At 49.3% G+C, this 71,743-nt stretch overlaps 2 protein-coding genes across 2 annotated transcripts; both read right to left on the reverse strand.

Annotated features, from left to right (window-relative positions):
• Window positions 1-11,225: 11,225 nt before the first annotated feature.
• tm9sf4 (transmembrane 9 superfamily protein member 4) lies at window positions 11,226-38,057 on the reverse strand. The gene is made up of 18 exons (XM_072459503.1): window positions 38,006-38,057; window positions 32,423-32,536; window positions 31,914-32,013; window positions 30,264-30,420; window positions 29,087-29,222; window positions 28,505-28,628; window positions 25,971-26,092; window positions 24,958-25,069; window positions 24,818-24,888; window positions 23,343-23,475; window positions 18,062-18,143; window positions 17,903-17,978; window positions 14,921-15,004; window positions 14,363-14,538; window positions 14,219-14,282; window positions 13,127-13,246; window positions 12,951-13,040; window positions 11,226-11,490 (listed from the first exon to the last, which is right to left on the reverse strand). Exons 1-18 carry the CDS (start codon window positions 38,021-38,023, stop codon window positions 11,341-11,343), a joined length of 1,929 nt encoding a protein of 642 aa, XP_072315604.1. The 5' UTR covers window positions 38,024-38,057; the 3' UTR covers window positions 11,226-11,340.
• A 6,312-nt stretch (window positions 38,058-44,369) lies between these two features.
• On the reverse strand, window positions 44,370-67,635 carry LOC140372404 (tyrosine-protein kinase HCK-like). The gene is made up of 12 exons (XM_072459502.1): window positions 67,514-67,635; window positions 59,435-59,480; window positions 57,316-57,409; window positions 57,145-57,240; window positions 56,857-56,960; window positions 53,622-53,771; window positions 52,082-52,234; window positions 50,500-50,682; window positions 50,112-50,188; window positions 45,675-45,828; window positions 45,166-45,297; window positions 44,370-44,613 (listed from the first exon to the last, which is right to left on the reverse strand). The coding sequence occupies exons 1-12, from the start codon at window positions 67,625-67,627 to the stop codon at window positions 44,411-44,413; spliced, it is 1,506 nt and encodes a 501-aa protein (XP_072315603.1). The 5' UTR covers window positions 67,628-67,635; the 3' UTR covers window positions 44,370-44,410.
• Between the last annotated feature and the right edge of the window lie 4,108 nt (window positions 67,636-71,743).

Below are 71,743 nucleotides of genomic sequence, written 5' to 3' on the forward strand. Positions count from 1 at the left end.
CTAATGTCTCTAAAGTCTCTAAAGTCTCTAATGTCTCTAATGTCTCTAAAGTCTCTAAAGTCTCTAATGTCTCTGAAGTCTCTAATGTCTCTAATGTCTCTAAAGTCTCTAAAGTCTCTAATGTCTCTAAAGTCTCTAATGTCTCTAAAGTCTCTAAAGTCTCTAATGTCTCTAAAGTCTCTAAAGTCTCTAAAGTCTCTAAAGTCTCTAAAGTCTCTAAAGTCTCTAAAGTCTCTAAAGTCTCTAAAGTCTCTAAAGTCTCTAAAGTCTCTAATGTCTCTAAAGTCTCTAATGTCTCTAATGTCTCTAAAGTCTCTAATGTCTTTAAAGTCTCTAATGTCTCTAAAGTCTCTAAAGTCTCTAAAGTCTCTAAAGTCTCTGTCTCTAATGTCTCTAAAGTTTCTGTCTCTAAAGTCTCTAATGTCTCTAATGTCTCTGTCTCTAATGTCTCTAAAGTCTCTGTCTCTAAAGTCTCTTAAGTCTCTGTCTCTAATGTCTCTAAAGTTTCTGTCTCTAAAGTCTCTAATGTCTCTAATGTCTCTAATGTCTCTAAAGTCTCTAAAGTCTCTAATGTCTCTAAAGTCTCTAATGTCTCCAATGTCTTTAAAGTCTCCTAAGTCTCTAATGTCTCTAAAGTCTCTAAAGTCTCTAATGTCTCTAAAGTCTCTAAAGTCTCTAATGTCTCTAAAGTCTCTAATGTCTCTAAAGTCTCTAAAGTCTCTAATGTCTCTAAAGTCTCTAATGTCTCTAATGTCTCTAAAGTCTCTAATGTCTCTAAAGTCTCTAATGTCTCTAAAGTCTCTAAAGCCTCTAAAGTCTCTAAAGTCTCTAATGTCTCTAAAGTCTCTAAAGTCTCTAATGTCTCCAATGTCTTTAAAGTCACTAATGTCTCCAATGTCTTTAAAGTCTCCTAAGTCTCTAATGTCTCTAAAGTCTCTTAAGTCTCTGTCTCTAATGTCTCTAAAGTCTCTGTCTCTAAAGTCTCTAATGTCTCTAATGTCTCTAAAGTCTCTAAAGTCTCTAAAGTCTCTAATGTCTCTAATGTCTCTAATGTCTCTAAAGTCTCTAAAGTCTCTAATGTCTCTAAAGTCTCTGTCTCTAAAGTCTCTAATGTCTCTAAAGTCTCTAATGTCTCTAAAGTCTCTAAAGTCTCTAATGTCTCTGAAGTCTCTAATGTCTCTAAAGTCTCTAATGTCTCTAAAGTCTCTGTCTCTAATGTCTCTAAAGTCTCTAATGTCTCTGAAGTCTCTAATGTCTCTAAAGTCTCTAATGTCTCTGAAGTCTCTAATGTCTCTAAAGTCTCTGTCTCTAATGTCTCTAAAGTCTCTAAAGTCTCTAAAGTCTCTAATGTCTCTGAAGTCTCTAATGTCTCTAAAGTCTCTGTCTCTAATGTCTCTAAAGTCTCTGTCTCTAATGTCTCTAAAGTCTCTGTCTCTAAAGTCTCTTAAGTCTCTGTCTCTAATGTCTCTAAAGTCTCTGTCTCTAAAGTCTCTGTCTCTAAAGTCTCTAATGTCTCTAATGTCTCTGTCTCTAATGTCTCTAAAGTCTCTGTCTCTAAAGTCTCTTAAGTCTCTGTCTCTAATGTCTCTAAAGTCTCTGTCTCTAATGTCTCTAAAGTCTCTGTCTCTAATGTCTCTAAAGTCTCTAAAGTCTCTGTCTCTAATGTCTCTAAAGTCTCTGTCTCTAATGTCTCTAAAGTCTCTAAAGTCTCTAATGTCTCTAAAGTCTCTGTCTCTAATGTCTCTAAAGTCTCTAAAGTCTCTGTCTCTAATGTCTCTAAAGTCTCTGTCTCTAAAGTCTCTAATGTCTCTAATGTCTCTAAAGTCTCTCACCCTCTGAACCCTGACCGCACCCTCCGACCCCTGACCGCACCCTCCGACCCCTGACCGCACCCTCCGACCCCTGACCACACCCTCTGACCTCTGACTGCACCTAGAATTTCTGTCCATACAAACAATGAACAGAAGCGGTGACAAAGCACAGCCCTGAGGAGTTCCTCACTGGGAACAGGTCTGACTTCCTGCAGTGACCACAGCTCCTGCTCCTGTCAGACAGGGACCGGACAGCCCTGAGCAAAGGGCCCCGGACCCTGTACTCCTGGAGAACCCCCCAAAGGACACTCCCCAAAGGACATCCCGAGAGACACTCCCCAAAGGACACCCCGAGGGACACGGTCCAAAGTCTTCTCCAGATCCACAAAGCACATGTGACTGTGCAAACTCCCATGAGCCCTGGCGCCCCCTGGTGGAGAGTCTAGAGCTGTTCCAGTGTTGCACCACCAGGACCTACACCTGCTCCTCCTGAATCTGAGGTTCGACTAGAATCAGGTTCACGAACATCAAATCACTGAACAATGAATAGCTACTGTATATTAAAAATAGACCTGATATTTACATAAATAAATATGTAGTGCAATAGAAGTGACAGTGAGTGACAGGTGCTTAAGAAGTGTTCATGAGGGAGAGAAACTGTTCTTGTGACGGAAGGTTCTGGTCCGGATGGACCTCCTGCCTGAGGGGAGTGGCCTCCTGCCTGAGGGGAGTGGCCTCCTGCCTGAGGGGAGTGGCTTCCTGCCTGAGGGGAGTGGCTTCCTGCCTGAGGGGAGTGGCCTCTCGTCCCAGAGTCCTGGAGACGTACAGGTCCTGCAGAGATGGAAGTTTGCGGCCGGTCACCTTCTCATCAGAGGGCGCTGTAGTCTCTGTAGGGGGGAGGAGTCTGAGATGATACCGCTCCACCTCCTGTAGACAGACTCCTCCCCCTCCCAGATGAGCCCGATGAGGGTGGTGTCGTCATGGTGATGAGGGTGGTGTCGTCATGGTGATGAGGGTGGTGTCGTCATGTCGTCATGGTGATGAGGGTGGTGTCGTCATGTCGTCATGGTGATGAGGGTGGTGTGGTCATGGTGATGAGGGTGGTGTCGTCATGTCGTCATGGTGATGAGGGTGGTGTGGTCATGGTGATGAGGGTGGTGTGGTCATGGTGATGAGGGTGGTGTCGTCATGTCGTCATGGTGATGAGGGTGGTGTGGTCATGGTGATGAGGGTGGTGTGGTCATGGTGATGAGGGTGGTGTGGTCATGGTGATGAGGGTGGTGTCGTCATGTCGTCATGGTGATGAGGGTGGTGTGGTCATGGTGATGAGGGTGGTGTGGTCATGGTGATGAGGGTGGTGTGGTCATGGTGATGAGGGTGGTGTGGTCATGGTGATGAGGGTGGTGTCGTCCACAAACTTGATCAGTTTTAGAGTCGTGGCTGGAGGTGCAGCAGTTTGTCACAGGGAGAAGAGCAGAGGAGAAAGTACACAGCCCTGTGGAGCTCCTGTGCTGATAGTCCCAGTGTCTGAGACATTCTTCCCCAGCCGCACGCATCAGGAAGTCAGTGCTCCCCCTGCAGGTGGAGTCAGTGCTCCACTTGCAGGTGGAGTCAGTGCTCCCCCTGCAGGTGGAGTCAGTGCTCCCCTCTGTAGGAGAACTGCAGGAGGTCCAGCAGGAGGTCCAGCAGGGGGTCCAGCAGGAGGTCCAGCAGGTGGAGGTGAAGGACTTGAGGTGGGGGAGGACCAGGCGCTTAAATGACTTCATGACAGACGTCAGTGCCACAGGTCTGTGGTCATTAAGTCCAGTGATCCGGGGCTTCTTGGGGACAGAGACAGGGACAGGGACGACTTGAAGCTGGGACATGGCATGACTCAAGGATGTGTTAAAAATGCCAGATGGGGAGGTGGGGGGTGGGGGTTGGGTTGGCAGAGGTGGCCGCAGTGGGGGAGGGGGGGTCAAATCTGCAGTAGAAAGAATTTAGTTGTTGGGCCAGTTTTCTGTCATCTACAGAAGGGGGGGCTCTGGGCTTGTAGTTTGCGAGAAGCCGGAACCCACCCCACACAGAGGCGGGGCCACTCCACACAGAGGCGGGGTCATTGTTTGAGAACTGCTGCTTCAGACGCGTATAATACCGGGCTCTAGCTCTCGACACCTCCTGCTGAACCCGTAATCGGTCAGATTCTCCTCTCCAGGACCTGGAATAGACCTTATGGGAGGCTGAGGAGTGTGATCCTCTGTAGGTGGGACACACCCTCTGGTCCCCCTTCTTGAACAGAGGGACCACCACCCCGGTCTGCCAGTCCAGAGACACTGTCCCCGACCGCCACGCCCTGTTACAGAGACGTGTCAGAGACAGTCCTACAACATCCAGAGACTTTAGGTCCTCAGGGCGGATCTCATCCACCCCCGGAGCCACTGAGGAGCCACTGAGGAGTTTGACAACAACCTCAGTGACTTCAGCTTGGATGATGGACGAGTCAGTCTCTGAGTCCTCAGTCTCTGCTTCCTCTTCGGAAGACGTGACTGAGGGATTAAGGAGAACCTCAAAGTCCTTCCACCGTCCGACGACGTCCCCAGTCGAGGTCAGCAGGCCTCCACCCGCACCGTAAACGGTGTTGGAGAAGCACTGCTTCTCCATCCTGAGGCGCCGGACGGTTTGCCAGAATTTCTTAGGGGCCGACCTATAGTCCTCCTCCATGGCCTCCCCAAACTCCCCCCCCCCAAACTCCTCCCCAAACTCCTCCCAGCCCCGGGTTTTTGCCTCTGCGACAGCACGAGCTGCGCCCGCTTGACCTGAAGATACCTGTCGATGACCTCAGGAGACCAAAATCCAGAGTGGCGGCGACAGGCACCGGACCATGTGACCACAGCTCCGAGCAGCAGCATCAACAATGGAGGTGGAGAACATGGTCCACTCAGACTCAATGTCCCCAGCGTCCCCCGGGACATGGGAGGAGCTCTCCTGAGGTGTGAGGTGAAGACCCTCCTAACAGAGGCTCCACAAGACCCAACAGACTCCCACAATGCACTTGGGTCTGCCAAGTCTGTCCGGCTTCCTCCTCCACCAGAGGATCCAACTCACCACCAGGTGGTGCTCTACAGCTCCGCCCCTCTCTTCACCCGAGTGTCCAAGACACAGGTCAGAGGTCAGATGACTCAACAACAAAGTGGATCATTGACCTCATGTGTCCTGGTGTCATGTGACCTGATGGACCTTGTGTTGAACATGGTGTTTGTTCTGGACGATCCGTGGCACAGAAGTCCAATAACTGACCGCTCAGGTTCAGATTGGGGCTCTGCCCCTCTCCAGGAGTCACTGTCATTGTCCACGTGGGCGTTGAAGTCCCCCAGTAGAACAACGGAGTCCCTGGTCGGTGCACTGTCCAGTTCCCCTCCCTAGGACTCCAAGAAGGCCGTGTCCTCTGCACTGCTCTTCGGCCCTTAGGCCGCCACAACCGTGAGAGACCTGTCCCCCACCCGAAGGCGAGGATGGGGCTCCAGGATGGGGCCCCAGGATGGGGGCCCCAGTGACGCCGATCCGGGCGACGTAACTGGCCTTGACCTTTTACTTGTCATAAAAGGCTTCTGACCTGCTCTTGGTCTGACCCGTCCCTTAGGACATGTTTGCCTTGGGACACTCTACCAGGGGCTTAAAGCCCCCGACATCACGGCTCCTGGGATCATTGGGGCCCTCAGACCCCTCCACCACGTGAAGCTGTCGGTTCAAGAGGAGTGAATTATTTATTACAGAATTTGAATCAAGAAAATATGAATAACTATAAATCACAATATATTTCGCTTGTTGTGATAATGATATTATAACATTGTTTAATCTTTTTCACTGTCGTCCGAGGGAACGAATAAAACACTTTCATATTCCACTTTTTATGGATTTATTATTTTCCATTATTGTACATTTTTATAACCGAAACAATCTGTAAAAGAAAAACCAAAACAAAGATGTAAAATAACAGAAGCGTCGGAAATTTACGAAGATCTGAACAAACGAGACAGAGACACGTCTGCTTTTCCTATGTACAAAGTGCAGGGGGCGTGTCCTGCAGGGGGCGTGTCCTGCAGGGGGCGTGTCCTCAGACGTGTGAGAGCTTCCTGCAAGGGGCGTGTCCTGCAGGGGGCATGTCCTCAGACATGAGAGCGTCCTCCAGGGGGCGTGTCCTCAGACATGTGAGCGTCCTCCAGGGGGCGTGTCCTCAGACATGTGAGCGTCCTCCAGGGGGCGTGTCCTCAGACATGTGAGCGTCCTCCAGGGGGCGTGTCCTCAGACATGTGAGCGTCCTGCAGGGGGCGTGTCCTCAGACATGTGAGCGTCCTCCAGGGGGCGTGTCCTCAGACATGTGAGCGTCCTGCAGGGGGCGTGTCCTGCAGGGGGCGTGTCCTGCAGGGGCGTGTCCTCAGGTCCTGTTCCACATGTTATATGTGTGTGAAGGTCAAACTAAATTTTATTGCAAAAATGTTATTTCCATTCTTCGTAATAAAAACCCAACATTTTCACCCTGGAGATTGTAAATGCGAGTTTTATTTTTTATACTAGACTTTTCAGTTTTCTGATCTAAAGTGAGTCCGTCCAGAGGTCAGAGGTCAGAGCGGAGGCAAAATAAAGGAAACATTCAATAACGAAAAAAGATTTAACTCCTCAAAGACATTCTCCCCCTGATTATAAACTCTATTCTTACTATAATAAATACTTCAGTAGAAAGTGTTTATGTTCCACGTCCTTCAAACACGACGTCATTAAACCTCGATCCCGACCTATTGTTAAACTACAGACCTGTTTATAATCTGCCCTTTGTCTCTAAAGTCCTTGAAAAAGTTGTAGTAAAAAAGCTTTGTCGCCCCCTACAGGACAGAGCCCACCACAGCAGGGTCCAGAGCCCACCACAGCAGGGTCCAGAGCCCACCACAGCAGGGTCCAGAGCCCACCACAGCAGGGTTCAGAGCCCACCACAGCAGGGTTCAGAGCCCACCACAGCAGGGTCCAGAGCCCACCACAGATGGACTGGTCTCACTCCTGGTTCTGACCTCAGTGTTTGACCATCGACTACAACATTCTACTGCAGAGTTAGAATGTGATGTAGGTGTCAGAGGCCCCGCCCTCAGAGGCCCCGCCCTCAGCTGCTTTACATCCTATTTATCTGATATGTACCAGTTTGTTCATGTAAACCAGAGCTCCTCCCCTTGCTCTAAAGTAACTTATGTTGTGCCTCAGGGGTCAGTACTGGGTCCAGTTCTGTTTCCTCTTTACATGCTGCCGTTAGGTCACATGATCAGGTCACATGGCATTAACTGCCACTGCTCTGCAGACGACACTCAGCTGTATTTATCAATGAACCTGATCAGAGCGATCAGACTAAAAGAAGGTAGCACATGACGCCGGTGCTGGAGTCTCTTCACTGGCTCCGGTTTAGAATCACATTTAAACTCCTCCTCCTGAATTACAAAGCCATAAATAACATGGCCCCATTTCACTCGAGTCTGTTCATTGTCTTTTCTTCGTCTTCTCTCACTTCCTGTCGGGAACAGACACATCCATGATGATGATCCTCTCCTGGAGACACGCCCTCTACTCCAGATGAACCGGTTCTCCTCCTGAAGACGCTCACGAGTCTGAGGACACGCCCCCTGGAGGACGCTCACACGAGTCTGAGGACACGCCCCCTGGAGGACGCTCACATGAGTCTGAGGACACGCCCCCTGGAGGACGCTCACATGAGTCTGAGGACACGCCCCCTGGAGGACGCTCACACGAGTCTGAGGACACGCCCCCTGGAGGACGCTCACATGTGTCTGAGGACACGCCCCCTGAGGACGCTCACACGATTCTGAGGACACGCCCCCTGGAGGACGCTCACACGAGTCTGAGGACACGCCCCCTGGAGGACGCTCACATGTGTCTGAGGACACGCCCCCTGGAGGACGCTCACACGATTCTGAGGACACGCCCCCTGGAGGACGCTCACATGTGTCTGAGGACACGCCCCCTGGAGGACGCTCACATGTGTCTGAGGACACGCCCCCTGGAGGACGCTCACACGAGTCTTAGGACACGCACCCTGGAGGACGCTCACATGTGTCTGAGGACACGCCCCCTGAGGACGCTCACACGAGTCTGAGGACACGCCCCCTGGAGGACGCTCACACGAGTCTTAGGACACGCCCCCTGGAGGACACGCCCCCTGGAGGACGCTCACATGAGTCTGAGGACACGCCCCCTGGAGGACACGCCCCCTGGAGGACGCTCACATGTGTCTGAGGACACGCCCCCTGAGGACGCTCACATGAGTCTGAGGACACTCCCCCTGGAGGACGCCCCCTGGAGGACGCTCACGTGTGTCTGAGGACACGCCCCCTGGAGGACGCTCACACGAGTCTGAGGACACGCCCCCTGGAGGACGCCCCCTGGAGGATGCTCACATGTGTCTGAGGACACGCCCCCTGGAGGACGCCCCCTGGAGGACGCTCACATGAGTCTGAGGACACGCCCCCTGGAGGACGCTCACATGTGTCTGAGGACACGCCCCCTGAGGACGCTCACGCGAGTCTGAGGACACGCCCCCTGGAGGACACTCACGAGTCTTAGGACACGCCCCCTGGAGGACACGCCCCCTGGAGGATACGCCCCCTGGAGGACACGCCCCCTGGAGGACACGCCCCCTGGAGGACGCTCACATGAGTCTGAGGACACGCCCCCTGGAGGACACGCCCCCTGGAGGACACGCCCCCTGGAGGACGCTCACACGAGTCTTAGGACACGCCCCCTGGAGGACACGCCCCCTGGAGGACGCTCACACGAGTCTTAGGACACGCCCCCTGGAGGACACGCCCCCTGAGGACGCTCACATGAGTCTGAGGACACTCCCCCTGGAGGACACGCCCCCTGGAGGACGCTCACACGAGTCTGAGGACACGCCCCCTGGAGGACGCCCCCTGGAGGATGCTCACATGTGTCTGAGGACACGCCCCCTGGAGGACGCCCCCTGGAGGACGCTCACATGAGTCTGAGGACACGCCCCCTGGAGGACGCTCACATGTGTCTGAGGACACGCCCCCTGAGGACGCTCACACGAGTCTGAGGACACGCCCCCTGAGGACGCTCACGCGAGTCTGAGGACACGCCCCCTGGAGGACACTCACACGAGTCTTAGGACACGCCCCCTGGAGGACACGCCCCCTGGAGGACACGCCCCCTGGAGGACACGCCCCCTGGAGGACACGCCCCCTGGAGGACGCTCACATGAGTCTGAGGACACGCCCCCTGGAGGACGCTCACATGAGTCTGAGGACACGCCCCCTGGAGGACGCTCACATGAGTCTGAGGACACGCCCCCTGGAGGACGCTCACACGAGTCACGTGTACTTGGACGTGCGTTTTAGCTTCAAGTGGAAACGTCTGCTTTTGTGACGATCGTGTGGTTTTTCCTTCTCGAGTCGGTGATAAATAAAAACAGAACAAACAAATATAAAAAGGACTCAAACTGCAACACAAAACGTCCCAAAGCTCTCGTTCCACATTGTTCTCCAAAGTATGGTCCAGCACGTGGAGACTCGGCTGAGACGTTCCTCACAATGATCCTCCTGAAGTTCCTCGTTCCTCGTGATGTTCCTCCTGACGTTCCTCCTGACGTTCCTCCTGATGTTCCTCGTCTGACCAGAGTGTGGGAGGGCATCCGACATAAAGCATGCTACAGTTTCACGTGTCCAGTCCAAACACACGTACGAAGGAGAAGATGTGTCATTATTTTTGCTTTTTTGTTCCTTTGTCGTGAACATTTTAGGCAAATTTAATAAGAATTTAAACATTCATCGAATTCAGTGCAAAAAAACAAGGCTGAAGCTGTTCAGCTTCACTTATAAAGTGAAGCTGAACAGCGCCTCCTCTGGTCACTCTGTGGTAATGACCCATGTCACACCAAACACTGAGTCACCTTTTGGTCCTGGTCCAGTCTCCTGAAGCTCCAGGGTCTCCTGAAGCTCCAGGGTCTCCTGAAGCTCCAGGGTCTCCTGAAGCTCCAGGGTCTCCTGAAGCTCCAGGGTCTCCTGAAGCTCCAGGGTCTCCTGAAGCTCCAGGGTCTCCTGAAGCTCCAGGGTCTCCTGAAGCTCCAGGGTCTCCTGAAGCTCCAGGGTCTCCTGAAGCTCCAGGGTCTCCTGAAGCTCCAGGGTCTCCTGAAGCTCCAGGGTCTCTAGAAGCTCTAGAGTCTCCTGAAGCTCCAGGGTCTCCTGAAGCTCCAGAGTCTCCAGAAGCTCCAGGGTCTCCTGAAGCTCCAGAGTCTCCAGAAGCTCCAGAGTCTCCAGAAGCTCCAGAGTCTCCTGAAGCTCCAGAGTCTCCTGAAGCTCCAGAGTCTCCAGAAGCACCAGAGGCTCCTGAAGCTCCAGAGGCTCCTGAAGCACCAGTCTCCTGAAGCTCCACAGTCTCCAGAAGCACCAGTCTCCAGAAGCACCAGTCTCCAGAAGCACCAGTCTCCAGAAGCACCAGTCTCCAGAAGCACCAGTCTCTAGAAGCTCCAGAGTCTCCTGAAGCTCCAGAGTCTCTAGAAGCTCAAGAGTCTCCAGAAGCACCAGAGTCTTCTGAAGCACCAGAAGCTCCTGAAGCACCAGAGTCTCCAGAAGCTCCTGAAGCGCCAGAGTCCCCTGAAGCGCCAGAGTCCCCTGAAGCGCCAGAGGCTCCTGAAGCTCCAGAGTATCCTGAAGCTCCAGAGGATGTAAGGTCAAACGCAGAGGACACAAAGTGAACCTGAACCTTAAAATTGAGATGAACATCCTTCGTCTCAACAATCAATGAATCCAAAGAACAATCCAGAACAAGTGTTAGTTTGAGCCCGAATTTATACTTTTGTTTGTGAGTTTAAGTTTAGACATTGTCCACTTTCTGATGAATCTCTGAAGTCTAGATGGAAATGTTCCACAGGATGGCATTAGACCTTCACCTTCTGCCTCGTCTCCAGCTCCAGTCGTCTTTTAGGAATCACAAAAGTCACAGGTTTATGAGTAAGATCTGTGGAGAGGCCACGTGGCTCACAGAGTGTTTTTTGAGCAATAAAAACCCCCGTAATCAAATAAAAATGCAACACAGGAAGTTTAATGCCATGCTGTGGACATTTTCAGGTGATAACATCTCCATGGAAACGAGCAGGCGACGGATCAGAAAAGTGACGTAGTGCCCCTTTAAGACAAAAAACAGTGAGAGCGGGGAAAAGTCTCTCTCAGATCGGATCCCGCCACGACTTTGACTCCCAAAACAGAAACATGTGCAGAAGAGTTTTGTTTTTCAGAAACTTTGGCCCGAGGAACAGAGCTGGACGCCGCGCGCAGAGGTCACGCAGAGGTCACTGCTTGTTCCACCGGACGCCGCGCGCAGAGGTCACTGCTCGTTCCACCGGACGCCGCGCGCAGAGGTCACTGCTCGTTCCACCACAGAGAATAAAAAATATATTATTATTAAAAAAACAGAAGCGAGGAAAAGTAAAGGGAAACAGCAGCAGCGGCGGACGAGGAGGACGAGGAGGATGAGGTCAGTCGATCTTCACGGCGGCGTAGATCTTTCGTATGAACATGTAAGCGGCGTAAAAGCCGATGGTCCCTGTGAGCAGCCAGAAGGACAGAACCATGAGCGCCGTGTAACCGAAGTACAGCAGCGACGGGATGAACTCCACAATGTCCAGCTGAGGAGACAGAAGACAGAGGAGACACGTCACACACAGATGCTATTAATCCCACAATGCAAAAAATGACCCTAAAACTACCTGGACACTTAGAGCCGACTCACTTTGCACCTGTAACTGACAAAACTGTCCATGAGATCATCACAGTCTGAGTTCATCTACAGCTGCTCCATGTGTGACCTCCAGATTTATAAAGTCTGAGCTGAACAGTTTGTTAGCATCACTCACATAGTTAAAGCTTCAATCTGGAACATTCCCAATGTCTTTGACAAATGCAGTCATGAAGCCTCTGCTAAAGAAGAGCAGAGGTCAGGGGGAGGGGCAGTACTGAGTCATGACCGGCCCGTCTCTGATCTGACATTCTGGGACTAAGTTCTTTCACAGATTTCCTCTTAATAAACGACATTAGATGTTTTTCAGGTTTTAGAGCTCGTCACACTGAGACTGCTGTTGTCATGGTGACTGAGACTGCTGTTGTCATGGTGACTGAGACTGCTGTTGTCATGGTGACTGAGACTGCTGTTGTCATGGTGACTGAGTCTGCTGTTGTCATGGTGACTGAGACTGCTGTTGTCATGGTGACTGAGACTGCTGTTGTCATGGTGACTGAGTCTGCTGTTGTCAGAGTGACTGAGACTCCTGTTGTCATGGTGACAGTCTGCTGTTGTCATGGTGACAAATGACATCCTCCTGAACACTGACACGGGCAAAGCCTCAGTCTTAATTCTGTTGATCTGATGCTGCTTTTGACACTGTCCATCATGGGACCCTCTTACAGAGACTAGAAGACAGGGTGGGACCCTCTTTTACAGAGACTAGAGGACAGGGTGGGACCCTCTTACAGAGACTAGAGGACAGGGTGGGACCCTCTTTTACAGAGACTAGAGGACAGGGTGGGACCCTCTTACAGAGACTAGAGGACAGGGTGGGACCCTCTTACAGAGACTAGAGGACAGGGTGGGACCCTCTTACAGAGACTAGAGGACAGGGTGGGACCCTCTTACAGAGACTAGAGGACAGGGTCGGCATCACAGGCCCCGCCCTAAACTGGTTAAGGTCCTATCTGGAAGACAGGAAGTACTTTGTGTCTCAGACCACATGCCCCTGACTGTGGAGTGCCAAGGGTCAGTTCTGGGACCCCTTCTGTTCTCTACATGCTGCCATTAGGTCAGGGACCGGCCTCCTGCTGGTGCCAGAGTCAGGACTAAACATGGAGCGGCCTCCTGCTGGTGCCAGAGTCAGGACTAAACATGGACCAGCCTCCTGCTGGTGCCAGAGTCCGGTAACGGGCTGAACTGAAATAACCTTTTTATTTGTATTGTTTTATAAATCCAGATTATGACTGAACAGATGGATCTGGCCTGTCACTGTTTCCACTTTTGAGATGAACCAGACTCTTCTCTTTCAGTGAAGCAGGAAGTAGAAACTCTAAAGTGGCACAGTGAAGCTCCAGTCGTTACCTTGTTGATGAAGTAGAAAATGGCATAAATCAGAACATAAAAGGCTGATCCTCCTGAAACGAGGAACGTCCTCCACCACCAGCGATAATCCTGAAACACAAACGGCTCAGGATGAGAGACTCTGAGAGACTGGTCCGGGCCTGAACTGGGCCTGGGCCTGGTCTGGAGACTCGTACCTCGGCGCAGAGCTGGAAATACACCATGACGATGCTGATCTGAGAACACGACACCACCAGAATGATGAAGACCAGGAACAGGAACCCAAACAGATAGTAGAACTGGTTCTCCCAGATGGCCTGCACAGAACGCCACAAAGTGTTAAAGAACGATTTCACACAAGCTCCAATCCTGAACCTGAACCTGAGAGAACCTAAACCAAAGTGTGGCGACGGTGAAGACCGTTTGAGACCTGACCGCGTCCTGACACGCGTCCCGACACGCGCGTCCCGACACGCGCGTCCCGACACGCGCGTCCTGACACGCGTCCCGACACGCGTGTCCTGACACGCGTCCCGACACGCGTGTCCTGACACGCGTCCCGACACGCGTGTCCTGACCGCGTCCCGACACGCGTGTCCTGACCGCGTCCCGACACGCGTGTCCTGACCGCGTCCCGACACGCGTGTCCTGACCGCGTCCCGACACGCGTGTCCTGACCGCGTCCCGACACGCGAGTCCTGACACGCGAGTCCTGACCGCGTCCTGACGCGCGAGTCCTGACCGTGTCCTGACGCGCGTGTCCTGATACGCGCGTCCTGACACGCGCGTCCTGACACGCGCGTCCTGACACGCGCGTCCTGATCGCGCGTCCTGACCGCGCGTCCTGATACGCGCGTCCTGACACGCGCGTCCTGACACGCGCGTCCTGACACGCGCGTCCTGACACGCGCGTCCTGACACGCGCGTCCTGATCGCGTGTCCTGATCGCGTGTCCTGACCGCGCGTCCTATACGTGCGTCCTATACGCGTGTCCTGACCGCGCGTCCTGATACGCGCGTCCTGATCGCGCGTCCTGACCGCGCGTCCTGATACGCGCGTCCTGACACGCGCGTCCTGACACGCGCGTCCTGATCGCGCGTCCTGATACGCGCGTCCTGACACGCGCGTCCTGACACGCGCGTCCTGACACGCGCGTCCTGACACGCGCGTCCTGACACGCGCGTCCTGACACGCGCGTCCTGATCGCGTGTCCTGACCGCGCGTCCTATACGCGCGTCCTGATACGCGTGTCCTGACCGCGTGTCCTGATACGCGTGTCCTGAACTCACGCTGAAGATGAAGAAGAGCTCGATGAACATGGCTCCAAATGGCAGGATGCCGGCCATCAGGATCCTGGGGGACACAAACAGAAGCATCGTGATCCAAGCGGCTTCTCATTGGCCGCGTTGCCGGGAGGCGGAGCTCGCACTCACCCCACAAACTTGTTCATGTACCAGCGCTGCTCGGGGACCTGGCGAGGGATCTGATTGGTCCGGACCGGGTTGTCGTACGGCTGCTTCCGGAAGCCGAAGTAGTATCCCAGATACACCAGGGGCATGGAGATCCCGAACCACATGCAGAGCAGCGCCAGCATCGTGGTGAAGGGCACCTGAGGGACACAAGTCACACTGTTTCACGCCGCCCGTCGCCATGACAACCTGCATCTGTATGTGTGCTGGGCCAACGCTGGGAGAGGAAGCCAATACATCGGATTAACTCGTGTTTTTAAAAGTGAAAAATTCTCGCCTCCTCTTATCCTCCTCTTATCCTCCTCTTATCCTCCTCTTATCCTCCTCTTATCCTCCTCTTATCCTCCTCTTATCCTCCTCTTATCCTCCTCTTATCCTCCTCTTATCCTCCTCTTATCCTCCTCTTATCCTCGTTCACCTGCTGCAGCGGTGATTGTCAAGGCCACTGTGGCGGCTCAGAATCACAGCCACATCTGCGTCCCTCTGCCCCAGGGCCACTGTGGCGGCTCAGGTTTCACTCACCGCTCCGGACGAATGCTCTCCCCAGATGAAGCAGTTGAGAACGAAGCAGATGGCGAACACCACAGCGGGGTACAGCGTCGCCGTCTGCAGGACAAACAGGGAACTGTTTAGGAAGTGTGTTTGTGTGTATAAGAGTGTGTGCGAGTGTGCGTGCGAGTGTGCGTGTCTGCGTGCGAGTGTGCGTGTCTGCGTGCGAGTGTGCGTGTCTGTGTGCGAGTGTGCGTGTCTGTGTGCGAGTGTGTGTTTCTGTGTGCGTGTCTGTGTGCGAGTGTGCGTTTCTGTGTGCGTGTCTGTGTGCGAGTCTGCGTGCGAGTGTGCGTGTCTGCGTGCGAGTGTGCGTGCGTGCGTGTCTGTGTGCGAGTCTGCGTGCGAGTGTGCGTGTCTGCGTGCGAGTGTGCGTGTCTGCGTGCGTGTCTGCGTGCGAGTGTGTGTGTGTCTGTGTGCGAGTGTGTCTGTGTGCGAGTGTGCGTGTCTGCGTGCGAGTCTGCGTGCGAGTGTGCGTGTCTTCGTGCGAGTGTGCGTGTCTGTGTGCGAGTGTGCGTGTCTGCGTGCGAGTGTGCGTGCGAGTGTGCGTGTCTGCGTGCGAGTGTGCGTGTCTGCGTGCGAGTGTGCGTTTCTGTGTGCGTGTCTGTGTGCGAGTCTGCGTGCGAGTGTGCGTGTCTGCGTGCGAGTGTGCGTGCGAGTGTGCGTGTCTGTGTGCGAGTCTGCGTGCGAGTGTGCGTGTCTGCGTGCGAGTGTGTGTGTGTGAGTCTGCGTGCGAGTGTGCGTGTCTTCGTGCGAGTGTGCGTGTCTGTGTGCGAGTGTGCGTGTCTGCGTGCGAGTGTGCGTGTCTGTGTGCGAGTCTGCGTGCGAGTGTGCGTGTCTGTGTGCGAGTGTGCGTGTGTGCGTGTCTGCGTGCGAGTGTGCGTGTCTGTGTGCGTGTCTGTGTGCAAGTGTGCGTGTCTGCGTGCGAGTGTGCGTGTCTGAGTGCGAGTGTGCGTGTCTGCGTGCGAGTGTGCGTGTCTGTGTGCGAGTGTGCGTGTCTGTGTGCGAGTTTGCGTGTGTGTGCGAGTGTGCGTTTCTGTGTGCGTGTCTGTGTGCGAGTGTGTCTGTGTGCGAGTGTGCGTGTCTGTGTGCGAGTGTGCGTGTCTGCGTGCGAGTGTGTGTGTGTCTGTGTGCGAGTGTGTCTGTGTGCGAGTGTGCGTGTCTGTGTGCGAGTCTGCGTGCGAGTGTGCGAGTCTGCGTGCGAGTGTGCGTGTCTTCGTGCGAGTGTGCGTGTCTGTGTGCAAGTGTGCATGTCTGCGTGCGAGTGTGCAAGTGTGCGTGTCTGCGTGCGTGTCTGTGTGCAAGTGTGCGTGTCTGCGTGCGAGTGTGCGTGTCTGCGTGCGAGTGTGCGTGTCTGCGTGCGAGTGTGCGTGTCTGCGTGCGAGTGTGCGTGTCTGCGTGCGAGTGTGCGTGTCTGCGTGCGAGTGTGCGTGTCTGCGTGCGAGTGTGCGTGTCTGCGTGCGAGCGAGTGTGCGTGTCTGTGTGCGAGTGTGCGTGTCTGCGTGCGTGTCTGCGTGCGTGCGAGTGTGCGTGTCTGTGTGCGAGTGTGCGTGTCTGTGTGCGAGTGTGCGTGTCTGTGTGCGAGTGTGCGTGTCTGTGTGCGAGTGTGCGTGTCTGTGTGCGAGTGTGCGTTTCTGTGTGCGTGTCTGTGTGCGAGTGTGCGTGTCTGCGTGCGAGTGTGCGTGCGAGTGTGCGTGTCTGCGTGCGAGTGTGTGTGTGTCTGCGTGCGAGTGTGTGTGTGTCTGCGTGCGAGTGTGTGTGTGTCTGCGTGCGAGTGTGCGTGTGTCTGCGTGCGAGTGTGCGTGTCTGTGTGCGAGTGTGCGTGCGAGTGTGCGTGTCTTCGTGCGAGTGTGCGTGTCTTCGTGCGAGTGTGCGTGTCTGCGTGCGAGTGTGCGTGTCTGCGTGCGAGTGTGCGTGTCTGCGTGCGTGTCTGCGTGCGAGTGTGCGTGTCTGTGTGCGTGTCTGCGTGCGAGTGTGCGTGTCTGCGTGCGAGTGTGCGTGTCTGCGTGCGAGTGTGCGTGTCTGCGTGCGAGTGTGCGTGTCTGCGAGCGAGTGTGCGTGCGAGTGTGCATGTCTGTGTGCGAGTCTGCGTGTCTGTGTGCGAGTCTTGCGTGCGAGTGTGCGTGCGAGTGTGCGTGTCTGCGTGCGAGTGTGCGTGTCTGCGTGCGAGTGTGCGTGTCTGCGTGCGAGTCTGCGTGCAAGTGTGTGCGAGTCTGCGTGCAAGTGTGTGTGTGTCTGCGTGCGAGTGTGCGTGCGAGTCTGCGTGCGAGTGTGCGTGTCTGCGTGCGAGTGTGCGTGTCTGCGTGCGAGTGTGCGTGTCTGCGTGCGAGTGTGCGTGTCTGCGTGCGAGTGTGCGTGTCTGCGTGCGAGTGTGCGTGTCTGCGTGCGAGTGTGCGTGTCTGCGTGCGAGTGTGCGTGTCTGCGTGCGTGTCTGCGTGCGAGTGTGCGTGTCTGCGTGCGAGTGTGCGTGTCTGCGTGCGAGTGTGCGTGTCTGCGTGCGAGTGTGCGTGTCTGCGTGCGAGTGTGCGTGTCTGCGTGCGAGTGTGCTTGTCTGCGTGCGAGTGTGCGTGCGAGTGTGCGTGTCTGTGTGCGAGTGTGCGTGTCTGTGCGTGTCTGTGTGCGCGTCTGTGTGCGCGTCTGTGTGCGAGTGTGTGCGTCTTTGTGCGAGTGTGTGCGTCTGTGTGCGAGTGTGTGCGTCTGTGCGCGTCTGTGCGCGTCTGTGCGCGAGTGTGCGCGTCTGTGCGCGAGTGTGCGCGTCTGTGTGCGAGTGTGTGCGTCTTTGTGCGTCTGTGTGCGCGTCTGTGCGTCTGTGTGCGAGTCTGTGTGCGCGTCTGTGTGCGAGTGTGCGCGTCTGTGTGCGTCTGTGTGCGAGTCTGTGTGTGAGTGTGTGCGTCTTTGTGCGAGTGTGCGTGTCTGTATGCGTCTTTGTGCGAGTGTGCGTGTGTTCTGGAGGCTCACACAGAAGGCTCCTTTCCTCCACCGATGTCCTTTCAGTGTGCGGTAAAGTCGACCAGCGAAGTACCCTCCGAACACGCTAGAGGGCGCACAAAGCAGCAGTTTAAAGTCATAAAGGACCAGACACAGACACAAACACAAACAGACAGACAGGATTCTCACCCCATGAACATGAAGAGGAAGCAGGACGTGGTCATGAGAGCGCCTCTGCTGGAGGGAGACAACATCCCCAACATGGCAACAACTGCGAGAAACAAACATGTCCGTTACAGCCGGCCACACGTCACAGGCTCCGCCCACTCAAACTAACGCTCCTTTAAACGTTTGTGCGTGTGTATGACCATCACGAGTATTGTAACAGAACAAAGTATTAGTTCTTGAAATAAGTCTGTATAATCACATAGAAAAACATTTAAACATTGCCAAATAGAACAGGAGCCAGGGTTTCTCAGGAGAGTTTGCGTCCATGTCCTGGTGTTCCACCCCGAGACAGCAGGGGACGACGGCGGCAGCTTCAAACACCCATAATGATACGATTTAACCATCAAGGGGATTTACACGGACGTTAAAGGTCTAATCTGGCATTAAGTCTGATGTCGTCTGATCTCTGAAGCTAAACGGCGCAATTATCTGGTTATTATTCTTTACAGATGTTTTTGTCCCATTGATTTATGATTTTTTCAACACAATAGTTCAGGTCAAAAGGTCATCCACAGCCTGAGCGTGTGGATAGTTCAGGTTAGAGGTCGTCCACAGCCTGAGCGTGTGGTGTAAGGGTCAAAGGTCGTCCACAGCCTGAGCGTGCGGCGTAAGGGTCAAAGGTCATCCACAGCCTGAGCGGGTGGTGTAAGGGTCAAAGGTCGTCCACAGCCTGAGCGTGCGGCGTAAGGGTCAAAGGTCATCCACAGCCTGAGCGGGTGGTGTAAGGGTCAAAGGTCGTCCACAGCCTGAGCGTGTGGATAGTTCAAGTTAAAGGTCGTGTGGCGTAAGGGTCAAAGGTCGTGTGGCGTAAGGGTCAGTTGTCCACAGCCTGAGCGTGTGGATAGTTCAGGTCAAAGGTTGTGTAGCGTAAGGGTCAAAGGTCGTGTGGTGTAAGGGTCAAAGTCGTCCACAGCCTGAGTATGTGGATAGTTCAGTGGAGTGTGTCGCGTTTTCAGAGCTGTTTGTTCTAAGAGCCTTTTACCGATTAATCCACGAATTATACACACTATTTACACATCATATACACAAAGGTGAGCGTTTGATTTCTCCGCAAACAATCCGGAGCCTCAAACCGCTCACTTTTCAGTATTTCGTGGATTAAAAGCCCTCCTCACTCTCTAGCTCCAGCCTGAACTAGCCTAGCGTAGCCTAGCCGCTAGCGTCATGGCTGGATCTACCTTTACCTGTTTGAGCTGTCATATGTCGAGTCAGAACCCTGGCTCCTTCTCTGATGACAGGTGCGTGAAGTGCAGTGTAGTGGTAGTTTTGGAGGCCAGGGTTACGGAGTTAGAAGCGCGGATCCGCTGTTTAGAGGAGCTTAAGTCCAGTTATAGTTCGGTTTTAGCGCGAGGGCTACCGGACCGCGCTCCAGGGCGTAGCATTAGCATTAGCAGTAGCAGTAAGGCCGAGGACTAGACCAGGAACAGAATAGGGACCAATTTGTGACAGTTCGGAGGGGACAAGGCGCTAAACGCCGAACCTCAGAGCGCCGTGAGCTTCACGTCTATAATAGGTTTTCTCCCCTCAGCGATCACACGCCCGCTGAACACACGAGAGAAACTCTTGTAATCGGGAGTTCTATTGTTAGAGACGTGAAGCTGCCAGCTGCTAGCGTTAGGTGTTACCCGGGGGCCAGAATGGGTGACATCGAAGGAAACCTTAGGATCTTAAAGCAGAGTAGGACCCGTTTCCGGCGAGTCGTGGTTCACGCAGGCGGTAACGACGCCCGGCGGAGACAATCAGAGGTGCTCAAAGTTCAAGTAGCCGCGGTGTGTGACCTAGCGAAGTCGATGTCAGACACTGTAATATTTTCAGGTCCCCTGCCCAATCGGATCAATGCTGAATTGTACAGCCTCTTTCAGCATCAACAACTGGTTATCCAGATGGTGCCCTCAAAACAACGTTGTCTTTATTGATAACTGGAGTGCGTTTTGGGGGAAAGCCCGGGCTCATACGCAGGGATGGCATCCATCCGACTTCGGAGGGTACATCCCTATTAGTTCGGAATTTGACCGATAGTCTTAGTCGTGTTAAGTGACCATCTAGGGATGAGCCCCAGGTGCAGAGCAGCAGTTCAAGACGCTCCTCTGTCGCTGAACTCTCGCCCGCTCTGTTACATGTGAAGTGTTCAGATTCAAGACAGATAGAGACTGTGTGTGTCCCTCGTGTCCCTCGTGTCCCTCGTACAAATAATGCCAAAAAGTCACATCTCAGAAAAAATATTTCAGGCGTCAGACCAAATAACTTAAGGAAAATAACAATCACAAATGACACAAATGAATAAACACGTAAAATGTGGACTGCTAAACATTAGAGCAATTTCCTCCAAATCGCTCTTAGTTAATGAATTAATTAGTGACTATAACATAGATCTTCTAGCTCTAACTGAAACGTGGCTTCAACAAGACGACTACGTCAGACTAAATGAGTCCACCCCACCCACCCATGTAACCCCACCCACCCATGTTAACCCCACCCACCCATGTTAACCCCACCCACCCATGTTAACCCCACCCACCCATGTTAACCCCACCCACCCATGTTAACCCCACCCACCCATGTTAACCCCACCCACCCATGTTAACCCCACCCACCAATGTTAACCCCACCCACCCATGTTAACTTTCAGACCTCCAGGAGCACAGGCCGAGGTGGTGGTGTGGCAGTGATCTCACACTCAAGCCTACTCATGAGCCCTAAAATTAACAATGCATTTCACTCATTTGAAAGCCTTATGCTGTCAATCAAATATGAAAAACCAAAAGGAGTTTTGTTCATAGTTATCTACCGACCCCCTGGTCCCTACTCAGAGTTTTTAACAGAGTTTTCTGACTTTATATCAAACTTAGTGTTAGCCTGGGATGAAATAGTTATAGCTGGAGCCTTTAATATCCACGTGAACATGAGTGATGACTCTCTCAGTAATGCCTTCAGCGCCTTGTTAGACAGCATTGGTTTCACTCAGAATGTAAATAAAGCGACTCACACTCACAAGAACACTCTGGATCTTGTCCTAACGTATGGAACAGAGATTAGTGACCTCAGTGTCCTCCCTCAAAACTCTATATTGTCAGATCATTTCATAATTACCTTTCAGTTTATTCTTAAAGATCATCCAGTCCTACAAAATAAAGTTATAATGAAAAGGACAATATCTGAAAAATCTATCTCAAAATTCAAAGAAATAATAGAGCCAATATTCAGTGACATGTCATGTGATCGTGTCATGTGATCGTGTCATGTGATCGTGTCATGTGATCGTGTCATGTGACCGTGTCATGTGACCGTGTCATGTGACCGTGTCATGTGTTCGTGTCATGTGATCGTGTCATGTGACCGTGTCATGTGATCGCGTCATGTGACCGCGTCATGTGATCGCGTCATGTGACCGCGTCATGTGATCGCGTCATGTGACCGCGTCATGTGACCGCGTCATGTGACCGCGTCATGTGACCGCGTCATGTGACCGTGTCATGTGACCGTGTCATGTGATCGTGTCATGTGACCGTGTCATGTGATCGTGTCATGTGATCGTGTCATGTGATCGTGTCATGTGATCGTGTCATGTGACCGTGTCATGTGACCGTGTCATGTGATCATGTCATGTGATCATGTCATGTGATCGTGTCATGTGATCGTGTCATGTGATCATTAGGCAACATTATCAGAAAGCATGGCATTAACTTCCACTGCTATGCAGACGACACTCAGCTGTATTTATCAATGAAACCTGATCAGAGCGATCAAGTAGACAGACTTAGTGCTTGTGTGAAGGAGATAAAAACCTGGATGACACTAAACTACCTGCTTCTTAACCCTGAAAAAACTGAGGTCATTGTGCTTGGCCCTAAGCATCTACGAGACGCTCTATCTGAGCAGATAGTCACACTGGACAATGTCAGTGTAGCCTCCAGTTCTACTGTAAGAAACCTCAGAGTCTTATTTGACCAGGAGCTCTCATTTAAAGCTCATATAAATCAAGCTTGTAAAACAGCCTATTTCCATTTGCGCAACAAGAGCCAAAATCAGAAGAATTCTGCCTAAAAGTGATGCCGAAAAACTTATCCATGCATTTGTAACGACTAGATTAGACTACTGTAACTCCCTGCTTGCAGCGTGTCCTAAAAGCTCCATAAAAAGCTTTCAACTGGTTCAAAATGCAGCAGCAAGATTACTAACAGGAACAAAAAGAAGAGAGCACATTACGCCAGTGCTGAAGTCTCTTCACTGGCTCCTGTCGAGTCTAGAATCAAATTCAAAATTCTACTCTTGACCTACAAAGCCATAAATGACATGGCCCCATCCTACCTCAAAGATGCTATAGAACCATATCATCCAAACAGAGCTCTTCGCTCTCAGAATGCCAGCCTTCTGGTGGTGCCAAGAGTCTCTAAAAGTACTGTAGGAGGTAGAGCGTTTAGCTACCAAGCTCCTGTGTTATGGAATCAGCTCCCGACCCATGTTAAATATGCTGACACAGTCTCTTCATTTAAGTCCAGGCTTAAAACGTTCCTCTTCGAAATCGCTTATGGTCAGAGTAGTTAGGAACAGAAAGATAAACCCACAGCTTCAGCTACGCTGCCCTAGGAGTAACTGTGCTGGGGGAAGTATGACAGCTTGAGCACTATCCTCTTCTTCTGACTACTTATGCTATCAAACAATATTTATTTTTTAATTCCACTTGCAAACTGTTCACCGCCTTCTTTTCTTTCTCTCACTCCTGAGGACCTGTGGACCCAGATGTCCCTCCCCTGGTGAAGTGTCCCTGCCCTGTGTGGACGGTCCCTCTTCTGCCTGAAGAGTGGCTCCAGCTCCAGTCTCCTCGTGTCCGTCTGTCCGTCTGTGAGAGTCGGATCTCTCCTTCACTGGAACTCCTCCAGGTTTCTACGCTTTTTTCCCAAAGAGGTTTTTTTTGTAGTTTTTCCTGCAGAAGGAGAGTCTAAGGACAGAGGACCCTGGGACATCGTCCCTCGCCACCACAGACATTGTCTGACTTCATCGCCACCACAGACATTGTTGATTCATTTCTCCCTGTGGCCCTCAGAGGCAACTGTTGTTGTGATTTTGGGCCTTACAAAAATAAACTGATTTGATTTGATTTGATTCAGGTCAAAGGTTGTGTGGCGTAAGGGTCAAAGTCGTCCACAGCCTGGGCGTGTGGATAGTTCAGGTTAGAGGTCGTCCACAGCCTGAGCGTGTGGTGTAAGGGTCAAAGGTCGTGTGGTGTAAAGGTCACACTCACAGATGACGATGAGGATCATGCAGAAGAGCTGAATCCCCGAGCCCAGGAGAGAGCTGAGGATCATGGGATACTGAGGCGGTCTGAAGACGTCTCCGTGAACGTTCTTCCATCCAGACTCCTCCATCGTGTCCTCCTGAGACAAGGACACACGGGGTTAGAAGGACAATCACCGCCGCAGCAGGTGGAGAAGAAGACGAGATGATGAGAAGAAGAGAATAAGAAAATAAAGACGAGATAAAGGCGAGAACAAGATGAGAATAAAGAGTGGAGGGTTCCAGAGTAGAAAAAGCTTCAGTTGTTTCATCCGGACTCTTTTTCTAAAAACATCCGAGAACTCAGATATTTATCCTACTTAGAGTAGGATATTATCAGGAGCCTCCTGATAATATCCTGTCTGATTAAAGTTTGACCTGAAACTTATCTTCTTTGTTACCCAGCATGTCTGTAATGGGACATATACATCCTGTTGTTAGCTGCTGCAGCTCCTCATCACTGATGACCAGAGCTGATGTATTACTTATATAAATGCTGTTGAATATTACGAGTAAACTGAACCTTAAAGCATCGTTTCTCTTTAATGTTGGTGTTTCTTGAACAGTTTGTCTCTTTAACTCTTTCTCTTCATCTTTTGTCCTGCTCAGAATCTTCTCTGTCTTTGATCCAGTGCTTTGTGTCTTTAAGATGAAGCTGCACGACGCTCTGTGGTCCTGAACTCCAGTGTCTGACGTGTGAGAGAGCCTCTGGTGCAGTGGCTCTTTAGTCTCACTATGTGGCTCTTTAGTCTCACTATGTGGCTCTTTAGTCTCACTATGTGGCTCTTTAGTCTCACTATGTGGCTCTTTAGTCTCACTATGTGGCTCTTTAGTCTCACTATGTGGCTCTTTAGTCTCACTATGTGGCTCTTTAGTCTCACTATGTGGCTCTCTTTAGTCTCACTATGTGGCTCTCTTTAGTCTCACTATGTGGCTCTCTTTAGTCTCACTATGTGGCTCTCTTTAGTCTCACTATGTGGCTCTCTTTAGTCTCACTATGTGGCTCTCTTTAGTCTCACTATGTGGCTCTTTAGTCTCACTATGTGGCTCTCTTTAGTCTCACTATGTGGCTCTTTAGTCTCACTATGTGGCTCTTTAGTCTCACTATGTGGCTCTTTAGTCTCACTATGTGGCTCTTTAGTCTCACTATGTGGCTCTTTAGTCTCACTATGTGGCTCTTTAGTCTCACTATGTGGCTCTTTAGTCTCACTATGTGGCTCTTTAGTCTCACTATGTGGCTCTTTAGTCTCACTATGTGGCTCTTTAGTCTCACTATGTGGCTCTTTAGTCTCACTATGTGGCTCTTTAGTCTCACTATGTGGCTCTTTAGTCTCACTATGTGGCTCTTTAGTCTCACTATGTGGCTCTTTAGTCTCACTATGTGGCTCTTTAGTCTCACTATGTGGCTCTTTAGTCTCACTATGTGGCTCTTTGGACACTCACGATGTCGTCTTCTCGGTTGTAGTTGGCGATGTCCTTCCTGAGCGTCCGGATGATGATCATGCTGAGAATACCTGCAACAGACGCAGCCTGAAGCATCGGCTCTTAACCCCATTTGAAGTGCAGGAGACAAGTCAACTGACCCGAGAGGAAGAAGACCACCACCACCGAGTTCACGATGGAGAACCAGTGGATCTGAACGTCGCTCATGGTCAGGTAAGTGTCCCAGCGAGACGCCCACTTGATCTCGCTCTCCTGGAACAGACGAGACGTTTCAGTTTAGAACGTTCAGATTTATAAATACTATTACTAAAGAAATACTGCTTCAATTCTAGTATTTGGCCAGGTTTTGGTTGATTCTTTCTATTCTGTGATACTTTCCATGTGTTTGTACAAAAGGGACAGAAGTCTTTTATTGTCTCCCACGACAAGACAAGGACTCGTGATCTTCATTATCATCACGAGCACTTTTCTGTCAAATATAGACTATTTAATCAATCATTTCATTCGATTCGTGTCATTGTTTAAGAATCAAGTGCAGACACGTCCGGCCCAAGGCTTTAGGAATGTTCTGACCTCAACTGGACACCGAGACTCTAAGGGGACAAAAGAGCGCTTTTCTCCTTTAGGACTTTAAACTCTGTTGAAAAGCGTGGCTATCACACTGTCTGTCGGGAGAGACACTCTGTCTGTCGGGAGAGACACTCTGTCTGTCGGGAGAGACACTCTGTCTGTCGGGAGAGACACTCTGTCTGTCGGGAGAGACACTCTGTCTGTCGGGAGAGACACTCTGTCTGTCGGGAGAGACACTCTGTCTGTCGGGAGAGACACTCTGTCTGTCGGGAGAGACACTCTGTCTGTCGGGAGAGACACTCTGTCTGTCGGGAGAGACACTCTGTCTGTCGGGAGAGACACTCTGTCTGTCGGGAGAGACACTCTGTCTGTCGGGAGAGACACTCTGTCTGTCGGGAGAGACACTCTGTCTGTCGGGAGAGACACTCTGTCGGGAGAGACACTCTGTCCGGGAGAGACACTCTGTCCGGGAGAGACACTCTGTCCGGGAGAGACACTCTGTCCGGGAGAGACACTCTGTCTGTCGGGAGAGAGACTCCGTCCGGGAGAGACTCTGTCGGGAGCAGAAGGGGTACACACTGACCTCCCAGCGCACAGAGTAGGTGAAGAGGACCTCGTTTTCTTTGCTGGGGTCGATCTCCTGAGGAACTGAACCGCTGGCCTCTGGTAACGTGCACGCCTTTGCACTTTCATCCGCTTTCAAATCTGACAAGACAAAAGACAAAAGAGCGTGAGCGACGTCGTCTTCATTTCCATCAGGATGTCTGGACTGGTGTGTGGCGCCCTCTGCTGACCACAGCGCCATCAAGAGAAAAAACAGAAAACCACGGACAAGATTAAAGACTTAGTATCGCCACGAGATCAGTCTGGGACGCCGTTTAAACTTTATGAGACCGTTTGGTTAGAGGGCAATAGTAGATTAACGTGTGCGGCTGTGCCCGCGTGCGGCTGTGTTCTTGAGCCGTTAGAAGATCTGAACAATCGCGTTTCCGTCACCAACATGAGATCCAACTTAAACCACGTGTTTTCAATATGAGTCACGTGTGCGCCCTCTAGTGGCACAACACTGCATCACTAGAACACATGTCGTACCCCCTCTAGTGGCACAACACTGCATCACTAGAACACATGTCGTACCCCCTCTAGTGGCACAACACTGCATCACTAGAACACATGTCGTACCCCCTCTAGTGGCACAACACTGCATCACTAGAACACATGTCGTACCCCCTCTAGTGGCACAACACTGCATCACTAGAACACATGTCGTACCCCCTCTAGTGGCACAACACTGCATCACTAGAACACATGTCGTACCCCCTCTAGTGGCACATCGCTGCATCACTAGAACACATGTCGTACCCCCTCTAGTGGCACATCGCTGCATCACTAGAACACATGTCGTACCCCCTCTAGTGGCACAACACTGCATCACTAGAACACATGTCGTACCCCCTCTAGTGGCACATCGCTGCATCACTAGAACACATGTCGTACCCCCTCTAGTGGCACATCGCTGCATCACTAGAACACATGTCGTACCCCCTCTAGTGGCACAACACTGCATCACTAGAACACATGTCGTACCCCCTCTAGTGGCACATCGCTGCATCACTAGAACACATGTCGTACCCCCTCTAGTGGCACATCGCTGCATCACTAGAACACATGTCGTACCCCCTCTAGTGGCACATCGCTGCATCACTAGAACACATGTCGTACCCCCTCTAGTGGCACAACACTGCATCACTAGAACACATGTCGTACCCCCTCTAGTGGCACAACACTGCATCACTAGAACACATGTCGTACCCCCTCTAGTGGCACATCGCTGCATCACTAGAACACATGTCGTACCCCCTCTAGTGGCACAACACTGCATCACTAGAACACATGTCGTACCCCCTCTAGTGGCACAACGCTGCATCACTAGAACACATGTCGTACCCCCTCTAGTGGCACATCGCTGCATCACTAGAACACATGTCGTACCCCCTCTAGTGGCACAACACTGCATCACTAGAACACATGTCGTACCCCCTCTAGTGGCACAACACTGCATCACTAGAACACATGTCGTACCCCCTCTAGTGGCACAACACTGCATCACTAGAACACATGTCGTACCCCCTCTAGTGGCACATCGCTGCATCACTAGAACACATGTCGTACCCCCTCTAGTGGCACATCGCTGCATCACTAGAACACATGTCGTACCCCCTCTAGTGGCACAACACTGCATCACTAGAACACATGTCGTACCCCCTCTAGTGGCACATCGCTGCATCACTAGAACACATGTCGTACCCCCTCTAGTGGCACATCGCTGCATCACTAGAACACATGTCGTACCCCCTCTAGTGGCACATCGCTGCATCACTAGAACACATGTCGTACCCCCTCTAGTGGCACAACACTGCATCACTAGAACACATGTCGTACCCCCTCTAGTGGCACAACACTGCATCACTAGAACACATGTCGTACCCCCTCTAGTGGCACAACGCTGCATCACTAGAACACATGTCGTACCCCCTCTAGTGGCACATCGCTGCATCACTAGAACACATGTCGTACCCCCTCTAGTGGCACATCGCTGCATCACTAGAACACATGTCGTACCCCCTCTAGTGGCACATCGCTGCATCACTAGAACACATGTCGTACCCCCTCTAGTGGCACATCGCTGCATCACTAGAACACATGTCGTACCCCCTCTAGTGGCACATCGCTGCATCACTAGAACACATGTCGTACCCCCTCTAGTGGCACATCGCTGCATCACTAGAACACATGTCGTACCCCCTCTAGTGGCACATCGCTGCATCACTAGAACACATGTCGTACCCCCTCTAGTGGCACATCGCTGCATCACTAGAACACATGTCGTACCCCCTCTAGTGGCACATCGCTGCATCACTAGAACACATGTCGTACCCCCTCTAGTGGCACATCGCTGCATCACTAGAACACATGTCGTACCCCCTCTAGTGGCACATCGCTGCATCACTAGAACACATGTCGTACCCCCTCTAGTGGCACATCGCTGCATCACTAGAACACATGTCGTACCCCCTCTAGTGGCACATCGCTGCATCACTAGAACACATGTCGTACCCTCGACTTTGACGCTCTGGGGCACGACCTCGAAGCGCACCACTCTGTAGCTGTGAGTGTCGCCTTCCTCCATCTTCTCTCTGTGGAAGTACAGGATGAACGACAGGTGGTTGTGCAGGTAGTACTGCAAAAGACACACAAATACTGTTAGAGTACACAGATTCTTCATGATTACACTGAGGCTGTGGAGAAAACAAACTATTTATGTAAGAAAATAACACAAATCGAGTTGTTTCTAAAGTGAGTTTATTCTGACACTGTATTTTAAAAGTTGCAAAGTGCAGTTTTGGTCAAAATAATCAATCACAAATAACGTCCATAAAATACTTGCTGCAAACAGGAAGCTGAGGCCGTGGATATAAATGACTGTATTCATGTTTTGAGCTTATGTTGGAGACATTATACTTAAAGCTTCACTACGCAACTTTCCTGGCTGCACCTCCTGCTCGTCTCCATGGAGAAGTTGTTTAATTAAACAACTTTGATTTCATAAAGGAGATAACCTGAACACAGTGTGGAACATTCTTCTACACCCGACACATTAAGGCTTCATTTCTGTGTGACCTTTGACCTGTGCCTCACCTTGTCGTTGTCGACGAAGCCGATCCTGTATCCGTGCTCGAACTGAATATCTTTGGCCTCTTTCTTGTCGTCTTCTGCAGTTTCTCTGTTTGGATAATACTCCAAACGTGTGGCAACCGGAAGATTATCTGCAATTCTGGAAATACAAGAAAACACTGTCATAGACACGCCCACAAAACACTGTCAGAGACACGCCCACAAAACACTGTCATAGACACGCCCACAAAACACTGTCATAGACACGCCCACAAAACACTGTCAGAGACACGCCCACAAAACACTGTCATAGACACGCCCACAAAACACTGTCAGAGACACGCCCACAAAACACTGTCATAGACACGCCCACAAAACACTGTCAGAGACACGCCCACAAAACACTGTCAGACACTGGTTCACACTGCACGGGCCACAGCACCACACGGGCCACACCACCACACGGGCCACACCACCACACGGGCCACACCACCACACGGGCCACACCACCACACGGGCCACACCACCACACGGGCCACACCACCACACGGGCCACAGCACCACACGGGCCACACCACCACACGGGCCACCACACGGGCCACACCACCACACGGGCCACACCACCACACGGGCCACACCACCACACGGGCCACACCACCACACGGGCCACAGCACCACACGGGCCACAGCACCACACGGGCCACAGCACCACACGGGCCACACCACCACACGGGCCACACCACCACACGGGCCACAGCACCACACGGGCCACAGCACCACACGGGCCACACCACCACACGGGCCACAGCACCACACGGGCCACAGCACCACACGGGCCACAGCACCACACGGGCCACAGCACCACACGGGCCACAGCACCACACGGGCCACAGCACCACACGGGCCACAGCACCACACGGGCCACAGCACCACACGGGCCACAGCACCACACGGGCCACAGCACCACACGGGCCACAGCACCACACGGGCCACAGCACCACACGGGCCACAGCACCACACGGGCCACAGCACCACACGGGCCACAGCACCACACGGGCCACAGCACCACACGGGCCACAGCACCACACGGGCCACAGCACCACACGGGCCACAGCACCACACGGGCCACAGCACCACACGGGCCACAGCACCACACGGGCCACAGCACCACACGGGCCACAGCACACTGGTCATCACTCACAGGTGGACGTAGTACTCCTCCTTGATGCGCTCAGCGAACAGTTTGCTCTCGTCCACGCTCAGCTTCTTCTTCGGACAAACCAGCTCACACTTTTTGTCGCTGGTCATCTGGACGTTGTACAAAGTGTTGACAATTCGATCGCCGCGTAAAACCTCTCCTAGAAAACACAGACGCGGCGACGACGTCACAGACGCGACGAGCTCTTTCAAGGTTTATAAGGCTCCGTTTGTTAAGACTTTTAAATAAAATGCAAATGTGACTAATTTAAATAAATGTTCATGTGTCATGTTCATACGTGTTCATGTGTGCAGATCATACGTGTTCATGTGTCTTGTTCATACGTGTTCATGTGTCATGATCATACATGATCATACGTGTTCATGTGTCTTGTTCATACGTGTTCATGTGTGCAGATCATACGTGTTCATGTGTCTTGTTCATACGTGTTCATGTGTCATGATCATACATGATCATACGTGTTCATGTGTCTTGTTCATACGTGTTCATGTGTCTTGTTCATACGTGTTCATGTGTCATGTTCATACGTGTTCATGTGTCATGTTCATACGTGTTCATGTGTCATGATCATACGTGTTCATGTGTCATGTTCATACGTGTTCATGTGTCATGATCATACATGATCATACGTGTTCATGTGTGCAGATCATACGTGTTCATGTGTCTTGTTCATACGTGTTCATGTGTCTTGTTCATACGTGTTCATGTGTCTTGTTCATACGTGTTCATGTGTCATGATCATACATGATCATATGTGTTCATGTGTCATGATCATATGTGTTCATGTGTCATGATCATACGTGTTCATGTGTCATGATCATACGTGTCCATGTGTCATGATCATACGTGTCCATGTGTCATGATCATACGTGTTCGTGTCATGATCATACGTGTTCGTGTCATGATCATACGTGTTCGTGTCATGATCATACGTGATCATATGTGTTCATGTGTCATGATCATACGTGTTCATGTGTCATGATCATACGTGTTCATGTGTCATGATCATACGTGTCCATGTGTCATGATCATACGTGTTCATGTGTCATGATCATACGTGTTCATGTGTCATGATCATACGTGTTCATGTGTCATGATCATACGTGTCCATGTGTCATGATCATACGTGTCCATGTGTCATGATCATACGTGTCCATGTGTCATGATCATACGTGTTCATGTGTCATGATCATACGTGTTCATGTGTCATGATCATACGTGTTCATGTGTCATGATCATACGTGTTCATGTGTCATGATCATACGTGTTCATGTGTCATGATCATACGTGTTCATGTGTCATGATCATACGTGTTCATGTGTCATGATCATACGTGTTCATGTGTCATGATCATACGTGTCCATGTGTCATGATCATACGTGTTCATGTGTCATGATCATACGCGTCCATGTGTCATGATCATACGTGTTCATGTGTCATGATCATACGTGTTCATGTGTCATGATCATACGTGTTCATGTGTCATGATCATACGTGTTCATGTGTCATGATCATACGTGTTCATGTGTCATGATCATACGTGTTCATGTGTCATGATCATACGTGTTCATGTGTCATGATCATACGTGTTCATGTGTCATGATCATACGTGTTCATGTGTCATGATCATACCCAGGTTCTCTCCTTTGTACACGACCTGCTCTGGGACACAGAAAGGCAGAGAGTAGAACTCAAAGGGCAGCTGAGTCCTGGAGCTGGTCAGCTTCACCGCCTGGAAACACACACCAAGTTTAATACTGAGTCATCAACGCAACGTCCGGCAGCGTTTGGAGCCAACCTCGCTAAAGTGATGTAAGAAAAGCAGCAAAACGACGCCACAACAGCAGCAGACAACATAAACGTTATCCTTGTTTTAATGAGTCAAATGAACCCTGAAGAGGAATGTCAGGTGTATATCCACAATGCCACGCCCACATATCCACAGAGCGACGCCCACATATCCACAGAGCGACGCCCACATATCCACAGAGCGACGCCCACACTCATCTTTCCAGCGAGTGAGAACACGTGACTGTCGGACTCACGTGTCACGGGAATAAAAATAAACTGTATTTGGACAAAGAAAGTCATGGGGTGGGAGCATCATGTTTCACACGTGTGGATAAACCCGGATGTCTCACCTTGATGTCGACGCTCTCGCCCTCCCTGAAGTCTCGAGGAGCCACTCCGGGGACGTAAAAGGGCCTCACAGCGGGCAGCAGGGCCAGCAGCAGCAGCAAGGCCCACCACGAGTCCTGACCACAGACCGGACACAATCACAACTTCACCAACTCCGTCACAATAACAGAAAAATATATCACACAAGGCATGAAATGAACTTACTGATGTGTGAGGGGCGTGGCTAAAGTTAGTGTGTGTGAGGGGCGTGGCTAAAGCTAGTGTGTGTGAGGGGCGTGGCTAAAGTTAGTGTGTGTGAGGGGCGTGGCTAAAGCTAGTGTGTGTGAGGGGCGTGGCTTAAGCTAGTGTGTGTGAGGGGCGTGGCTAAAGCAGATTGTGGCTCTTGACAAAGCGAGTGCGGTGCGGCTATAAACAGGAAACAGCTGTTGCTAATGCGCTTTGATAACTTTGCCTTGCTAACGCGCTTTGCGTAGCTAACGCGCTTTGCTAGCTTTGTGTTGCTAATAGAGCTGGGTTGAAAAAAAAAAAAAAAAATCGATTCCGATTTTTAATCGATTCGCATATTAATGACCGATTATCGATTCGTACGTCCAAAGATTGTTTTTTTTTTTACCCTTGACCTTTTCATCAGTCTTCCATCAGTAACTACCAAGACTTGTAAGATTTGCTGTTTAATATTGATATAATACTAGTTTGAATATGTTGCTTCTCTCCACAGCCATTAAGTGAAGGAAACGCTTCAAATACATTTTTCATTTTTAGTAACATTAACCCTCGGGTCGAATAGGAATCGAATCGGATCTGAGAAATCGAAAAAAAAAAAACGATTTTGAAACGTAAAAATCGGAATCGAATCGATTCTTGAAATTTGAATCGAAACCAGCTCTAGTTGCTAAGGCTCCACAAAGTCGCTAGCGTCAGTGGAAACACAGAGCTTTAGCACGAGTCACACGCAGCATCTTCATGGGTGAACCACTTCTGCGTCTTGTGTCCTCCTCTTGTGTCCTCCTCTTGTGTCCTCCTCTTGTGTCCTCCTCTTGTGTCCTCCCCTTGTGTCCTCCCCTTGTGTCCTCCCCTTGTGTCCTCCTCTTGTGTCCTCCCCTTGTGTCCTCCCCTTGTGTCCTCCCCTTGTGTCCTCCCCTTGTGTCCTCCCCTTGTGTCCTCCCCTTGTGTCCTCCCCTTGTGTCCTCCCCTTGTGTCCTCCCCTTGTGTCCTCCCCTTGTGTCCTCCCCTTGTGTCCTCCCCTTGTGTCCTCCTCTTGTGTCCTCCTCTTGTGTCCTCCTCTTGTGTCCTCCTCTTGTGTCCTCCTCTTGTGTCCTCCTCTTGTGTCCTCGTCTTGTGTCCTCCTCTTGTGTCCTCCTCTTGTGTCCTCCTCTTGTGTCCTCCTCTTGTGTCCTCCTCTTGTGTCCTCCCCTTGTGTCCTCCTCTTGTGTCCTCCTCTTGTGTCCTCCTCTTGTGTCCTCCCCTTGTGTCCTCCCCTTGTGTCCTCCCCTTGTGTCCTCCCCTTGTGTCCTCCCCTTGTGTCCTCGTCTTGTGTCCTCGTCTTGTGTCCTCGTCTTGTGTCCTCGTCTTGTGTCCTCCCCTTGTGTCCTCCCCTTGTGTCCTCCCCTTGTGTCCTCCTCTTGTGTCCTCCTCTTGTGTCCTCCTCTTGTGTCCTCCTCTTGTGTCCTCCTCTTGTGTCCTCCTCTTGTGTCCTCCTCTTGTGTCCTCCCCTTGTGTCCTCCCCTTGTGTCCTCCCCTTGTGTCCTCCCCTTGTGTCCTCCCCTTGTGTCCTCCTCTTGTGTCCTCGTCTTGTGTCCTCGTCTTGTGTCCTCGTCTTGTGTCCTCGTCTTGTGTCCTCCCCTTGTGTCCTCCCCTTGTGTCCTCCTCTTGTGTCCTCCTCTTGTGTCCTCCTCTTGTGTCCTCCTCTTGTGTCCTCCTCTTGTGTCCTCCTCTTGTGTCCTCACAGTTGAATCAGACACATGTTTAGAGTTCATGACTTCCAGCCAAATGAACCCAGAGGCTCTAAACGTCTTCCTTCCTGTTCAGGGCTGGAGAGCTTTAGTTCTTCAGTCGATTAATCGGTCGATGGAGTCTTAGTCAACCCAGATTTATATTATTCAAGTAATTATTACATAGTATTAGGAAGTATTTACATAGACCAAAGGAGAATGTGTGGTATAAGATGCTTTGGCATTTTATTGTGTTCTTATTTTGTCCACTTCAGGTCAAAGAAGGACAGAGAACGTAAACTTAGAGACTCAAGTTTAGAGTCAACCAAGAATGTCTGATGATCACAACTCTAATCACGACCCTCCTCATCGTGACTCTCGCCTTAACTCTCGCTGTGACTCATCGTGACTCTCGCCTTAACTCTCGCTGTGACTCATCGTGACTCTCGCCTTAACTCTCGCTGTGACTCATCGTGACTCTCGCCTTAACTCTCGCTGTGACTCATCGTGACTCTCGCCTTAACTCTCGCTGTGACTCATCGTGACTCTCGCCTTAACTCTCGCTGTGACTCATCGTGACTCTCGCCTTAACTCTCGCTGTGACTCATCGTGACTCTCGCCTTAACTCTCGCTGTGACTCATCGTGACTCTCGCCTTAACTCTCGCTGTGACTCATCGTGACTCTCGCCTTAACTCTCGCTGTGACTCATCGTGACTCTCGCCTTAACTCTCGCTGTGACTCATCGTGACTCTCGCCTTAACTCTCGCTGTGACTCATCGTGACTCTCGCCTTAACTCTCGCTGTGACTCATCGTGACTCTCGCCTTAACTCTCGCTGTGACTCATCGTGACTCTCGCCTTAACTCTCGCTGTGACTCATCGTGACTCTCGCCTTAACTCTCGCTGTGACTCATCGTGACTCTCGCCTTAACTCTCGCTGTGACTCTCGCCGTGACTCGTCGTGACTCTCGCTGTGACTCATCGTGACTCTCGCCTTAACTCTCGCTGTGACTCATCGTGACTCTCGCCTTAACTCTCGCTGTGACTCATCGTGACTCTCGCCTTAACTCTCGCTGTGACTCATCGTGACTCTCGCCTTAACTCTCGCTGTGACTCATCGTGACTCTCGCCTTAACTCTCGCTGTGACTCATCGTGACTCTCGCCTTAACTCTCGCTGTGACTCATCGTGACTCTCGCCTTAACTCTCGCTGTGACTCATCGTGACTCTCGCCTTAACTCTCGCTGTGACTCATCGTGACTCTCGCCTTAACTCTCGCTGTGACTCATCGTGACTCTCGCCTTAACTCTCGCTGTGACTCATCGTGACTCTCGCCTTAACTCTCGCTGTGACTCATCGTGACTCTCGCCTTAACTCTCGCTGTGACTCATCGTGACTCTCGCCTTAACTCTCGCTGTGACTCATCGTGACTCTCGCCTTAACTCTCGCTGTGACTCATCGTGACTCTCGCCTTAACTCTCGCTGTGACTCTCGCCGTGACTCGTCGTGACTCTCGCTGTGACTCATCGTGACTCTCGCCTTAACTCTCGCTGTGACTCATCGTGACTCTCGCCTTAACTCTCGCTGTGACTCATCGTGACTCTCGCCTTAACTCTCGCTGTGACTCATCGTGACTCTCGCCTTAACTCTCGCTGTGACTCATCGTGACTCTCGCCTTAACTCTCGCTGTGACTCATCGTGACTCTCGCCTTAACTCTCGCTGTGACTCATCGTGACTCTCGCCTTAACTCTCGCTGTGACTCATCGTGACTCTCGCCTTAACTCTCGCTGTGACTCTCGCCGTGACTCGCCGTGACTCTCGCTGTGACTCATCGTGACTCTCGCCGTGACCCTCGTCGTGACTCTCGCCGTGACGTGTCGACTAAAACAGAACGCTAGTCGTGTTTGTCTAAGTGTCATGTTTGTCTGGAGCACACAGACTCTAAAACACAAAGACCTTTTATAACAAAAGGCCGAGACATTATTAAATAAAAATGTCATAAACGAATATTGAATAGTTTGTGATGTTTCTGTGACAATAGTTTAACCATTTTAAAACAAATAAAGAGAATCTCATCTTTATTCAAAATCTACTCATAAAATGTTCCTTCTGCGCAGAACAAACAGACTTTACACACGACACAAACTCCTCTAAAGAGGCTAAAATCACTAAACGTGATACGATAATATCACTGCACATGTGATTTATCAATGTTTAAGTCATTTAACAACAGTATTTCACATTTGAACAGAACAAAAACACATGTCCAGACTTTGATATTAAAGCAGAATTATAGTGGGAATATCTGTGTCCTTTACATGACACAAGTACTCATGTCTCAAAGTAGTGTCATAATTATGTAGATTAAGTAAAAACTATTGTGTGTGAACATTTATGAGTGTCTAGTAAAAGTCAAAGTGTGTTTTAAATGTGCTTGAATCCAGTGTTAAATGTGCTTAAATCCAGTGTTAAATGTGCTTAAATCCAGTGTTAAATGTGCTTAAATCCAGTGTTAAATGTGCTTAAATCCAGTGTTAAATGTGCTTAAATCCAGTGTTAAATGTGCTTGAATCCAGTGTTAAATGTGCTTAAATCCAGTGTTAAATGTGCTTGCATCCAGTGTTAAATGTGCTTAAATCCAGTGTTAAATGTGCTTAAATCCAGTGTTAAAATGTGCTTAAATCCAGTGTTAAAATGTGCTTAAATCCAGTGTTAAATGTGCTTAAATCCAGTGTTAAATGTGCTTGAATCCAGTGTTAAATGTGCTTAAATCCAGTGTTAAAATGTGCTTAAATCCAGTGTTAAATGTGCTTAAATCCAGTGTTAAATGTGCTTAAATCCAGTGTTAAATGTGCTTAAATCCAGTGTTAAATGTGCTTAAATCCAGTGTTAAAATGTGCTTAAATCCAGTGTTAAATGTGCTTAAATCCAGTGTTAAAATGTGCTTAAATCCAGTGTTAAATGTGCTTAAATCCAGTGTTAAATGTGCTTAAATCCAGTGTTAAATGTGCTTGAATCCAGTGTTAAATGTGCTTAAATCCAGTGTTAAATGTGCTTAAATCCAGTGTTAAATGTGCTTAAATCCAGTGTTAAATGTGCTTGAATCCAGTGTTAAATGTGCTTAAATCCAGTGTTAAATGTGCTTAAATCCAGTGTTAAATGTGCTTGAATCCAGTGTTAAATGTGCTTAAATCCAGTGTTAAATGTGCTTAAATCCAGTGTTAAATGTGCTTAGAGCAGCTGTGATGTCTCTCACGCTTTCACTGACATATTGTGACTTTAATACAGTACATACATACAATATATACATGCAGTATATACAGACACATATGCATCATGTTCTTCTTGTTTTTTGGCTGCAGAGCTGAACATAAAGTGATTTAAATCGTGACAAAAGCTCATTTCTGGTGTAAACACGGCTCTGACACTTTCGCTCACTGTTAGCTTGATGCTAACTCACAGCGGCAACATCCGCAAACCGACGGCTCCAAACCGGGACAAAGAGCGCGCTGCGGCGGATGAACGCGCCCGGTACAGCCCGGTACAGCCCGGTGGCGTTTGGACCGAGCTGCTGCCGGTGGATAACGGGGAGTTTGGCGTAAAAATCGCGCAGTTTTCGGGCCGAACAGTTGAAGAAAGAGTTGTTTCACTCACCATCCTCGCGGCCGCCATCTTGAATACGTGTCATGCGTGACGTCAGAGGAAGGAAGTCAAGTCAAGGAAATGAAATGATTTATAATTCAAACTAAATGTCTGAATGTCCCATAAAAGAGACTCATGTGTTTGTTACAAACCCATAGTCAGGCTAATAGTTTTAATTTCTGTACAGAAAAAATAAATACAAACTGTATTAGGCCTGAAAATATAATAAAAATATAAATAAGGGCTGTCCGGTCCCTGTATGACCGGAGCAGGAGCTGTGTTCGCATCGCCGGCAGTAAGTCAGACCTGTTCCCAGTGCATGTTGGACTCCGCCAGGGCTGCCCTTTGTCACCAGTTCTGTTCATAATTTTTATGGACAGAATTTCTAGGCGCAGTCAGGGGTCGGAGGGTGTGGTCAGGGGTCGGAGGGTGTGGTCAGGGGTCGGAGGGTGTGGTCAGGGGTCGGAGGGTGTCCGGTTTGGGGACCACAGGATCTCATCTCTGCTGTTTGCAGACGATGTTGTCCTGATGGCTCCATCAAACCCGGACCTGCAGCTGCACTGGGACGGTTTGAGCCGAGTGTGAAGCGTCTGGGATGAGAATCAGCTCCAGATCTGAGGCCATGGTTCTCGACCGGAAAAAGGTGGCTTGCCCTCTCCAGGTGGGTGGGGTGTCCTGGCCCCAAGTGGAGGAGTTCAAGTATCTCGGGGTCTTGTTCACGAGTGAGGGAAGGATGGAGCGTGAGATCGACAGTTGGATCGGTGCAGCAGCTGCAGTGATGCAGTCGCTGCATCGACCGTTGTGGTGAAGAAGGAGCTGAGTCCAAAGACAAAGCTCTCTATATTTACCGGTCGGTCTAAGTTCTGACCTCACCTATGGTCATGAGCTTTGGGTAGTGACCGAAAGGACAAGATCGCGGATACAAGCGGTCGAAATGAGTTTCCTCCGCCGTGTGGCTGGGCGCTCCCTTAGAGATAAGGTGAGGAGCTCGGCCACACGGGGGGAGCTCGCAGTAGAGCCGCTGCTCCTCCAGCTGAGGTGGCTCGGGCATCTGTTCCGGAGCCTCCTGGGCGCCTCCCTCGGGAGGTGTTTCAGGCATGTCCCACCGGGAAGAGGCCCCGGGGAAGACCCAGGACACGCTGGAGAGACTCTCGGCTGGCCTGGGAACGCCTCGGGACCCCCCCGGAGGAGTTAGAGGAAGTGTCTGGGGAGAAGGAAGTCTGGGAGTCCCTGCTCAGACTGCTGCCCCCGCGACCCGGCCCCGGATAAAGCGGCAGAAGATGGATGGATATAATAAAAATAATTACTATTAAAAACTAAGCATTCAAAGAGTAAGAGAGTTCCCTCTCAATTTATTTCAATTCTTCTTTAGTGTTTTATGGCGGTTGTTACATTACTGCCACCTGCTGTTAGACTTTAGACCTTATTATTAGGCCCGAGCGCCACAAGCTGGCGAGAGGCCTATTAATCTTGTAAGGCCGTGCGAAGCACGGCGGCGAAAGTGCGCACGAAATCGAGCGCGAAGCGCTCGCCCACTTCCAAACACTCACTAACGCACTCCTCCACTCATGCACGCCCCGTGCATACTAATTAGTAGTAGGAAAATGGAACATTACCGTTGTAAACGGGCGAAGCCCGTGCAAAAGTGCGCACTAAACGAGCACTTTACATTGGGATGACCCCATATAAAGCACTCATTTGTCCTAAGTAGCTCACGAATACGTTCCCCATCTCTTGTATGTTCCGTGCATATAAACATGTAATGCAAAAATTGAACATTATTACTGTATAGACAAAAACACAAAGTGGGCGGAGCCCACTCAAAATTAACGAAAGTACCCGTCAGTGACAAGGGACGCACACCATGAGGTAGGAAAGCGCGAGCGCTTTCCGAAAATGTGTAGTTTATGATATTTGAAAAATGGGAAACATTGTTTTCGCATCAGAATATTCTTCTTCTTCTCGGGACCAACCCCCCTATTTTTCACCCAGTGAACATTGACGAAAAGTCACAAAAATGTGCACACCTCTAAAAATCGTGCCTCTCTACATTCTGGCTATTTCCCTTTTCTAAAATAAAAAAAATTGGCGCGTCAGCGCCACCAAATGTACCAAAAATGCATTGAGAGATGGGAAATGACCCAAAAAAAATCTGATCGTAGAATCATGAAATTTGGCGCAGAGGTAGATGGTGACAAGAGAAGTAAAAAATATTATTACGGCAACGCCGTCCGCCCAACCAAATGTCGGCCATATTGCTTCAAAAATGCCTAAGCATGACTCGTACTTTTACAAACTCCTCCCAGGGCGTTGGCTCAAAAAGCTGAAATTGTGTGAAAATGCTACTGAGGAGTGGGACATCAAAAGTTATTCAAATTACATTGACCCTGTCACGGTCTCTGTGTAGCAAGAATTTCAGAAATCTCCCAAATTTAACATTTCTGCCGTTTGCGCAGATAAAGTCCGAATTGCGTCAAATTAGAATCAGTTGTTAAACTCTTTGCCCTAAACCTACTTGAAGTGAAATAAATTCATTTGGCGCCACAGCGCCCCCTACAGAGTTTATATGGAGGTTAAATGTTTAGTTTTGCGAAATTATATGAAATTTGACACAAAACCCAATTTTAGCATCCCCATCAAAAAAGTCAATGAGACCCATGTCATAATTGTTATGGCGTTGCCGTAGCGATGACCGAAACCTCCCATGTTATTCCAATGGGGAAATCGCCAGAACATGTTTACACTTTAGACTTTCACAAACTCCTCCCAGGGCGTCAGCCCTATTAACCTGAAATTTGGTGAGACTCATCTTCAGGACCATCAAAAGTTATCCACATTTTCATTCAAAGAGTCACGGTGTCTGTGCGGCAAAGCTGCACATTTTGCCAAGAATTCAAAATAAAATGTCTTTTTGATGTTAAAACAAAGGGGAGAAGATGTGACAGCGTCACAGATTCAGCAGTAGGCGTAATAAAAGGACAATTGGGGCACGATAGCGCCCCCTCCTCTTGCGGCGTGGCGGCGGCGTGGCGAGGGCCGATCATTGCCGCTTGCGGCTATATTTTACACAATTTTCTTTAGACTTCACTCTTCAGACTTATTTTCTTCTTTCACCGTTTCATTTGTTTCAGCCTTTCATATGACATATGACGTCATCATTATTTAACTGAACCTGTCGCTCAACTTCGCCCTCTGGAGCGGCTCGTCCCCTCTGGAGCGGCTCGTCCTCTGGAGCGGCTCGTCCCCTCTGGAGCGGCTCGTCCCCTCTGGAGCGGCTCGTCCTCTCTGGAGCGGCTCGTCCCCTCTGGAGCGGCTCGTCCCCTCTGGAGCGGCTCGTCCTCTCTGGAGCGGCTCGTCCTCTCTGGAGCGGCTCGTCCCCTCTGGAGCGGCTCGTCCCCCCTGGAGCGGCTCGTCCCCTCTGGAGCGGCTCGTCCCCTCTGGAGCGGCTCGTCCCCTCTGGAGCGGCTCGTCCTCTGGAGCGGCTCGTCCCCTCTGGAGCGGCTCGTCCCCCCTGGAGCGGCTCGTCCCCTCTGGAGCGGCTCGTCCCCTCTGGAGCGGCTCGTCCTCTGGAGCGGCTCGTCCCCTCTGGAGCGGCTCGTCCTCTGGAGCGGCTCGTCCCCTCTGGAGCGGCTCGTTGTGGTGAAATAATAATGTGACTTTTGTGCCACAGAGGAGACAGTTTGTCTTTCATGAGGTCAGAACCAGAGATGACAGAGACATGAACCTTGAACACATCTGACCTCTGACCTCTGACCTCTGACCTGAGCTGCATGTTTACAGTCCAAACAAATGACACAGTGAAATGCACATTTTTATCTTATCTTTATTAAAAAGTCTATAATATGTGGGCTGAAGTGAAGCTGTATAAGAGAAACACGTCATTATATTTACAAAAGCAGGTTTAAATACTGAAAGTACTAAAGTACTAAAGTCTAAAGTACTAAAGTAAAAGCAGAAGGAGGAGGATATTGGAGGTGGTTTCACGTTCTCTCACATCCGCAGTATCAGATCATCTTCAGAATGAAAAGAAAATGTCAAACTAAAACTATTGAAAGTCCAAAGATTGATCTTAAATAAAAGGCACGTCATTATAAATAAATGCGACAAAGTGAAGCTAAATCAACAGAAACATTTTCAGGCCAAAATTCACATTCGGGATCTGGATTTTAAATATTTTCTGTCATAAACAGTTCATAACCCACAGAAATAAACGAAGCAGTTTTGACATATTTAGCTCTGGATCTAAATGACTTCCTCCAGTATTTGCATAAACTGAATTATTTAAATCAGGAAATGAATCTTTTTTTTGACCAGTCCAAGATTTGCCCCTTTAATAAACAATTCTAAACGAGTTCAAACGACTCATGATCTCATCTGTTTTTTTGACGATATTCACCTTATTCTGCCCCGCCCACTTTTACCTGTGTTTGAGCGTTTCTGTTGTAATGACACATTCCGGCCACTGGGCCTGAAAATGGCTTTTGAGTCTGTGTAGAACGTATTTTACTCTGGAGGATTGTGTTGTGTTGTGTGGCGTGTTGTGTGGCGTGTTGTGTGGCGTGTTGTGTTGTGTGGCGTGTTGTGTGGCGTGTTGTGTTGTGTGGCGTGTTGTGTGGCGTGTTGTGTGGCGTGTTGTGTGGCGTGTTGTGTTGTGTGGCGTGTTGTGTGGCGTGTTGTGTGGCGTGTTGTGTGGCGTGTTGTGTGGCGTGTTGTGTGGCGTGTTGTGTTGTGTGGCGTGTTGTGTGGCGTGTTGTGTTGTGTGGCGTGTTGTGTGGCGTGTTGTGTGTTGTGTTGTGTGGCGTGTTGTGTTGTGTGGCGTGTTGTGTGGCGTGTTGTGTTGTGTGGCGTGTTGTGTGGCGTGTTGTGTGTTGTGTTGTGTGGCGTGTTGTGTTGTGTGGCGTGTTGTGTGGCGTGTTGTGTGTTGTGTTGTGTGGCGTGTTGTGTGGCGTGTTGTGTGGCGTGTTGTGTTGTGTGTTGTGTGGCGTGTTGTGTTGTGTGGCGTGTTGTGTGGCGTGTTGTGTGTTGTGTTGTGTGGCGTGTTGTGTTGTGTGGCGTGTTGTGTGGCGTGTTGTGTGTTGTGTGGCGTGTTGTGTGGCGTGTTGTGTGGCGTGTTGTGTTGTGTGGCGTGTTGTGTGGCGTGTTGTGTTGCGTGGCGTGTTGTGTGGCGTGTTGTGTGGCGTTTTGTGTGGCGTGTTGTGTGGCGTGTTGTGTGTTGTGTTGTGTGGCGTGTTGTGTGGCGTGTTGTGTGGCGTGTTGTGTGGCGTGTTGTGTTGTGTGTTGTGTGGCGTGTTGTGTTGTGTGTTGTGTTGTGTGTTGTATTGTGTGGCGTGTTGTGTTGTGTGTTGTGTGGCGTGTTGTGTTGTGTGTTGTGTGGCGTGTTGTGTTGTGTGTTGTGTGGCGTGTTGTGTTGTGTGGCATGTGGTGTGGTATGTTTTGTGTTGTGTGGCGCTCAGAAGGACCTAACCCTGGAATAAGGTGAATAACGTCACACTTCATCATTAAACAGACCTTAAGTTCATGTTCTGAGCCCGAAGCCCGCGGGCTCTGTGTATTATTAAAAGTGTGGGCTCTGTGTATTATTAAAAGTGTGGGCTCTGTGTATTATTAAAAGTGTGGGCTCTGTGTATTATTAAAAGTGTGGGCTCTGTGTATTATTAAAAGTGCGGGCTCTGTGTATTATTAAAAGTGTGGGCTCTGTGTATTATTAAAAGTGCGGGCTCTGTGTATTATTAAAAGTGTGGGCTCTGTGTATTATTAAAAGTGCGGGCTCTGTGTATTATTAAAAGTGCGGGCTCTGTGTATTATTAAAAGTGCGGGCTCTGTGTATTATTAAAAGTGCGGGCTCTGTGTATTATTAAAAGTGCGGGCTCTGTGTATTATTAAAAGTGCGGGCTCTGTGTATTATTAAAAGTGCGGGCTCTGTGTATTATTAAAAGTGCGGGCTCTGTGTATTATTAAAAGTGCGGGCTCTGTGTATTATTAAAAGTGCGGGCTCTGTGTATTATTAAATGTGTGAGCTCTGTGTATTATTAAAAGTGTGGGCTCTGTGTATTATTAAAAGTGCGGGCTCTGTGTATTATTAAAAGTGCGGGCTCTGTGTATTATTAAAAGTGTGGGCTCTGTGTATTATTAAAAGTGCGGGCTCTGTGTATTATTAAAAGTGCGGGCTCTGTGTATTATTAAAAGTGCGGGCTCTGTGTATTATTAAAAGTGCGGGCTCTGTGTATTATTAAAAGTGTGGGCTCTGTGTATTATTAAAAGTGCGGGCTCTGTGTATTATTAAAAGTGTGGGCTCAGCTTGGATATGTTTTAATGCAATTGTTGTTTGGTGGTTTCCCTCTCGGCTGCTGTTGGCGGCGTTTTTCAGGGCGGGTGCTGTCTTCAGGGCGGGTGCTGTCTTCAGGGCGGGTGCTGTCTTCAGGGCTGGTGCTGGTACTGGCTCTCGGTGGCGGTGTAGAAGTCCTCGAGGACGCTCTGCAGATAGTCAAAGGTGGGTCTGTCCTCGGGTTTGTTCTTCCAACACTCCAGCATGATCTCGTACAGCTCAGAGGGACATCGGTCCTGACGCTGCATACGGTAACCTTTCTCCAGAGCGCGGATCACCTCGGGGTTTGTCATCCCTGAGGACAAGAGCGACACATGAGACCACGCCCGCTGACACGTCCCTCCTGACAAGATCATTTTCTCCAAAACGGCCAAGGAGACGTTTGCTGCTCATGAGGTTTAACTATTTTCCCACAGAGGTAACTTGGATCTAGACCTTTGTTATTCATGTAGCTGTGATGTCATCATTAATGGCCGCTCTTACCTGGGTACGGGGTGCATGTAGCTGTGATGTCATCATTAATGGCCGCTCTTACCTGGGTACGGGGTGCATGTAGCTGTGATGTCATCATTAATGGCCGCTCTTACCTGGGTACGGGGTGCATGTAGCTGTGATGTCATCATTAATGGCCGCTCTTACCTGGGTACGGGGTGCATGTAGCTGTGATGTCATCATTAATGGCCGCTCTTACCTGGGTACGGGGTGCATGTAGCTGTGATGTCATCATTAATGGCCGCTCTTACCTGGGTACGGGGTGCATGTAGCTGTGATGTCATCATTAATGGCCGCTCTTACCTGGGTACGGGGTGCATGTAGCTGTGATGTCATCATTAATGGCCGCTCTTACCTGGGTACGGGGTGCGTCCGTAGCTGATGATCTCGGTCAGTAGGACCCCAAAGGACCAGACGTCGGACTTGATGGTGAAGGAGCCGAAGTTTATGGCCTCAGGAGCCGTCCACTTTATGGGGAATTTAGCTCCTACGAAAAACAAGTTTGTTACAAACTTTTTGAATAAATTGTGTGTATTTTCACTACTTTTCAAAAGTATACTTTTTATGGCTTTGCTCCATTTGAAGTTCTGTCTTTTTAATCTGTTTAGACCTGGTTTAATCCTGGTTTAGTCCTGGTTTAGACCTGATTTAGACCTGGTTTAGACCTGGTTTAGTCCTGATTTAGACCTGGTTTAGACCTGGTTTAGACCTGGTTTAGGCCTGGTTTAGACTTGGTTTAGACCTGGTTTAGGCCTGGTTTAGACCTGATTTAGACCTGGTTTAGACCTGGTTTAGACCTGGTTTAGAACTGGTTTAGTCCTGGTTTAGACCTGGTTTAGTCCTGGTTTAGTCCTGGATTAGCACCTTCTCGGGCCGTGTACTCGTTGTCCTCGATGATCCTGGCCAGGCCGAAGTCGGCGATCTTACAGACCAGGGCCTTGTTCACCAGGATGTTTGCAGCGCGAAGATCTCTGTGAATGTAGTTCCTCTGCTCGATGTACGCCATCCCCTCTGCAGTCTACACAACAACACACAACACACAACATTACACACACACATCCCCTCTGCAGTCTACACAACAACACACAACACACAACATTACACACACACATCCCCTCTGCAGTCTACACAACAACACACAACACACAACATTACACACACACACATCCCCTCTGCAGTCTACACAACAACACACAACACACAACATTACACACACACATCCCCTCTGCAGTCTACACAACAACACACAACACACAACATTACACACACACACATCCCCTCTGCAGTCTACACAACAACACACAACACACAACATTACACACACACACATCCCCTCTGCAGTCTACACAACAACACACAACACACAACATTACACACACACACATCCCCTCTGCAGTCTACACAACAACACACAACACACAACATTACACACACATACATCCCCTCTGCAGTCTACACAACAACACACAACACACAACATTACACACACACATCCCCTCTGCAGTCTACACAACAACACACAACACACAACATTACACACACACATCCCCTCTGCAGTCTACACAACAACACACAACACACAACATTACACACACATACATCCCCTCTGCAGTCTACACAACAACACACAACACACAACATTACACACACACATCCCCTCTGCAGTCTACACAACAACACACAACACACAACATTACACACACATACATCCCCTCTGCAGTCTACACAACAACACACAACACACAACATTACACACACACACATCCCCTCTGCAGTCTACACAACAACACACAACACACAACATTACACACACACACATCCCCTCTGCAGTCTACACAACAACACACAACACACAACATTACACACACACACATCCCCTCTGCAGTCTACACAACAACACACAACACACAACATTACACACACACACATCCCCTCTGCAGTCTACACAACAACACACAACACACAACATTACACACACACACATCCCCTCTGCAGTCTACACAACAACACACAACACACAACATTACACACACACACATCCCCTCTGCAGTCTACACAACAACACACAACACACAACATTACACACACACACATCCCCTCTGCAGTCTACACAACAACACACAACACACAACATTACACACACACACATCCCCTCTGCAGTCTACACAACAACACACAACACACAACATTACACACACACATCCCCTCTGCAGTCTACACAACAACACACAACACACAACATTACACACACACATCCCCTCTGCAGTCTACACAACAACACACAACACACAACATTACACACACACACATCCCCTCTGCAGTCTACACAACAACACACAACACACAACATTACACACACACATCCCCTCTGCAGTCTACACAACAACACACAACACACAACATTACACACACACATCCCCTCTGCAGTCTACACAACAACACACAACACACAACATTACACACACACATCCCCTCTGCAGTCTACACAACAACACACAACACACAACATTACACACACACATCCCCTCTGCAGTCTACACAACAACACACAACACTACACACACACACATCCCCTCTGCAGTCTACACAACAACACACAACACACAACATTACACACACACATCCCCTCTGCAGTCTACACAACAACACACAACACACAACATTACACACACACACATCCCCTCTGCAGTCTACACAACAACACACAACACACAACATTACACACACACACATCCCCTCTGCAGTCTACACAACAACACACAACACACAACATTACACACACACATCCCCTCTGCAGTCTACACAACAACACACAACACACAACATTACACACACACACATCCCCTCTGCAGTCTACACAACAACACACAACATTACACACACACATCCCCTCTGCAGTCTACACAACAACACACAACACACAACATTACACACACACACATCCCCTCTGCAGTCTACACAACAACACACAACACACAACATTACACACACACATCCCCTCTGCAGTCTACACAACAACACACAACACACAACATTACACACACACACATCCCCTCTGCAGTCTACACAACAACACACAACACACAACATTACACACACACATCCCCTCTGCAGTCTACACAACAACACACAACATTACACACACACATCCCCTCTGCAGTCTACACAACAACACACAACACACAACATTACACACACACATCCCCTCTGCAGTCTACACAACAACACACAACACACAACATTACACACACACACATCCCCTCTGCAGTCTACACAACAACACACAACATTACACACACACATCCCCTCTGCAGTCTACACAACAACACACAACACACAACATTACACACACACATCCCCTCTGCAGTCTACACAACAACACACAACACACAACATTACACACACACATCCCCTCTGCAGTCTACACAACAACACACAACACACAACATTACACACACACACATCCCCTCTGCAGTCTACATAACAACACACAACATTACACACACACACATCCCCTCTGCAGTCTACACAACAACACACAACACACAACATTACACACACACACATCCCCTCTGCAGTCTACACAACAACACACAACACACAACATTACACACACACATCCCCTCTGCAGTCTACACAACAACACACAACACACAACATTACACACACACATCCCCTCTGCAGTCTACACAACAACACACAACATTACACACACACACACACATCCCCTCTGCAGTCTACACAACACAACGTTACACACAACACACATCCCCTCTGCAGTCTACACAACACAACATTACACACAACACACACACAAATCCCCTCTGCAGTCTACACAACACAACATTACACACAACACACATCCCCTCTGCAGTCTACACAACACAACACAACATTACACACAACACACACACACACATCCCCTCTGCAGTCTACACAACACAACACACGTTACACACAACACACACACACATCCCCTCTGCAGTCTACACACAACACAACAGACAACGTTACACACACAACGCAACACACATCCCCTCTGCGGTCTGACACACAACACAACACACAACACACACAACACACACACACAACACACACATCTCCTCTAGGTTCTGACACACAACACACACACAACACACACATCCCCTCTGCAGTCTGACACAACACACACGACCCACAACATTACACACAACGCACACACCCCTCTGCGGTCTGACACAACACAACATTTTACACACACACACACACACACAACACACAACGCTGTGTGTTGTGTGCGGAGCCCCCTGACACCACCGGGAGGCGCTGTGTGTTGTGTGTCATGTGCGGAGCCCCCTGACACCACCGGGAGGCGCTGTGTGTTGTGTGTCATGTGCGGAGCCCCCTGACACCACCGGGAGGCGCTGTGTGTTGTGTGTCATGTGCGGAGCCCCCTGACACCACCGGGAGGCGCTGTGTGTTGTGTGTCATGTGCGGAGCCCCCTGACACCACCGGGAGGCGCTGTGTGTTGTGTGTCATGTGCGGAGCCCCCTGACACCACCGGGAGGCGCTGTGTGTTGTGTGTCATGTGCGGAGCCCCCTGACACCACCGGGAGGCGCTGTGTGTTGTGTGTCATGTGCGGAGCCCCCTGACACCACCGGGAGGCGCTGTGTGTTGTGTGTCATGTGCGGAGCCCCCTGACACCACCGGGAGGCGCTGTGTGTTGTGTGTCATGTGCGGAGCCCCCTGACACCACCGGGAGGCGCTGTGTGTTGTGTGTCATGTGCGGAGCCCCCTGACACCACCGGGAGGCGCTGTGTGTTGTGTGTCATGTGCGGAGCCCCCTGACACCACCGGGAGGCGCTGTGTGTTGTGTGTCATGTGCGGAGCCCCCTGACACCACCGGGAGGCGCTGTGTGTTGTGTGTCATGTGCGGAGCCCCCTGACACCACCGGGAGGCGCTGTGTGTTGTGTGTCATGTGCGGAGCCCCCTGACACCACCGGGAGGCGCTGTGTGTTGTGTGTCATGTGCGGAGCCCCCTGACACCACCGGGAGGCGCTGTGTGTTGTGTGTCATGTGCGGAGCCCCCTGACACCACCGGGAGGCGCTGTGTGTTGTGTGTCATGTGCGGAGCCCCCTGACACCACCGGGAGGCGCTGTGTGTTGTGTGTCATGTGCGGAGCCCCCTGACACCACCGGGAGGCGCTGTGTGTTGTGTGTCATGTGCGGAGCCCCCTGACACCACCGGGAGGCGCTGTGTGTTGTGTGTCATGTGCGGAGCCCCCTGACACCACCGGGAGGCGCTGTGTGTTGTTTTACCTGAGCAGAAAAGTCGATGAGTTTTGGAAGCAGAACACGGTTTCCTTCATCGCTCTTGAGGAAGTCCAGGAGGCTTCCTGAAGACAAGAGTTCAGAGAAGGTTCAGGACGAAGCTGCAGCGTGTTCACAGATCCAGAGCGTCTCAAGCAGGTCTCCACCCTTTCTCCACCATTTTTCTACCATTTCTCTACTGTTTCTCCATCTTTTCTCTACAATTTCTCCACCCTTTCTCTACAGTTTCTCCACCCTTTCTCTACAGTTTCTCCACCCTTTCTCTACAGTTTCTCCACCCTTTCTCTACAGTTTCTCCACCCTTTCTCTACTGTTTCTCCACCCTTTCTCTACTGTTCCTCCACCCTTTCTCCACCCTGACCTCTGACCTTCTCACCTTTCTCCATGTACTCGGTGATGATGTAGATTGGCTCTTCTTTGGTGACGACGGCGTTGAGTCGCACCAGTTTGTCGTGTTGGAGCGACTTCATCAGGTCGGCCTCCATCATGAACGCCTCCACCGACATCGTGCCCGGCTTCATGGTCTTCACCGCCACCTTCGTGTGTTTGTTGTATGTCGCTGCCGACCCAGAACACCCAGGTTAGAGTGTGAGACTGAACACGTGACGAGACTGAACACGTGACGAGACTGAACACGTGGAACGGGTGGAGTTAGTGTGTTGTTTGTTTTGTGTCATGTGTTGTGTCATGTGTTGTGTCATGTGTTGTGTTATTGTGTTGTGTCATGTGCTGTGTTGTGTGGTTGTGTTGTTGTGTTATTGTGTTGTTTCATGTGTTGTGTCATGTGTTGTGTTATTGTGTTGTGTCATGTGTTGTGTGGTTGTGTTGTGTTATTGTGTTGTTTCATGTGTTGTGTCATGTGTTGTGTTATTGTGTTGTTTCATGTGTTGTGTTATTGTGTTGTGTGGTTGTGTTGTTGTGTTGTGTTATGTGTTGTGTTGTTGTGTTGTGTCATGTGTTGTGTTATTGTGTTGTTTCATGTGTTGTGTTATTGTGTTGTGTGGTTGTGTTGTTTTATTGTGTTGTTGTGTTGTGTTATGTGTTGTGTAGTGTTATTGTGTTGTGTTATTGTGTTGTGTCATGTGTTGTGTGGTTGTGTTGTTGTGCTGTTGTGTTATGTATTGTTGTGTTGTTGTGTTGTTGTTGTGTTGTGTTATGTTGTTGTGTTGTGTGTTGTTGTGTTGTGTGTTGTTGTGTTGTTGTGTTATGTGTTGTTGTGTTGTGGTGGTGTTATTGTGTTGTGTTATGTGTTATGTGTTGTGGTGTTGTGGTGTTGTTGTGGTGTTGTGTTGTTGTGTTGTTGTGTTATGTGTTGTGTTGTGTTGTGTTATGCTGTTGTGTTGTTGTGTTGTGTTGTTGTGTTGTTTTATGTGTTGTGTTGTTGTGTTATGTGTTGTTGTGTTGTTGTGTTGTGTTGTTGTGTTGTTGTGTTGTTGTGTTGTTGTGTTATGTTGTTGTGTTGTGTGTTGTTGTGTTGTGTGTTGTTGTTGTGTTGTGTTATGTTGTTGTGTTGTGTGTTGTTGTGTTGTGTGTTGTTGTGTTGTTGTGTTATGTGTTGTGGTGTTGTGGTGTTGTTGTGGTGTTGTGTTGTTGTGTTGTTGTGTTGTTGTGTTGTGTTGTGTTATGCTGTTGTGTTGTTGTGTTGTGTTGTTGTGTTGTTTTATGTGTTGTGTTGTTGTGTTATGTGTTGTTGTGTTGTTGTGTTGTGTTGTTGTGTTGTTGTGTTGTTGTGTTGTTGTTGTGTTGTGTTGTGTTATGCTGTTGTGTTGTTGTGTTGTGTTGTTGTGTTGTTTTATGTGTTGTGTTGTTGTGTTATGTGTTGTTGTGTTGTTGTGTTGTGTTGTTGTGTTGTTGTGTTGTTGTGTTGTTGTGTTACTGTGTTGTGTTGTTGTTGTGTTACTGTGTTGTGTTGTTGTTGTGTTACTGTGTTGTGTTGTTGTTGTGTTGTGTTGTTGTACCCATCCAGACTTCTCCAAACTGCCCCGCCCCGAGCCTCCTGTCGAGCTTCAGTGAAGAGCGTGGAATCTCCCAGGCGTCTTTCTCCCAGGGCTTCTCTGGTTTGGGGCTGAGACAGGCCGAGGTCAAGGCCTGGCAGAGCCCATCGCCCTGCTCTGTGGACGAGGCGGGGCATCAGGGTTACACATGAGGCGGGGCATCAGGGTTACACATGAGGCGGGGCATCAGGGTTACACATGAGGCGGGGCATCAGGGTTACACATGAGGCGGGGCATCAGGGTTACACATGAGGCGGGGCATCAGGGTTACACATGAGGCGGGGCATCAGGGTAACACATGAGGCGGGGCATCAGGGTTACACATGAGGCGGGGCATCAGGGTAACACATGAGGCGGGGCATCAGGGTTACACATGAGGCGGGGCATCAGGGTTACACATGAGGCGGGGCATCAGGGTAACACATGAGGCGGGGCATCAGGGTTACACATGAGGCGGGGCATCAGGGTTACACATGAGGCGGGGCATCAGGGTTACACATGAGGCGGGGCATCAGGGTTACACATGAGGCGGGGCATCAGGGTAACACATGAGGCGGGGCATCAGGGTTACACATGAGGCGGGGCATCAGGGTTACACATGAGGCGGGGCATCAGGGTTACACATGAGGCGGGGCATCAGGGTTACACATGAGGCGGGGCATCAGGGTAACACATGAGGCGGGGCATCAGGGTTACACATGAGGCGGGGCATCAGGGTTACACATGAGGCGGGGCATCAGGGTTACACATGAGGCGGGGCATCAGGGTTACACATGAGGCGGGGCATCAGGGTTACACATGAGGCGGGGCATCAGGGTTACACATGAGGCGGGGCATCAGGGTAACACATGAGGCGGGGCATCAGGGTTACACATGAGGCGGGGCATCAGGGTTACACATGAGGCGGGGCATCAGGGTTACACATGAGGCGGGGCATCAGGGTTACACATGAGGCGGGGCATCAGGGTAACACATGAGGCGGGGCATCAGGGTTACACATGAGGCGGGGCATCAGGGTTACACATGAGGCGGGGCATCAGGGTAACACATGAGGCGGGGCATCAGGGTTACACATGAGGCGGGGCATCAGGGTTACACATGAGGCGGGGCATCAGGGTTACACATGAGGCGGGGCATCAGGGTTACACATGAGGCGGGGCATCAGGGTTACACATGAGGCGGGGCATCAGGGTAACACATGAGGCGGGGCATCAGGGTTACACATGAGGCGGGGCATCAGGGTAACACATGAGGCGGGGCATCAGGGTTACACATGAGGCGGGGCATCAGGGTTACACATGAGGCGGGGCATCAGGGTTACACATGAGGCGGGGCATCAGGGTTACACATGAGGCGGGGCATCAGGGTTACACATGAGGCGGGGCATCAGGGTTACACATGAGGCGGGGCATCAGGGTTACACACGTGCTTTGTACTCTAGATGCCAAGGAGGCTGCACAAAACTTCAAAACTAACGTGACACGAGCACCTGATACAAACGTACTTTTGTAGTGGGACACGAGCTCCTGGAGGGAGGAGAACGTGATCCGTGGAGAGATGTAAAATCCTCCGTTGTCCAGAGTGCGGATCTTGTAATGTTTGACCGTGTCTCTGGCCTGAGGGTCAAAGTCTCGCACCGACAGCGAGTAACTGCCTGAAACACACAGAAGCACCAGCAGGGGGCGTTAGGACCTCAGCAGGGGGCGTTAGGACCACTACAGGGGACGTTAGGACTGCTACAGCGGACGATAGGACCGCTGCAGGGGGCGTTAGGACCTCTACAGGGGACGTTAGGACTGCTACAGCGGACGATAGGACCGCTGCAGGGGGCGTTAGAACGCTACAGGGGGCGTTAGGACCTCTACAGGGGGCGTTAGAACGCTACAGGGGGCGTTAGGACCTCTACAGGGGGCGTTAAGACCTCTACAGGGGGCGTTAGGAGGCTACAGGGGGCGTTAGGACCTCTACAGGGGGCGTTAGGACGTCAGCAGGGGGCGTTAGGACCACTGCAGGGGGCGTTAGGACCGGGACCGCTACAGGGGCGTTAGGACCTCAGTAGGGGGAGTTAGGACGCTACAGGGGGCGTTAGGACCGCTGCAGGGGGTGTTAGGACCGCTACAGGGGGTGTTAGGACCGCTACAGGGGGCGTTAGGACCGCTGCAGGGGGCGGTCCTAACATCCGCTGTAGCAGTCCTAACGCCCCCTGCTGAGGTCCTACCGCCCCCTGTAGAGGTCCTAACGCCCCCTGCAGCGGTCCTAACGCCCCCTGCAGCGGTCCTAACGCTCCCTGCAGCGTCGTAACGCCCCCTCTAGAGGTCCTAATGCCCCCTGCTGAGGTCCTAACGCTCCCTGCAGCGGTCCTAACGCCCCCTGCTGAGGTCCTAACGCCCCCTGTAGAGGTCCTAACGCCCCCTGCTGAGGTCCTAACGCCCCCTGTAGAGGTCCTAACGCCCTCTGTAGAGGTCCTAACGCCCCCTGTAGAGGTCCTAACGCCCTCTGTAGAGGTCCTAACGCCCCCTGCTGAGGTCCTACCGGCCCCTGCTGAGGTCCTAACGCCCCCTGCTGAGGTGGGGGCGTTAGGACCTCTACAGGGGGCGTTAGGACCGGGACCGCTACAGGGGGCGTTAGGGCCGCTGCAGGGGACGTTAGGACGCTACAGGGGATGTTAGGACCGCTGCAGGGGGCGTTAGGACGCTACAGGGGATGTTAGGACCGGGAACGCTGCAGGGGGTGTTAGGACCGGGACCGCTACAGGGGGCGTTAAGACCGCTGCAGGGGACGTTAGGACGCTACAGGGGATGTTAGGACCGCTGCAGGGGGCGTTAGGACGCTACAGGGGATGTTAGGACCGCTGCAGGGGGCGTTAGGACCGGGAACGCTGCAGGGGGCGTTAGGACAGCTACAGCGGATGTTAGGACCGCTGCAGGGGGCGTTAGGACCGGGACCGCTACAGGGGGCGTTAGGACCGCTGCAGGGGGTGTTAGGACCGCTGCAGGGGGTGTTAGGACCGGGAACGCTGCAGGGGGTGTTAGGACGCTGCAGGGGGCGTTAGGACCGGGACCGCTACAGGGGGCGTTAAGACCGCTGCAGGGGGCGTTAGGACGCTACAGGGGATGTTAGGACCGCTGCAGGGGGCGTTAAGACCGCTACAGGGGGCGTTAAGACCTCTACAGGGGGCGTTAGGACGCTACAGGGGGTGTTAGGACCTCTACAGGGGGCGTTAGGACCTCAGCAGGGGGCGTTAGGACCTCAGCAGGGGGCGTTAGGACCGCTACAGGGGGCGTTAGGACCTCAGCAGGGGGCGTTAGGACCTCTACAGGGGGCGTTAGGACGCTGCAGGGAGTGTTAGGACCGCTGCAGGGGGCGTTAGGACCGCTGCAGGGAGCGTTAGGACGCTGCAGGGGGCGTTAGGATGCTACAGGGGGCGTTAGGACCTCTAGAGGGGGCGTTAGGACCGCTGCAGGGGGCGTTAGGACGCTGCAGGGGGTGTTAGGACAGCTGCAGGGGGTGTTAGGACCGGGAACGCTGCAGGGGGTGTTAGGACGCTGCAGGGGGCGTTAGGACCGGGACCGCTACAGGGGGCGTTAAGACCGCTGCAGGGGACGTTAGGACGCTACAGGGGATGTTAGGACCGCTGCAGGGGGCGTTAGGACCGCTACAGGGGATGTTAGGACCTCTGAAGGGGATGTTAGGACCTCTGAAGGGGGCATTAGGACCGCTGCAGGGGGCGTTAGGACCGGGACCGTTACAGGGGGCGTTAGGACCGCTACAGGGGGCGTTAGGACCTCTAAAGGGGGCATTAGGACCGCTGCAGGGGGCGTTAGGACCGCTACAGGGGGCTTTAGGACCAGGACCGCTACAGGGGGCGTTAGGACCGCTACGGGGGGCGTTAGGACCTCTACAGTGGGCGTTAGGACACTACAGGGGGCGTTAGGACCTCTACAGGGGGCATTAGGACCTCTACAGGGGGCATTAGGACCTCTACAGGGGGCATTAGGACACTACAGTGGGCGTTAGGACACTACAGGGGGCGTTAGGACCTCTACAGGGGGCGTTAGGACCCTACAGGGGGCGTTAGGACCTCTACAGTGGGCGTTAGGACACTACAGGGGGCGTTAGGACCTCTACAGGGGGCATTAGGACCTCTACAGGGGGCATTAGGACACTACAGTGGGCGTTAGGACCTCTACAGGGGGCATTAGCACACTACAGGGGGCGTTAGGACCTCTACAGGGGGCGTTAGGACACTACAGGGGGCGTTAGGACCTCTACAGTGGGCGTTAGGACCTCTACAGGGGGCATTAGCACACTACAGGGGGCGTTAGGACCTCTACAGGGGGCGTTAGGACACTACAGGGGGCGTTAGGACACTACAGGGGGCGTTAGGACACTACAGGGGGCGTTAGGACCTCTACAGTGGGCGTTAGGACGCTACAGGGGGCGTTAGGACCTCTACAGGGGGCGTTAGGACACTACAGGGGGCGTTAGGACCTCTACAGGGGGCGTTAGGACGCTACAGGGGGCGTTAGGACGCTACAGGGGGCGTTAGGGCCTCTACAGGGGGCGTTAGGACCTCAGCAGGGGGCGTTAGGACCGCTACAGGGGACGTTAGGACCAGGACCGTTACAGGGGGCGTTAGGACCTCTACAGGGGGCGTTAGGACCAGGACCGTTACAGGGGGCGTTAGGACCTCTACAGGGGGCGTTAGGACCGCTCTGAACTCTAAACTCTGAACTCACCCTGGGTGGTCTCGCTGTCTCGGATCATAAACGAGCCCATCTTGTTTCCAGGGGCCAGAAGTGTCCTCTCAGCGTCCTTCCTGCTCACGCCTTTGAAGAACCAACTGCAGGACACACCAGAGGGACAGGGTCATCACAAGGGTCATCACAAGGGTCATTACAAGGGTCATCACAAGTTTCATCACAGAGCAATCAGAGGTCAGAGGAGAACCACAGAGGTCAGAGGAGGGCCACAGAGATCAGAAGTTAGAGGAGAGGCTCAGAGGTCAGAGGTCAGAGGAGGCTCACTCTTCTGTCTCCAGAGTGTCCTTGGCCACATAGTTACTGGGGATGAATCCTTCTTGGCCTGAACTTATGGACCTGGCTTTCCACCATTCACCAGATCTGTAAAAACGCAGAGGAACCATCAGATGTGCAGAAGTGCAGATGTTCAGTGTTCAGATGTTCAGCTTCACTCACTCCTCCAGGATTTTCAGCTTGTCTCCCTTCTTGAATCCCAGGTCTCCATCGTGAATGGCCTCGTAGTCGTAGAGCGCAATGGCCGCACTTTCACCTGAGGAGAAGAAACACCTGAGGCCACGCCCTCCAAACATGTACCAGAACTACACATGTACCAGAACTACACATGTACCAGAACTACACACTTCATATACTCTACATACAAGTGTGTACCAGAACTACACACTTCATATACTCTACATACAAGTGTGTACCAGAACTACACACTTCATATACTCTACATACAAGTGTGTACCAGAACTACACACTTCATATACTCTACATACAAGTGTGTACCAGAACTACACACTTCATATACTCTACATACAAGTGTGTACCAGAACTACACACTTCATATACTCTACATACAAGTGTGTACCAGAACTACACACTTCATATACTCTACATACAAGTGTGTACCAGAACTACACACTTCATATACTCTACATACAAGTGTGTACCAGAACTACACACTTCATATACTCTACATACAAGTGTGTACCAGAACTACACACTTCATATACTCTACATACAAGTGTGTACCAGAACTACACACTTCATATACTCTACATACAAGTGTGTACCAGAACTACACACTTCATATACTCTACATACAAGTTTGTACCAGAACTACACACTTCATATACTCTACATACAAGTGTGTACCAGAACTACACACTTCATATACTCTACATACAAGTGTGTACCAGAACTACACACTTCATATACTCTACATACAAGTGTGTACCAGAACTACACACTTCATATACTCTACATACAAGTGTGTACCAGAACTACAGATAAGTGTGTTACTGATGAAGGAAGTCAGATAATATTACATACAAAGTGGCTGTGCAGTACTTCCTCGTACTTTGTGTATTTCATTACTTCCTGGTTTGATAAAAATAGTCCATTTCCTCATAAACTGTTCAAAAGTGAAATATCTGAAGAGAACGGAAACAGATCTGAACTTTGTGACAAACGCCACGAGAGACTGAACTTTGGTCGTATCATTATATCATGATATATTATATCTTATATATCTTATATTCTTTTGTTCATGTGTGAAAATTCAAACGGTCTGAAATGTTGTGAATCTTCTGCCGTCATTTCTCACACAAATGTAAGAAAGAAATGTGTTTTTTTATGTAGAAATAAGACATTTTCTGTGTAAAAACGGCCCAAACGTTTCATATTAGGGACTTTAAGATGTGAAAACTGGAGCATGTCTGTGGGAGGAGCATGTGTGTGGGAGGAGCATGTCTGTGGGAGGAGCATGTCTGTGGGAGGAGCATGTGTGTGGGAGGAGCATGTGTGTGGGAGGAGCATGTGTGTGGGAGGAGCATGTCTGTGGGAGGAGCATGTCTGTGGGAGGAGCATGTGTGTGGGAGGAGCATGTGTGTGGGAGGAGCATGTGTGTGGGAGGAGCATGTGTGTGGGAGGAGCATGTGTGTGGGAGGAGCATGCCTCTGTGGGAGGAGCATATGTCTCTGTGGGAGGAGCATATGTCTCTGTGGGAGGAGCATATGTCTCTGTGGGAGGAGCATATGTCTCTGTGGGAGGAGCATATATCTCTGTGGGAGGAGCATATGTCTCTGTGGGAGGAGCATGCCTCTGTGGGAGGAGCATATATCTCTGTGGGAGGAGCATATGTCTCTGTGGGAGGAGCATATATCTCTGTGGGAGGAGCATGCCTCTGTGGGAGGAGCATATATCTCTGTGGGAGGAGCATGCTTCTGTGGGAGGAGCATGCTTCTGTGGGAGGAGCATGTCTCTGTAGGAGGAGCATATGTCTCTGTGGGAGGAGCATGCCTCTGTGGGAGGAGCATGTCTCTGTGGGAGGAGCATATATCTCTGTGGGAGGAGCATATGTCTCTGTGGGAGGAGCATGCCTCTGTGGGAGGAGCGTGTCTCTGTGGGAGGAGCATATATCTCTGTGGGAGGAGCATATGTCTCTGTGGGAGGAGCATATATCTCTGTGGGAGGAGCATATATCTCTGTGGGAGGAGCATGCCTCTGTGGGAGGAGCATATGTCTCTGTGGGAGGAGCATATATCTCTGTGGGAGGAGTTACACTGACCTTCTGAGGAGCTCACGGCGCTGGTCGTCGTCGTCGTCGTCGTCGTCTGGTTCCGACAGACAAACAGAAAAGTTCAAAAACATAATTCACACAAAGTTTTGATTCAGGATTTGAACATTTAACAAATAAAACCTGTAAAATCTTTAACGGCACAAACTGGATTCATTCATAAATTGGACCTAAATAATTAAATTCATGGCATTTTATTTTGATTTAAACAAAACTAAATCATAAAAGTGCAAATTCATCTTATTTTCATACAATTTAAAGACGGGTCAGCTCTGTGGAGGGGCGAGTGTGGAACATTCTGGGTAAAAGTCACGTCTGCAGGAAAGTGACAGAGTGAAGCTTTAAAGCAAGTGTGAGCGCGACACAGGAACTTCTGCTTTAACCGCCATTTCCTCCTCATTTCCTCCTCATTTCCTCCTCATTTTCTCTTCATTTCCTCCTCATTTTCTCGCCATTTCCTCCTCATTTCCTCCTCATTTCCTCCTCATTTTCTCTTCATTTCCTCCTCATTTTCTCGTCATTTCCTCCTCATTTCCTCCTCATTTTCTCCTCATTTCCTCCTCATTTCCTCCTCATTTTCTCCTCATTTCCTCCTCATTTTCTCCTCATTTTCTCCTCATTTCCTCCTCATTTCCTCCTCATTTTCTCCTCATTTCCTCCTCATTTCCTCCTCATTTTCTCCTCATTTTCTCCTCATTTCCTCCTCATTTTCTCTTCATTTCCTCCTCATTTCCTCCTCATTTCCTCCTCATTTCCTCCTCATTTTCTCTTAATTTCCTCCTCATTTCCTCCTCATTTTCTCGTCATTTCCTCCTCATTTCCTCCTCATTTTCTCCTCATTTCCTCCTCATTTCCTCCTCATTTCCTCCTCATTTCCTCCTCATTTTCTCCTCATTTTCTCCTCATTTCCTCCTCATTTTCTCCTCATTTCCTCCTCATTTCCTCCTCATTTTCTCCTCATTTTCTCCTCATTTCCTCCTCATTTTCTCTTCATTTCCTCCTCATTTCCTCCTCATTTCCTCCTCATTTCCTCCTCATTTCCTCCTCATTTTCTCCTCATTTCCTCCTCATTTCCTCCTCATTTCCTCCTCATTTCCTCCTCATTTTCTCTTCATTTCCTCCTCATTTCCTCCTCATTTTCTCGTCATTTCCTCCTCATTTCCTCCTCATTTCCTCCTCATTTTCTCTTAATTTCCTCCTCATTTCCTCCTCATTTTCTCGTCATTTCCTCCTCATTTCCTCCTCATTTTCTCCTCATTTCCTCCTCATTTCCTCCTCATTTCCTCCTCATTTTCTCCTCATTTCCTCCTCATTTCCTCCTCATTTCCTCCTCATTTCCTCCTCATTTTCTCCTCATTTCCTCCTCATTTCCTCCTCATTTTCTCCTCATTTCCTCCTCATTTCCTCCTCATTTCCTCCTCATTTCCTCCTCATTTCCTCCTCATTTTCTCCTCATTTCCTCCTCATTTCCTCCTCATTTCCTCCTCATTTCCTCCTCATTTTCTCTTCATTTCCTCCTCATTTCCTCCTCATTTCCTCCTCATTTTCTCTTCATTTCCTCCTCATTTCCTCCTCATTTTCTCGTCATTTCCTCCTCATTTCCTCCTCATTTCCTCCTCATTTTCTCCTCATTTCCTCCTCATTTCCTCCTCATTTCCTCCTCATTTCCTCCTCATTTCCTCCTCATTTCCTCCTCATTTCCTCCTCATTTTCTCCTCATTTCCTCCTCATTTCCTCCTCATTTTCTCCTCATTTTCTCCTCATTTTCTCCTCATTTCCTCCTCATTTCCTCCTCATTTTCTCCTCATTTTCTCCTCATTTCCTCCTCATTTCCTCCTCATTTCCTCCTCATTTTCTCCTCATTTCCTCCTCATTTCCTCCTCATTTTCTCCTCATTTTCTCCTCATTTCCTCCTCATTTTCTCCTCATTTCCTCCTCATTTTCTCCTCATTTTCTCCTCATTTTCTCCTCATTATTTCATTGTTTTCTCGTTGTAACGTCTGAGCTTTCATTAAAGTCATTTCTCGTTTGGATCTCTAAATATCTTGCTCTGGCTGACAATTAATGACTCTAAATTATGATCAAAAAGCGATTTTCAGATCCAAGTGAAACGTGTTGGACGAGGTTTTCTCACTTTTTATTTTGAGCAGTTCATTTTGAGAAAAAACTCTGAGACCAAGAGTTCTGAGATAAGGTCCAGAGGAAGGGAACGCTCTTCATCTTCATCGATCTCACGTTTTTTAAAATCGAACACAAACACAACAAACACAATCAGACCAAACGAGACGACGACTATGTTTTTATGACCATTTATGAATCATCTGTAATTAAAACAAGAGACAGAAACGTCCAGTGACCAGGAACCTTCAACTGACTCAGAACTACAGTCTGCAAACATCTGACTGACAAGGCCGAGGAACCTTCAACTGACTCAGAACTACAGTCTGCAAACATCTGACTGACACGGCAGAGGAACCTTCAACAGACCAGAACTACAGTCTGCAAACATCTGACTGACACGGCAGAGGAACCTTCAACAGACTCAGAACTACAGTCTGCAAACATCTGACTGACACGGCCGAGGAACCTTCAACTGACTCAGAACTACAGTCTGCAAACATCTGACTGACATGGCAGAGGAACCTTCAACAGACCAGAACTACAGTCTGCAAACATCTGACTGACACGGCCGAGGAACCTTCAACTGACTCAGAACTACAGTCTGCAAACATCTGACTGACACGGCAGAGGAACCTTCAACAGACCAGAACTACAGTCTGCAAACATCTGACTGACACGGCCGAGGAACCTTCAACAGACTCAGAACTACAGTCTGCAAACATCTGACTGACACGGCCGAGGAACCTTCAACAGACTCAGAACTACAGTCTGCAAACATCTGACTGACACGGCCGAGGAACCTTCAACAGACTCAGAACTACAGTCTGCAAACATCTGACTGACACGGCAGAGGAACCTTCAACAGACTCAGAACTACAGTCTGCAAACATCTGACTGACACGGCAGAGGAACCTTCAACAGACCAGAACTACAGTCTGCAAACATCTGACTGACACGGCAGAGGAACCTTCAACAGACCAGAACTACAGTCTGCAAACATCTGACTGACACGGCAGAGGAACCTTCAACAGACCAGAACTACAGTCTGCAAACATCTGACTGACACGGCCGAGGAACCTTCAACAGACTCAGAACTACAGTCTGCAAACATCTGACTGACACGGCCGAGGAACCTTCAACTGACTCAGAACTACAGTCTGCAAACATCTGACTGACACGGCAGAGGCACCTTCAACAGACCAGAACTACAGTCTGCAAACATCTGACTGACACGGCAGAGGAACCTTCAACAGACTCAGAACTACAGTCTGCAAACATCTGACTGACACGGCAGAGGAACCTTCAACAGACCAGAACTACAGTCTGCAAACATCTGACTGACACGGCAGAGGAACCTTCAACAGACCAGAACTACAGTCTGCAAACATCTGACTGACACGGCCGAGGAACCTTCAACAGACTCAGAACTACAGTCTGCAAACATCTGACTGACACGGCAGAGGAACCTTCAACTGACTCAGAACTACAGTCTGCAAACATCTGACTGACACGGCAGAGGAACCTTCAACAGACTCAGAACTACAGTCTGCAAACATCTGACTGACACGGCAGAGGAACCTTCAACTGACTCAGAACTACAGTCTGCAAACATCTGACTGACACGGCCGAGGAACCTTCAACTGACTCAGAACTACAGTCTGCAAACATCTGACTGACACGGCAGAGGAACCTTCAACAGACCAGAACTACAGTCTGCAAACATCTGACTGACACGGCAGAGGAACCTTCAACAGACCAGAACTACAGTCTGCAAACATCTGACTGACACGGCAGAGGAACCTTCAACTGACTCAGAACTACAGTCTGCAAACATCTGACTGACACGGCAGAGGAACCTTCAACAGACCAGAACTACAGTCTGCAAACATCTGACTGACACGGCAGAGGCACCTTCAACAGACCAGAACTACAGTCTGCAAACATCTGACTGACACGGCAGAGGAACCTTCAACTGACTCAGAACTACAGTCTGCAAACATCTGACATCTGAGGTCGGAGGTCGGAAACAGATGTCAGAACTTCCTCTTTCTTGGGTCTGAGCGGCGGAACAGGAAAGCGAGACCAGAGGACGATGAGCAGAAGAGCCACAACGTGAGAAAACGGAACCTTCCACTGTCTCTAAAGAGCAGAGTTAAAGCTTTTACACGGGACATTTAGAGCTCAGTTCACCTCCAGCTCTAATGGAAAGTGAAAGCGCCCCCTACAGGTCGGGCTGCTCATTGAACTCAAATGCAATAAAGTTCTGTGTGACCAGTTTATCATTTCACTTCCTGTTTGTAATTGATGACATCACAGTAGGATATTACCCAGCAACCACTGGGCCAAAACTCATCGAATGTCAATTTTTTATTATTCGACAAATGTAAATATATGAGAGCGACTTTATTTTGTTGAATTAATGTTTAGAGCGTCAAAAAAGTCTGCATAAACTTTGACTGGAATGAATGTCCCTGGTGTGATGTCACTTCCTGTATGAGTGTCCCTAGTGTGATGTGACTTCCTGTATGAGCGTCCCTGGTGTGATGTCACTTCCTGTATGAGTGTCCCTGGTGTGATGTCACTTCCTTCATGAGTGGCCCTGGTGTGATGTCACTTCCTGTATGAGTGTCCCTGGTGTGATGTCACTCCCTGTATGAGCGTCCCTGGTGTGATGTCACTTCCTGTATGAGTTTCCCTGGTGTGATGTCACTTCCTGTATGAGCGTCCCAGGTGTGATGTCACTTCCTGTACGAGTGTCCCAGGTGTGATGTCACTTCCTGTACGAGTGTCCCAGGTGTGATGTCACTTCCTGTATGAGTGTACCTGGTGTGATGTAACTTCCTGTATGAGTGTCCCTGGTGTGATGTAACTTCCTGTACGAGTGTCCCAGGTGTGGTGTCACTTCCTGTATGAGTGTACCTGATGTGATGTCACTTCCTGTATGAGTGTCCCTGGTGTGATGTAACTTCCTGTATGAGTGTCCCAGGTGTGATGTCACTTCCTGCATGAGTGTCCCTGGTGTTATGTCACTTCCTGTATGAGTGTCCCAGGTGTGATGTCACTTCCTGTATGAGTGTCCCTGGTGTGATGTCACTTCCTGTACGAGTGTCCCTGGTGTGATGTCACTTCCTGTACGAGTGTTCCAGGTGTGATGTAACTTCCTGTATGAGTGCCCCAGGTGTGATGTCACTTCCTGTATGAGTGTCCCTGGTATGATGTCATTTCCTGTATGAGTGTCCCAGGTGTGATGCCACTTCCTGTATGAGTGTCCCAGGTGTGATGTCACTTCCTTCATAAGTGTCCCTGGTGTGATGTCACTTCCTGTATGAGTGTCCCAGGTGTGAGTTCACTTCCTTCATGAGTGTCCCTGGTGTGATGTCACTTCCTGTATGAGTGTCCCTGGTGTGATGTCACTTCCTGTATGAGTGTCCCATGTGTGATGTAACTTCCTGTATGAGTGTCCCAGGTGTGATTTAACTTCCTGTATGAGTGTCCCAGGTGTGATGTCACTTCCTGTACGAGTGTCCCAGGTGTGATGTCACTTCCTGCATGAGTGTCCCAGGTGTGATGTCACTTCCTGCATGAGTGTCCCATGTGTGATGAAACTTCCTGTATGAGTGTCCCAGGTGTGATTTAACTTCCTGTATGAGTGTCCCTGGTGTGATGTCACTTCCTGTACGAGTGTCCCAGGTGTGATGTCACTTCCTGTACGAGTGTCCCAGGTGTGATGTCACTTCCTGTACGAGTGTCCCAGGTGTGATGTCACTTCCTGTATGAGCGTCCCTGGTGTGATGTCACTTCCTGTATGAGTGTCCCAGGTGTGATGTAACTTCCTGTACAAGTGTCCCTGGTGTGATGTCACTTCCTGTACGAGTGTCCCAGGTGTGATGTCACTTCCTGTACGAGTGTCCCAGGTGTGATGTCAATTCCTTCATGAGTGTCCCTGGTGTGATGTCACTTCCTGTATGAGTGTCCCAGGTGTGATGTAACTTCCTGTACAAGTGTCCCTGGTGTGATGTCACTTCCTGTACGAATGTCCCAGGTGTGATGTTACTTCCTGTACGAGTGTCCCAGGTGTGATGTCACTTCCTGCATGAGTGTCCCTGGTGTGATGTCACTTCCTGTATGAGTGTCCCTGGTGTGATGTCACTTCCTGTATGAGTGTCCCTGGTGTGATGTCACTTCCTGTATGAGTGGCCCTGGTGTGAGGTCACTTCCTGTATGAGTGTCCCATGTGTGATGTAACTTCCTGTATGAGTGTCCCAGGTGTGATTTAACTTCCTGTATGAGTGTCCCTGGTGTGATGTCACTTCCTGTACGAGTGTCCCAGGTGTGATGTCACTTCCTGTACGAGTGTCCCAGGTGTGATGTCACTTCCTGCATGAGTGTCCCAGGTGTGATGTCACTTCCTGCATGAGTGTCCCATGTGTGATGAAACTTCCTGTATGAGTGTCCCAGGTGTGATTTAACTTCCTGTATGAGTGTCCCTGGTGTGATGTCACTTCCTGTACGAGTGTCCCAGGTGTGATGTCACTTCCTGTACGAGTGTCCCAGGTGTGATGTCACTTCCTGTACGAGTGTCCCAGGTGTGATGTCACTTCCTGTATGAGCGTCCCTGGTGTGATGTCACTTCCTGTATGAGTGTCCCAGGTGTGATGTAACTTCCTGTACAAGTGTCCCTGGTGTGATGTCACTTCCTGTACGAGTGTCCCAGGTGTGATGTCACTTCCTGTACGAGTGTCCCAGGTGTGATGTCAATTCCTTCATGAGTGTCCCTGGTGTGATGTCACTTCCTGTATGAGTGTCCCAGGTGTGATGTAACTTCCTGTACAAGTGTCCCTGGTGTGATGTCACTTCCTGTACGAATGTCCCAGGTGTGATGTTACTTCCTGTACGAGTGTCCCAGGTGTGATGTCACTTCCTGCATGAGTGTCCCTGGTGTGATGTCACTTCCTGTATGAGTGTCCCTGGTGTGATGTCACTTCCTGTATGAGTGTCACTGGTGTGATGTCACTTCCTGTATGAGTGGCCCTGGTATGATGTCACTTCCTGTATGAGTGGCCCTGGTGTGAGGTCACTTCCTGTATGAGTGTCTCTGGTATGATGTCATTTCCTGTATGAGTGTCCCTGGTGTGATGTCACTTCCTGTATGAGTTTCCCTGGTGTGAGGTCACTTCCTGTATGAGTGTCTCTGGTATGATGTCATTTCCTGTATGAGTGTCCCAGGTGTGATGTCCCTTCCTGTATGAGTGTCCCAGGTGTGATGTCATTTCCTCTATGAGTGTCCCTGGTATGATGTCACTTCCTGTTTGAGTGTCCCTGGTGTGATGTCACTTCCTGTATGAGTGTCACAGGTGTGATGTCACTTCCTGTACGAGTGTCCCAGGTGTGTTGTCACTTCCTGTATGAGTGTCCCAGGTGTGATGTCACTTCCTGTATGAGTGTCCCTGATGTGATGTCACTTCCTGTATGAGTGCCCCAGGTGTGATGTCACTTCCTGCACGAGTGTCCCAGGTGTGATGTCACTTCCTGCATGAGTGTCCCTGGTGTGATGTCACTTCCTGTATGAGTGTCCCAGGTGTGATGTCACTTCCTGAATGAGTGTCCCTGGTGTGATGTCACTTCCTGTATGAGTGTCCCTGGTGTGATGTCACTTCCTGTATGAGTGTCACTGGTGTGATGTCACTTCCTGTATGAGTGTCCCTGGTGTGATGTCACTTCCTGTATGAGTGTCACTGGTGTGATGTCACTTCCTGTATGAGTGTCCCTGGTGTGATGTCACTGGTGTGATTCCGGTCATATTCTACAAATTTTTCAACGTTTTCTCCACAAATACTTGCTCGATCTGAGTAAAAGTATAATATATTTGCACGACAGGTACAAATAAACCAAACAAAGTCAGAATTAGAAAATCATAAAAACCTGTCAAACGTTTTGACATAAACTCACCGGGTTCTTGATCCCGGTGGTCGGGTCTTTGACGTAGTGAGCGCTCTGGCTCTGCTCGTCCTTCACCGCGTCTTTCCCCACACTTCCCTCGTCCTTAGAGCCGGTGCAGCCCATGGCCACGCCTTAAACACAAATATAAGTACAACAAATATAAGTACAACAAATATAAGTATAACAAATATAAGTATAACAAATATAAGTACAACAAATATAAGTACAACAAATATAAGTACAACAAATATAAGTATAACAAATATAAGTATAACAAATATAAGTACAACAAATATAAGTACAACAAATATAAGTATAACAAATATAAGTACAACAAATATAAGTACAACAAATATAAGTATAACAAATATAAGTATAACTAATATAAGTATAACAAATATAAGTACAACAAATATAAGTACAACAAATATAAGTATAACAAATATAAGTATAACAAATATAAGTACAACAAATATAAGTACAACAAATATAAGTACAACAAATATAAGTATAACAAATATAAGTACAACAAATATAAGTACAACAAATATAAGTATAACAAATATAAGTACAACAAATATAAGTATAACAAATATAAGTACAACAAATATAAGTACAACAAATATAAGTATAACAAATATAAGTACAACAAATATAAGTACAACAAATATAAGTACAACAAATATAAGTATAACAAATATAAGTATAACAAATATAAGTACAACAAATATAAGTACAACAAATATAAGTACAACAAATATAAGTATAACAAATATAAGTACAACAAATATAAGTACAACAAATATAAGTATAACAAATATAAGTACAACAAATATAAGTATAACAAATATAAGTATAACAAATATAAGTACAACAAATATAAGTACAACAAATATAAGTACAACAAATATAAGTATAACAAATATAAGTACAACAAATATAAGTACAACAAATATAAGTATAACAAATATAAGTATAACAAATATAAGTATAACAAATATAAGTATAACAAATATAAGTACAACAAATATAAGTATAACAAATATAAGTATAACAAATATAAGTATAACAAATATAAGTATAACAAATATAAGTATAACTAATATAAGTATAACAAATATAAGTATAACAAATATAAGTACAACAAATATAAGTACAACAAATATAAGTATAACAAATATAAGTATAACTAATATAAGTATAACAAATATAAGTACAACAAATATAAGTATAACATATATAAGTATAACAAATATAAGTACAACAAATATAAGTACAACAAATATAAGTACAACAAATATAAGTACAACAAATATAAGTATAACAAATATAAGTATAACACATATATAACAAATATAAGTACAACAAATATAAGTATAACAAATATAAGTATAACAAATATAAGTACAACAAATATAAGTACAACAAATATAAGTATAACAAATATAAGTACAACAAATATAAGTACAACAAATATAAGTACAACAAATATAAGTATAACAAATATAAGTATAACAAATATAAGTATAACAAATATAAGTACAACAAATATAAGTACAACAAATATAAGTACAACAAATATAAGTATAACACATATAAGTATAACAAATATAAGTACAACAAATATAAGTACAACAAATATAAGTATAACAAATATAAGTACAACAAATATAAGTATAACACATATAAGTATAACAAATATAAGTACAACAAATATAAGTATAACAAATATAAGTATAACAAATATAAGTATAACTAATATAAGTATAACAAATATAAGTACAACAAATATAAGTACAACAAATATAAGTATAACACATATAAGTATAACAAATATAAGTACAACAAATATAAGTATAACAAATATAAGTACAACAAATATGAGTATAACAAATATAAGTACAACAAATATAAGTACAACAAATATAAGTACAACAAATATAAGTACAACAAATATAAGTACAACAAATATAAGTACAACAAATATAAGTATAACAAATATAAGTACAACAAATATAAGTACAACAAATATAAGTACAACAAATATAAGTACAACAAATATAAGTATAACAAATATAAGTACAACAAATATAAGTACAACAAATATAAGTACAACAAATATAAGTATAACAAATATAAGTACAACAAATATAAGTATATCAAATATAAGTATAACAAATATAAGTATAACAAATATAAGTATAACAAATATAAGTACAACAAATATAAGTATAACAAATATAAGTATATAAGTCAATATTTAATCCCAATGAAAGAATGATCATCTAATGATAAAAAGAGTCCGGGCGACTTAATGATTGATGGAGGGAAATCCCTGATGATTGTTGGAGCAGGAAGAGCTTTGTCATCTCAGAGGTCAGAGGTCAGAGGTCAGAGAGGATTTCTTTCTTCAGACTCTAACGTGGATCACAAACTCGCTGATGCGTCTGTGACTTTTTCATCTTGTGTTTGACAAAAGAAGAGTTTTTCTTGGCGAATGTTTCACCGACGGTAGATTAACCATTAACTGACATTAACTGACATTAACTGACATTAACCGACATTAACTGACATTAACTGACATTAACCGACATTAACTGACATTAACTGACATTAACTGACACTGAGTCTGCTTCAGGTTTATGAGATCATCAGAGTTTATGGGCATTTGTAAAATAAATATAATTATAAGTTTGCACCAAATAAATGTCTGTTTTGCTGTGACCCGACCGACATGGCTCAAGTGGGTCGGTAAATTCTTATTTTTTTTACTTTGAAGGCAAAAAAAAAAAGATCAAAATTTTGCCATTTTTTGACCCGCAGTGACCACCAGGGGTCATGCTTCAACAGCCCAGGGGTCAGGCTTCAACAGTCCAGGGGTCAGGCTTCAACAGTCCAGGGGTCAGGCTTCAACAGTCCAGGGGTCAGGCTTCAACAGTCCAGGGGTCAGGCTTCAACAGTCCAGGGGTCAGGCTTCAACAGTCCAGGGGTCAGAGGCTTCAACAGTCCAGGGGTCAAGCTTCAACAGTCCAGGGGTCAGGCTTCAACAGTCCAGGGGTCAAGCTTCAACAGTCCAGGGGTCAGGCTTCAACAGTCCAGGGGTCAGGCTTCAACAGTCCAGGGGTCAGGCTTCAACAGTCCAGGGGTCAGAGGCTTCAACAGTCCAGGGGTCAGGCTTCAACAGTCCAGGGGTCAGAGGCTTCAACAGTCCAGGGGTCAGAGGCTTCAACAGTCCAGGGGTCAGAGGCTTCAACAGTCCAGGGGTCAGAGGCTTCAACAGTCCATGGGTCAGGCTTCAACAGTCCAGGGGTCAGAGGCTTCAACAGTCCAGGGGTCAGGCTTCAACAGTCCAGGGGTCAGAGGCTTCAACAGTCCATGGGTCAGACTTCAACAGTCCAGGGGTCAGAGGCTTCAACAGTCCAGGAGTCAAGCTTCAACAGTCCAGGGGTCAGAGGCTTCTACAGTCCAGGGGTCAGGCTTCAACAGTCCAGGGGTCAGAGGCTTCTACAGTCCAGGGGTCAGGCTTCAACAGTCCAGGGGTCAGAGGCTTCAACAGTCCAGGGGTCAGGCTTCAACAGTCCAGGGGTCAGAGGCTTCTACAGTCCAGGGGTCAGGCTTCAACAGTCCAGGGGTCAGAGGCTTCTACAGTCCAGGGGTCAGGCTTCAACAGTCCAGAGGTCAGAGGCTTCAACAGTCCAGGGGTCAGGCTTCAACAGTCCAGAGGTCAGAGGCTTCAACAGTCCAGGGGTCAGGCTTCAACAGTCCAGGGGTCAGGCTTCAACAGTCCAGGGGTCAGAGGCTTCTACAGTCCAGGGGTCAGGCTTCAACAGTCCAGGGTTCAGAGGCTTCTACAGTCCAGGGGTCAGGCTTCAACAGTCCAGGGGTCAGAGGCTTCAACAGTCCATGGGTCAGACTTCAACAGTCCAGGGGTCAGAGGCTTCAACAGTCCAGGAGTCAAGCTTCAACAGTCCAGGGGTCAGAGGCTTCAACAGTCCAGAGGTCAGAGGCTTCAACAGTCCAGGGGTCAGGCTTCAACAGTCCAGGGGTCAGGCTTCAACAGTCCAGAGGTCAGAGGCTTCAACAGTCCAGGGGTCAGGCTTCAACAGTCCAGGGGTCAAGCTTCAACAGTCCAGGGGTCAGGCTTCAACAGTCCAGGGGTCAGGCTTCAACAGTCCAGGGGTCAAGCTTCAACAGTCCAGGGGTCAGGCTTCAACAGTCCAGGGGTCAGACTTCAACCCT

The sequence above is a fragment of the Eucyclogobius newberryi genome, unplaced genomic scaffold, assembly GCF_026437365.1.
Source record: "Eucyclogobius newberryi isolate DKJ021-1_F unplaced genomic scaffold, fEucNew1.0.hap1 SCAF_228, whole genome shotgun sequence".
In the NCBI taxonomy this organism is placed as follows: domain Eukaryota; kingdom Metazoa; phylum Chordata; class Actinopteri; order Gobiiformes; family Gobiidae; genus Eucyclogobius; species Eucyclogobius newberryi.

What these genes read in the sequence shown, in the direction of transcription:
- LOC140372404 (XM_072459502.1), bottom strand. Translation starts at nt 67,627, where the DNA reads ATGGGCTGCACCGGCTCTAAGGACGAGGGAAGTGTGGGGAAAGACGCG. An exon ending in GACACTCTGGAGACAGAAGA is followed by an intron (nt 56,961 to 57,144) that starts GTGAGCCTCCTC and finishes TGTGTCCTGCAG; the next exon opens with TTGGTTCTTCAAAGGCGTGA. An exon ending in CGAGTACACGGCCCGAGAAG is followed by an intron (nt 45,298 to 45,674) that starts GTGCTAATCCAG and finishes TGTTTTTCGTAG; the next exon opens with GAGCTAAATTCCCCATAAAG.
- tm9sf4 (XM_072459503.1), bottom strand. An exon ending in CCTACTCTGTGCGCTGGGAG is followed by an intron (nt 25,070 to 25,970) that starts GTCAGTGTGTAC and finishes CGTCTGTTCCAG; the next exon opens with GAGAGCGAGATCAAGTGGGC. An exon ending in GAGAGCATTCGTCCGGAGCG is followed by an intron (nt 14,539 to 14,920) that starts GTGAGTGAAACC and finishes TGTGTCCCTCAG; the next exon opens with GTGCCCTTCACCACGATGCT.